This window comes from Oryza sativa, chromosome 5 (genome assembly GCF_034140825.1).
Source record: "Oryza sativa Japonica Group chromosome 5, ASM3414082v1".
Taxonomy (NCBI): Eukaryota; Viridiplantae; Streptophyta; class Magnoliopsida; order Poales; family Poaceae; genus Oryza; species Oryza sativa.
Window position 1 is genome coordinate 15,778,007 of NC_089039.1, and position 63,640 is coordinate 15,841,646.

Here is a 63,640-nt window from a genome sequence, read left to right on the forward strand (position 1 = left end):
GGGAGAGGGAGGGGCGGCGACGGCGGGCACAGCGGCGGCGGGAGGGGGAGGCGGCGGCGGCGGCGTGAGAGGAGAGGGAGGGCGCGGGATGAGAGAGAGGAGGAGAGGCGGGCAGAGGCGGCTATGGTTGGGAGCGGGTTAGTGCGCGGAGCTTTGCGAAAAAGCCCCTCTTCTTTTTAGTTTTACATAGCAGTCCCAGCGCGCGATTTTTCCCTCCTTATCATGTAATATCCGTCTTTTTTTAAGAGCCTTTATGTAAAAAACTACCTCACAGGTACTATTCGCGGGGACTGCGGCCGAATTACGCCCAAACCGGAGGGCTTTTTCGCAAAATCGTCAACCCACGCACTATTGCTATCCTACGTGGCACCCCTCCTTGCTCGCCCCTTCTGCGCGGGTTAATAATTCCCCGATTCCCCGATGTGGAGGCAGTCAAGAGCACACAGCACTCTGTATATATCGTAATTAATTAGCATAAAAATGTTCTGTTCAAGGCACGACAGAAAAACGTGCCATAGCCTATAGCATCTAGTCTGATATAGTATCAAATTAAATGAATTGCTACTTCAGCTTTCCTCCGTAGAGAACCCGAGAATTGTGTCTTGATTCATTCAAAAATTGTTAAATCAAGGCGTGAAACTGTTAAATTCCTGCAATGTAATCGAGAAAAGGAAAAAGAAAAATCAGCATGATAGCTTTCATTTGTGGTTCTCGGTAGAATTCAGAAGCCCACATGCCTGCCTGCCTTGGTTGGGGCGAGGGTTGGAGCATTGTGCTGGGCACCACAATGCACTGCACACTGTCTTTCTCTGCATTTGCCTACCTCTCTACTGTAAATCTGTAAAAGTCATCTTCATAGGTTGAAGCATCTCTCTTATTATATCCCAGCCTGCAGTGTCATTAGTAGATAACACATGCAAGATTATCTAGAGCAAGTACAGACCGAAGACTTAATACTTGGGCCATAGATAAGGGCATGGATAACATAACAATTAAGTTGACCTCTTGACTGACCGACATGGCCATAGAGATATAGATAAATGTCGCATGCATCTTTGTATCCCCAACCAACCTTCGTACGAAAAGCAGTAGCTTTCTTTACTTAGAACTGTTAATGAACTATGTACTACTCCACTAGTACATGTCATGTGACCGGGTTTCCTCAGCATGGAAGCTAACAGTATCACACGACACAAGATTGAGAGCAAAAGTATAGACCTACCAACCACATAACCATCTACTCTCCAAAATAATCTTCTTATCTCCTTCAAGTCTCATCTTCTTTGTGTCCTTTCGAGGACTCATCTAATCATCTTTTTGCATCTTTGTCCTTAACCATGCAGTATGCAAACATTGGGATAATGATTGACATGTATGAAAATCTTATGGGCCTGTTTTTTCCTTTCCTAAATAACCGAATGACTTTGTGATTACTATTAGAGGAATCGAGGGTGTAAATGAATGAATTAACTATTATCAGTTTTAAAAAAATGTTTACAATAGTAGTCTTTTTAAGAAACTCATATAGTTTTAAAAAAATCGCTTAGAAGTTTGAGAAGCGTGTGTCACATTAATCCATTCTTCTACGAACATGTCTATGGTTGTGTTCGGGAGAAGGATGCAAAACGATGTATGCATTGACACATGATTAATTAAATATTAGTTATTTTTTTAAAAAAATAGATTAATATAATTTTTAAAGCAACTTTCATATATATTTTTTTTTAAAAAAAACATACACGGTTTAGCAGTTTGAAAGAGGTGCGCGTGAAAAACAAGACATGATCGAATTGGGAAAGTGAATAGGAGAACTCAACCTATATACTTTTCTCTAACTACCTCTTTTATATTATGGATTAGTTTTCGTGGTGCTTTTATTTTCCTTTCTTCGTTGTCCCTGAGATGTCACACCGAGCAAAAAAAAAAGCAAGAACATGATGTTACAACTTACAACACTTAATTAGGTATAGTTGTCAAACAAAAGTCTTCATGAAATGTGCTTGTTATTAAGTTGCAGTTTAATTATAGTTCACATTGCTGTTCTACAGACATTTTGAATCTCTATTATCGCCGTGTTTAGTTCCAAAATATTTCTTCAAACTTCCAACTTTTTCATCACATCAAAACTTTTCTACACACATAAACTTTCAACTTTTCCGTCACATCGTTCCAATTTCAACCAAACTTCCAATTTTGACGTGAACGTACTAAACACAGCTTATGTTCTCGAAATAAAGACACGACCAACCGCAGAGAAAGAGGCACTGTGAAGTGCACCTAATCTAAGTCAGCGTCACACAATTTCAATTGTGAGTAGTGCTCACACAGACACAGTACGTACAATTAATGTCATATATTCATATATGACACTGGTGGAGAAACCATCTTTGGTCGGTCGACCAAATTTCACAATAGTCCCGGTTCCATTAAAAACCGGGACTAAAAACGATTTTTAGTCCTAGTTTAAAAATTTTTGATCTTTAGTCTCGGTTGGTAACACCAACCGGGACTAAAGATGATTTGTAGTCCCGGTTTATCCCCTGTCAGATGTATGTCAGGGGGTCGGGGATCTTTACTCCCGGTTGATACTACCAACCGGGACTAAAGATTACCACTTTAGTCCCGATTGTTGATACCAATCGGGACTAAAGATCAAGTGATCTTTACTCCCGGTTGGTATTACCAACCGGGACTAAAGATCGATCTTTAGTCCCGGTTGGAGTTATCAACCGGGAGTAAATATTTCTCTCCCACATCCGATCGGTTAAGTCCCAGACAGATATTTAGATAAGATTGGAACATCCCCTCTCTTCCTCTTCTCAGATCCAATCCTCTTCCTCCTCCCCTTCCCTCTCTTCCTCCTCTCCTCCCCTTCCTCTTCTCCTCCCCTCTCCTTCCTCCTCCCCTCTATTCCGTCTTCCATCAGCCGGCCGGCGGCGGGCGGCGGCGCCACGGCCGTGAAGGGGGAGGCGGCGGCGGCGGCGTGGCCGCGCGTGGGGAGGCGGGAGGCGGGCAGCTCGGCCGCGTGCGTGGAGGCGAGCGGCTGCGCGGCCGCGCGCGTGGAGGCGGGCGGCGGGCGGCGGCACGGCCGCGCGCGGGCAGGCAGCCGGCGGGCGGCTGCGGAGGGCAGGCGGCCGGCGGCGGCCGCGGCTGCACGCGGGTAGGCGGCGGCCGGGCGCCGGCTCGCTTGTTTTTTTTGTTTTTTTTTATAATTTGTGTTTCACTGGATGTATAATTTTTTAGATATTGTGATTCATTGCATCGCATGGATTTAAGATGTATAATTTGTATAATCTGTGATGTATTTAATTTGTGTGTAGTTTTTTAGGATTTGTGATGTAGTTGATCTGTGTGTAGGATTTGTGATGTATTTGATTTGTGTGTATAAGTAACTTAATATTTGGGATGTTGATTTGGGGATGTGCATCTCATTCGATTTGGGAAAAAATACATAGATTAACACTAGCCATTAGCAAATCAACAACAAAATAATAATAATAATAATAATAAAAGATCTTGAGGAACTGTCGCTTCCCCTCTTACACCAACCGGGGCTAAAGATTCCCCCTCTTTACTCCCGGTTAGTAACACCAACCGGGACTAAAGATCGATCTTTAGTCCCGGTTATTTGAACCGAAACTAAAGATAGCGATCTTTAGTGCCAGATTCGTAGTCTCGGTTGGAAAACCGGGACTACAAAAGGTTTTAAACCGGGAGTAAAGAGCATTTCTCTACCAGTGAGGACAGTGCAACACACTAGATGGAGTTGACTCTATAATTTTCAAAAAAGTTTTTTTTTGTCAAATTAATATGTCATTCTTAATGCAGACATGCAGTACATCTAATTTTATTTAAACATGCATTAATTACACGGTAAGAAAGAAAATATTTACCAAAGAAAACCTCAAGATATTATACACAATAGTTGTCGCTCTCTCAACCACCTCAAAAAAGTGAGATCCTTATTCTTAACTAGACTGCACATTGCTAAGAAAAAAATGTGTAACATGAGTAAATATAATGTGCAAAGTGGATTTGCTTTGCTAAACAGGTTGAGTTCATTGACACAATCTACACCCTCCATATATAGATCATCAAATCACTACCACGGAGCATCACATTAGTGCCACCGTGTCGTCGGTTCGATAAAACCTGACACTGATGATGGTCTCCCGCCTAAGAAAACGAGCTCATGCGATGTAGAGGCTACAACCAGTATATATAGATCGATGAGAAGACATTAGTGCCCGACCTACATCCAACACATATTGGTCAGTGCATAGTCAGTGTTGTGTTATGGTATACTGATCGATGCACAGTTAGGGTTATGTTATGGTATAAATCAACACGGATGAATAACCCATCAGTACCGAATCTAGTCGATTGGAGTGGGATGGGATGCCCTTCTGGCAGGATTAATGGTAGAAATATTAAGCTAATGTAAGAGGTCGAAAGGTAGAAACAATTGACGTAGTGTGGTAATAAAAGTTAGAACTAAATACATGATGTGCATATCTAGAGAACAGAGACAATTTATATATACCATATGTATGAATGATCGAAAAGCTAGAAAAAAATTTGGGCACATGAATGATCCACATAACTTCATGATCAAGAGAGAATTAACAATAACACTACACTTAGTGGTGAGCAACTCTATAAGTAAAGGATAACATAACAGTGTATAATCCTCTCCTACAAGCTAGCTATTTTTTGAGGGTTAATTAAGCTCTTGTTCAATAAGTTATCATTCAGGAAAAGCACCAAGGGTGTGTTTTTGATGAATCATGGAAGTATGACTTAATGAGGTTGCAAATACTGATAACGAGTATTAAGCTTTCAATATAAATTTACTGAGACTAGGGATTGTTCACAACATAGTCTCTGTCTAAGCTCAAGAACATTTCCATTGTCACTCCTTACATACGCCCACTGTTGGAAGTGATATGTGATATATCTATTATTTTGCATTCGTTGGCCGTGCCATCAATACTGGCTTCAAACTTAGAAATTTTCATCCATAGCATATGCGGTATTAAAAAATGGCACTGAAAATTTTCGCTTTCGACTGGTACCACGTGTCACTCGTTTTCCATCTATCCATAGCCCTTCCATCTCATCTAAAGTTAACCGAGATATATAATTTGGCCCAAATTACCTCTTAACATATATGTGCCCCCATCTCCAATTTTTTCCTCAAGCCCCCACCTCCCTAACTAAACCTAAAACAGAGATGGAGAACAGGGAGAGCCGCAGCTCATTGCCAGCACGTAGCAATTCTTGTTTCTCTCTCTCTTTCCCTAGAAGAAAGTCGAAGAGGAAGTGCAAAGTGGTTACCACGTGCAGAAGGAATTGAGTAAGAAGATCTGAAGATGGAGACAAAGATACAAAGAATATAGAGAGTTCAGTTCTCTGTTACAAGAAGTGAGAAATTCTCTGCTAAAGATCATAACGTGAGCTATATATGCAATGCAAATCGATGGTGTCCTTTGGAATTTAATTTTTGCAAATCAATGATCGAATAGGACACAACAAATTAGTTCATCATGGGTTGGGTACAGGGGAAGGAGTCGCCAGCCGCTGTACTAATCACCTTCTCTCACGATGGTGAGGATGAAGAACATGAATAGTCCAGCCCAACCAAGTCAAGTGAGGACTAAAGGCAAGTTCGTCCTTTTCTGTCTCACCACGGTTGTGATGAAAGTACTTTCGATCGAAGAAAAATGAGTGATCTATGCAATTAGTTGAAATCGAAAACTTTTTGTGCTATTTTTGATACCAATCGACCTGATTTATGTGCTAAAGATAAAAATTTGTCAAACTTCAAGCGAGTAATTAGTACAAACTAATTAAGGAATCACGAGTTCATTATTCATGAAGGGAGAACTTTTGGTTCATAGAAGACGATCATATATGTAACACTCGCGAAATACACTACAACTTGTAAGTATTTTAGGGAAAAAAATAAAGTCCATAATGAAATTTTGGACACTGTGGAAATTTTAAAAAAAATCAACAGTGAATATTAAAACCATTCACTAATTCATCCTTGAATTTTTAAAAGTCATACACACCTTTTTTTTACTTTCACTAGAATTTAGAGTGATTGTAGATGACGTAGTGAAATTTTGTAAGGATTAAAATCAAATTTTTAAAAAGAAATTGGCTTCCAAAAATTTGTAAACAAGGTTACTTTGTCTATTCACATCTATAACCTACATAAATTTGGTATACGGGCAAAAAACTAAAATGTATAAATGAGAGACAACAAATAATTTAATTATGATGCAATGCAACACTTTTTTCTGGCTGAACTGTGCAACCAAGAGTTTTTTTTTCTGGTGCCTTTTAAACTGATTTAGTAATTTTAGAAATATTCAAATAACATCCAGGGATTTTGTTTATGTTTTTGAATTCAAATTTAAAAGCTAGTAGAACATGAACTGAAAAGTTCTTAGAAGATGTTGATCCTTGGTGTATATAGAACCAAGATAATTAAATCCAGGATACAATATGTATTTAATTTTATATATTATATGTCATGGACAATTGTATTCTATTTTGGTTGTATCCAGCAGCGGATCTAGAAAAATGATTTGTTGGTGTCATAATGTATCTATTGGTGTCATAGCATGCTAATTATATTTAGACTATAGTGTTATAATATATGAATAAACAGTTTAACTATAGGTTTTGTTGAAAGTTGTCGGTGTCACCTGACACGATGCTAACACTGTAGATGCACCCATGGCTGCACCAAATTAATCTAGGTAAAAGTACTCTTTAGGGCCAATGATTTTTATTGTCATTTCAGTAATTTTCCAAATTCAAAAATTATTTTAGCCTTGGGCTACATCTCCATATTACCCAAAATACTCTATACTCCATTCAAAGGTTGATATGTGACATAACTATTTTGATAGTTTATAAGTGTATAGTGTCACGTCTTAAATTAAGTTCGGGTTACTTAATTTGCTGACTTATTTCATGAAAGTTGAATGCTCAAGGTTATATAATGAACTTTTACCTGATTCTAATAACACTACAATTCGGAGTACTAAATATTATCGCAAATTCACACTTTCACAAAACTATATATAGACTTGGTATGCAATGAATTAACGTAAAACAATAGATATACATGTTAGGGTCCCTAGTACTATGGTAGTCATGGATAACTTTTATATTTTCGTTTAATATGTAGGCTGTGTTTAGTGTTTAGTTCCACACTAAAATTGAAAGTTTGAAGAAATTGAAACGATGTGATGGAAAAGATAGAAGTTTTATTTGTAGGAAAGTTCAATGTGACAGAAAAATTGAAAGTTTGAAGAAAAAAGTTAGAATCTAAACAGGGCCGTAATCTTACAATAATTTTGTCAAAATATCCCTAGTTTCTGCTTGAAAGTAACATCAATGAGTCACATCACAAATCATTCTACTTATAGATTAGTAGAAAATGCAAGTAAGACGGTAAAATAGTACTCCCTACCTTCTTTTTTTTCATATGACTTTGATGTAAAAAAAAAGAGGGATTGTATAGTAATATAATAGTAACTTTAAGGTTAGCGCATTGTCAGCATCAGCAATTTGTTTTGCTTGTGCTAGCTTTACGCATCTGACACGTCTTACTTTTGGAAGAATCTCACTTCTATATATGAATACTATTCAACTGCATTTTTCTGATTTTTATACTAGCAAGTCAAATTCCACCTTAACCAACCCACTTCACCAGCAGGTTGCACATATCATGTAGATCTAGGTATCAATTTTCGAATCCAACTCAAATTCTAACATGGACCTAACTGTCATGTTACTTGAGAATTCCCCAACAGCTAACAAAAGGAACATGTTAACATGACCAAGCATTGACGTCTGATTATATTGTTGATGCAAGCATGTGGGTACCTCATTATTTATCATTGGATGATTGAAAACCTGAAAAAAAAAAAGCAAAGAGACTCTAAATAATGATTAAGTTTCATTTTGATCTCTTAACGCGTTAAGAACAAACAAAAGGGAAAATGTTCTCGAGAAATTATATATTGACATAAGTTTGTCGATTAAACAAATCAACAACTTCAGGGACATAGTAGTAGCTAGGATCGATCGATCTTTATCATCCCAAGTGCAACCAGGTTTTCATAAATTAAATCCCAAAGTCAAAGACAACCCTAATGGATTCATGTGCTCTTTGCTCTGGACCACATTGCATGCATGCCCTCCCTCAACCTATTTATCTCATCACTAATCAGTTACCTCTCCCATTATTTTTTTCCTTAAAGAGCAAGTTTAATAGTAGATCCAACTACTTATCGTAAGCCTATATCTTTTCTTTATATAAAGCTAATGCCCACTAAAAACCTAAAGTTCAATATGCAAGCATAGTATTTATTAGCACTCCTAAAATCTACATACAAGCATTGCACATCAACCCATTAAGCACACAAAGCTCAACATGCAAGCATATAGTAATTATATCTACAATTTACTTCATTCTAAAACTAAACATACACATGCTAAATCATCATTCTCAAATCATTTCATAATATTTCAAGAGTAATTGCATCGTCGGTACACGAACTTGCCAGGTGGGTGTAATCTAGTGCATGAACTTGTAAAGTGCTCGTTTTTGTGAATGAACTTGTCTGGTGCGTGCGGAGGAAGGCGAAAAGGACACTACATGGCTAATCCTACTGATTTAGGGGCTGGTTAGGAAATTATGTAAACATATATATCAGATGGTTATTATTAGACATACACCTCTTTAATAAAAAAATAGAATGGGATATAATGATAGTAGAAAAAGATAAAGAAAAAGAGCAATGATATAAGGGTTAGAAATATATGAAATTCATTATTTCCATGACAAAGGATAAAGTAGAGACCAAATTTCTAAATATTATATGTTTTATGCATGCATACTCACTACACATATGCACGTCACATCTTAATCAACATCATCTTCGTAAATTTAATATGGTCAAGTTATTTTGGTCCTCGTTCGCACGGACTAAACAAGTTCGTTTACTGAAACGAGCATTTTACAAGTTTATGTACTAAATTTCACCCACCTAACAAGTTTGTATACCACCAATACAATTTTCCAAATCATTTCATCATCTCTCCATTATTTAACATATATCCCGGAGCACAGCGCGGGACGTCATCTAGTATTAGCTGATAATTAAGGTTATCTCTAGTTTTTTTCTTCTCTATTTCTCTCAATGTATATTTAATGTATTTATTTTGGGTACTAGGTGAAACCTCGCGCATTGCTGCGGGAATTTAGTATGAAGATATACATTGAAACATTATGTGAATTATGTTGGATGATAATTAAACATGTTTGTATTTGAAAAGCTCTTAAATTATAAAAACTATAAAGATATAGCATGTTTGCATGATGTTTAAATGTGATGATTGTTAGTGGTTGATGATGTGGCATCTTGTTAATTAGTGTATGATGATGTGGCATCTTGTTAATTAGTGGATGATGATGTGGCATCTTGTTAGTAGATGATGATGTGGCATCTTTGCATGAAGATATACATTGAAACATTATGTGAATTATGTTGGATGATAATTTAACATGTTTGTATTTGAAAAGCTCTTAAATTATAAAAACTATAAAGATAGAGCATGTTCGCATGATGTTTAAATATGATAATTGTTAGTGGATGATGATGTGAAATCTTGTTAATTAGTGGATGATGATATGTCATCTTGTTAGTGGATGATGATGTGGCATCTTTGCATGTTAAGCTTAAGGAGTTAGTGAGGATAAATTTATAGTAAGATAGGATATGAAGAGCTAGCTCTCCATAAGAGCCAACACCCATCATTTTTCTTTACTTCTCTCCTCCGTATAATATTATAACTGATTTATAGCTTGCTATTATACCTGCTTTAAATGGGCTATCTCTCTCTCATATTCAAAAGTGCCAAACCCCACAGGGCTAAAAGCCTAAAAGCCACAAATCACAACCAGGCCATCTCCTGAATCTGGTACATATCTCACAAAGTCATAGGCCTCATAGCTTAGCTAGCGGCTCACATCTCTCACTCTCTTTCTCCAAAGTCCAATCTCTCTCTGGTCTCGATCTACCTAACGTACGTAGCTCGCCGAGGAAGAAGATCGAACATTATGCTTCCGAAGAGCTCGAGCCAGAAGACGCTGCGAGCGGCCATGCTGGAGGAGAGGGCGGCGTCGGCGACCAGCACGACGACGATGGCCAGCCGCCTCCTCCACTCGCCGGACGCCGCCGTCTCCAACCCTTCCTTCCGCGTCTACTACGGCGTCGCCTCCGCCGGCTCGGTGCCGTTCCTCTGGGAGTCGGCGCCGGGGACGCCCAAGAACGACGCCATCTTCGCCGCCGCCCTGCCGCCGCTCACGCCGCCGCCGTCCTACTACACCACCAGCAAGAAGGGCTCCGCCGCCGCCGCCAAGGCCAAGCTCGCCAAGTCCACGTCGTCCAAGCGGCTGCTCTGCTCCTCCTCCAGGCAGGCCGCCAGCTTCGTCCACAGCATCATCCCCAAGCTTCGCCGGAGCCACACCATGCCGTCCCCTATGAGGAGCTCCGCCTCGGCCACGGCCGCCGCCGCCAGCGACGGCGAGCAGGTGCAGTGCGGCGCCCCGAGGAAGAGGCTGGTGGCGAGCCCGCGGTCGTCGTTCTCGTCCACGTCGAGGGGCGACGACGACGACGGCGAGGTCGCCTCGCCGACGTCCACGCTGTGCTTCCGGACGCGGCACTCCGGCGGCGGCGGCGGCGGCGGCAGGAGACTGCACGGGCTCTTGGCGTCCGTGGTTGGAGGTAACTAGGGTTACATTTTTTTTCCTGTTCATGGCGATGTCTCATTGCAAGTTTGGAGGCAATGTCCATGCGGCGTCACACCATTGCCTTATATGAAAAGAAACGAGTACATTTTTAGTTGGATTAGAGTGGATCAACAAGTACTTACGAACTGACCCACTCATGTCTCCCTAAGTATAAGAGGTGAAATTAATGGTTGTACGGTTATATAATATGAATATGGACAATGTACCAATGTTGCACCAATGTGTCGATGATCTAGTCTTGTAGTAGGGTTTACTTCAGAGGAAGTTGTGCTTTGTTCATGAAAGAAATCAACAATAACGTGTTTGATACATATATACGGAAATGACAATGCGTGTGAAGTGTATTTGTTACAAACTTTTTACGAATACTGATGTGGCATTCTGCAATTGAATCTAGCTTTTCTATAACTTCCAATTACTGAAATCAAATGGTTTGATATTTCTTCTCTTTGATTCGAAGAAATTTCTCCTCTTAGCGTAATTTCTCTTAATATGGAACATAACTTTTTAATTCATATTTATATATATACACGCGCGAAGAAGGGGGAACATGACAAGTGTAGGAACATTTTTCTCTAGGGGTGTGGATGGACTATAAGTTAACAGAACTACAGAAGTTTGTGGAAGTATTGTTTTGATAGTTTGTTTCGAAGGGATCTAACAGTTCTTCTGTTGATGAAAAGATCTAACGGTACTTAAATAACTAGCTAAATGCCCGTTCTTTGTTACATATGAAAGAAAATGTATTAATGTGTTACCCATCTTTTTGCTATAGAGAATATTCATCTTACTCTTAATTTTTTATGTAGATATCCATTAAGATTTGGCTTTTTTAATATTAAAAAGTTTGAAGCTTAACTTGTAAAATTTATAACGGAAGTACGTGGGATGGCAGATCCATTGCCACCACCACCACCTTTTTCTTAAAGTATAGATCTATTACTGCATCTGACGGTCATAATTTTTTCACTAACGTGGCTCATCCTATTGGCAACAAATATTAGTTTTTTTTACTAATTTAGATATCAAAGAAATATCAGAATTCGATCATATTTCATGAAACTAACATAAGCACTTGATTGCCGTGCAATCCATCATAAATCGTCCGAGATGCATATGTTTGATCGACATGAGAATTTGGTACCATGAGACAAATTGAACCAACTGCTTGGGTAGAATATGTTGATAGTTTACACATAGTACAGTGATCTTAATCAGGTTGCTATCTATAATGACTCATAAGCGCCTTATTTCCTACGTAAAAGAGAAATGCACCCTTCGTCCATATGTGTCACACATGTTTTCAGTAGCACGTACTTCTCCCTGCCTCTGCTATTTATTTCACATGTAAAGCAGGTTACTGCTAGCTGACTTCTGTGCATACTTGAATGCTTGGTTGCAGAAACTTCAAATTGAAGCACATGAACTTTCTGCCACATGCATGCATTGCTATCCTCTTCAATAAATTAGCACATATTAGTTTCCAAAATTACACTAGAAGAAAGAAAAAACCTTCTCAGATTAATTAGAAGATCATATGCATGTCTGAACCTGGGGTAGGACGAACCAAAATTCGATCAACTCCAGATAACCAAATCAGAGGTACTCATATATACAAGGTGTACTTGTGTTCGTTCAAAGAGGTAAGTACGCATACGTTTATGTGCGCTCTTTGCATCTTTATTGTGTTTAAAAAACAAGAAAACAATCAGCAGTACTGAATTACTGAACTAATAGTCGTCGTCAAATGATCACCGTCAAGCTAGAATAACAATCGGGATACATGTTTTGATTAATCGATCATTAGTTTTTACATACTAATCAGACAGTTATTATAGCTGTTTGGTGGAATCTCCCTGTTGATGCGCCCTCAAGGTAGGTCGTCACATGTGAGATGTGATGATATCACAGAGAAAGAGAGAGAGGACGGCAGTTGCAGAGCTTCAAATGCAGTGCAAGTTAATGAAATAATGGAGATGGATCAAACACAGGGACCACGACGACTTCATCGATCATTTAATAATGGAGGTGTGACCATCTGTGCTTGCTTGTTAAACTGTGTTAATAACTGAAGGTATAGTACTGTTTATCATTCAGAGGACGGCCGGGTCTGAATCTGATCGGTGAAAATTTGTCTCCCCCAAAACCATTGACCAACAACGTTGAAAATAAAAGATTCGGTCACATTAGCTCTAGTAAGCGCATATGTAAGTACGTAAATCTATTGACCTCAACTCCTCAAGTTGAATTTTCAATCAATTTGGAAGTTTCCGTAAACGATTCTATCGGAAGTTTTTTTTTAGGGAAGTTTTTATATCCTCCATAAGCAATAAGTATGGATGCTTCTTGTGTGGGCTAAAAATTTGATGTTAAACAATTGAAATTATTCACTGGAAACTTACATGCTTTGATCCAAAGTTGAGTTGTCTCAAATGGCTGAGTGTGGATGAATAGATGAATTACATATAATTATTCAAGGTGCAAACGAATGAATCAACTGCTATAAAGTTCAAAATAAATTTAAAACAGTGTTCTAAGAAATTTATATATATATAAAGTTCTACAAAAATCATACTCGAACCAATTCAGGAAACATGAATATTAATCCTTTAATCCATTCCTTGGAAAAAAAAACAGGGATCCAATTCAGTTTTTTTCTCTAAAATAGTAAAGTGTACTCGATCACTCTATTAAGATATTTTAGTATTTATCGGTAGTCAAAGTTCTTTGACCAATTCATAATAAAAAAATAATTTACATGTATATTCTTAGAACGATACACCATATCAAAGATATTTCATGGTGAAATTTAATAAACCAATTTGGTGATGTAGATACGGTGCTGTTTTCTATAAGCTTCATTGAAGTTAGAGAGTTTTACTTAAGACAAAACTAATTAAAACACCGTACCTTATTAGAAGTGTGCAGTTGAAAATGGTTTTTAACTTTTTAAGTGATGTGTTCTATATTTCTCTTTCTACCATATATATGGTACCATGATCCTCAGTGAGGCTCATTGGTTAACTCACATTAATTTTTCTGGAGAGCGCCTCGATAAGGAGAGACTTCTTATGGGTTTTAAGGGTTTTTAAGAGTTCTCAAGGGTTACTGTAGTTTTTTTTTTGGTAAATTTTGATTTCTCATCATGTTAAAGATACCAAGAGGTATTAACAATGCAAAGAAATTATGATATAGCTAGGATCATAAAACCGCTTGTATTTACGCACGACATTTTCCATCAAATTAATTACTTGTTTCTGTACTACTTTGGGCTAGCTAGATGTGGATGTGGTTGTGCAGCTCCAATTGTATTACAGGTTACGTTCTTGCAAAGTACTACTAAACGTTAACGTTCAGCTAACTCAAATTACTTGCAGATATGCATATGCCCTTTGCTTGGTTAATAACCGATCTTAGGCATACATAGGCACATATAGCTTAGGGCACAGCTTAGCCTAGCTAGCAAATTAAAGAGAACCATATACATCATTAGTCTTTAACTTTAATAAGACGTTGTCAGGAGCATATATGTATGTGTAGCATATGGCAGCTAGCTAGCAGAGAGTCACCCATGATTAAGTCTTTTGCTTTAAGACGGTGTTTAATTTAGACATGATACTTTCATTCTTTGGACGTACAGAGCCTAGCAACTCCGTGCACTCACAACTTGTAGAATAGGCATGATGATTAATTTGACTAATACTTAAACACGACCTTTAAAAAAAGGAATCCACACGATCTGCTCACAATTACTCCCTTCGTCCCAAAATAAATGTAGTTTTACATTTTTCATATCTCACGTTTGACCGTTTGTCTTATTTGTAACTTTTTTACGATTAATATTTTTATTGTTATTAGATGATAAAACATGAATAGTACTTTATATGTGACCAACTTATTTTAATTTTCTCATAAATTTTTCAAATAAGACGAATGGTCAAACGTTGGACACGGATTCCCGTGGCTGCACTTATTTTGAGACGGAGGTAGTACTCAATTAGAAAGGGTTTGTTACCCCTAAGGTTGTAAAAATGCTCAAAGCTCGTGAGCTTATCGAGCTCAACTCGTACTAGGTTGGGTTCGAGTTCGGCTCGAGATTTAGATGAGCTGAGCTGAACTCCAGCTTCTAACGTAATAATATATTTTTTATTATTTATTTAATAAAGTAGTGTAGATAAATATATCATTAGTATGTATTCACACAATAAAGTATAGTTTATATTACAATCATATATTTATCTCATCATTTTTCTTCTCTTTCATGAATATAATTAACTAAAAAGTAACTTTTCCAAGAAATTTATTATCATTGAAATAAACGATATACAACTTAATTATAAGCCAAGCTTGGTAGTCAAACTGGAGCTTGATAGAGCTTGAACCGAGCATATATAGAAGCTCGACGGTTACACAGGCTTGGCTCATGCTCAAGCTTAACTCACTAACAGCCCTAGTTACAACCATGTTTGGATTCAAGAATGGCAATCCACCTGGTGCTCCGGTAATTCCTTTTTATAATAGAAATAATATTATGATCAAAGTGACATGTACTCCATCTGTCCTAAAATAGTTATCTCTTTATAGTTTAAAATTTATTCCACAATAATTGTCACTTAAATTACTACTTGTCCCATCAACCACACCTATTCAAATTTTATTTCAGTTCATTCTATCTTCGTCATCCTCCTACTTTCATTCAAACTAGGAATCGCGCGTATGCGCGGGCACTTATATTATTGAAAGGTAAGATTATTGTTTGTTCAGAAATTTTGTCTGATAGATTCAGGGCAAACTTTAGTAACTAAAGTTTGGATAATGTTATTTTATACTCCCTCCATCCCCTAATATAAGGGATTTTGATATTTTGCTTACATTGTTTGACCACTCGTCTTATTAAAAAAAATTGTTCAAATTTAAAAAACGAAAAGTTGTGCTTAAAGTATTTTGGATAATAAAGTAAGTCACAAATAAAATAAATAATAATTGTAAATTTTTTTGAATAAGACGAATAGTCAAACAGTGCCAGCAAAATATCAAAATCCCTTGTATTAGAGGACGGAGGGAGTAATAATTTAAGGGTTCTATTTTTCTTATTTTTCTTAAGGTATCTTTAAAAACCATTCACAACTTTTGAGTAGGAGATGGATTAAGTACTTACGACTTTTGAATCATGTTTTTTTTCTCGAGTAAATAAGAAACTATTGCTAGTTAATTATCATACAGTCCATCTATATACATATCGTGTAGTATGGCCGCAAATGAAAAATGTGAGTGCAAGATACTCAAAATTCTTTTGATTAAATCGTCTCATGAAGGCACATGACATAGTAATAAAGGGAGGGAAGCGTATGCATGGGAAAAAAAGAAGAAAGAGAAAAATGAAAAAAAAAGGGAGGAGAAGCGTGCGTACCCGCGCACGTAGGTGCGTACCTATGCTGAGGTGGGACCTCGTAGTATTTAGTTTATTCTAAGATCAATTTAATCTAACGGTTTATAATATTGGACCTACCGATTTAAGAGAAAATGAAGTAATAGATACTTTAATTTTTTTCCTTAGAATTTCTAACATTTGCCCTAATTTATTAGAGCACCACGTGGCAGCTTGAGAGCATTTTAAGGAATTTTAAATGACTTAACACATGTAATTAGAATATTAACTGCGCAATATATATGTATGGGATATATGGTAATATTTGTTCCAGTTTCGTCCATGTTTATATACACGTAGAGAGAAATTAATTTTATGGCTAGCAATTAATTTTTGACACCTTTAGATGTCTAATTAATAGCAATTAATTTTGACACCTATTTACAATTGTTCAGGGTAACTCTTACATATTCATCTTACGACTTTGATGATCCATTGATTATAACTTTACTGATCACCATGACTCGCATGAAAAAAATATGTAGTACTTAAGGTTTAGGATGAAATTGATGAATTATATAATTTATGTGATAGCTATTTGAGGGTATAAACGAATGAATTGACTTCTAAAAAATTAAAATGTTGTTTAAAGAAGACACCATTTAGAAACTTGGAAAGCATGCAAACAAAAATCCAAATATGGAATTGGGAAAAAAAGTGAGGGCCTTAAACTCCCTTTATCACCCTTGTCGTAGTAAGAGTTCTATTAATATTCATCAATATTGCGCTCACATTTATAACATAATGATTCCTTTCACCTGTACGTACAAATAGTACCAAATGCAAATACGACATAACACAAATACATTATAATTATAATTATTATGTAATCAACTCTCGGTTTCAACTTAAACAGAGCTAATTAGTGTTGAGAAAAACACAACCCATGGTGCTTAATTATTCTCTCGCTGCATCACACCTTTAATTTTCTTTTCATGTTATTAACAAAATTAATCATCTCCATATATGATTTGATATGTGGCAAAGCGGTAGCGCTACAGCGGTTGTAATCACCTTAGATGTCTCAGACACTACGCTTTGTTACACGTGCGAAAGGCAAAGGTGCAGACATGCATTGTGAAGCGGGCAAAAAGAGAATTTCGGACGCTTTATTTATTAGCAAACAATTGATCCGATGATTATAATAATAGGTCCACCAGTTATAGTGTAAGTGTAAATTAGTTCATATATATTTTAAATTGTTAATTTAATGGGTACACAATATAATGGTTTAGACCTTATTTTGAAACAGTGCATTACTTGAGAATAATAGGCCAATGTAATAAAAAATAGATCCGATGATTTATATAATGGGGCCATGCGTTTAAGTGCACGTATAAATTAGTTAATATAGATATTGTTTATTTGATAGGTACACGATATAATTGTGTAAATTTTATTTTAAAATAGTGCATTATTTGAAAATAATAGTGCAAAGTAAAGAGTACACCGGTTTAAGTTATATGATGGTAGATTCTTTGTTCGTAAAATTATGATTATTTAAAAAATATATCCATTATATATATAAATGGTAAAAAGAAGACAAAAGAAAAAAAAAAGAAGGAAGCGTATGTTATATACTCCACCTGCCAATGCGCAGGAGGAGGATAGGTGGGGCCCATGGTATTTAGTTTGTTTTAAGATTGATTTTATCTAACGATGTATAATATTGGACCAACCAATTTAAGTGAAAATCAAGGGATAGATGTTTTGCTTTTTTCTTAGAATTTCTAGGATTTTCTCTATTTTATTAGAGCGCCACGTGGTGACTTGAGAGCGTTTGTAGAAAGTTTCATGAACTTTTAGTATATAATAGATAAGAAGTATTATATATAGTCTTTACTTTCCAAAGCTTAATTTGTGTTAAACAACTTACAAAAATAAAGATCAAGAAACGAAGAGAGTACATGAGATAGTAGTTGACCTCATGTATTTTAGACCGGATGGAGTAACGTACCCGATGCCACCCTTGCCATCAGGGGTGGATCCAGAAACAAAAAGTTGGGGGACTCAACATACCGAGTACACCGATATGAACACATAATCTCAGTATTAAACTATGCTAAAATGCTATTATGAGACCTTTAGCACCTCCTATCTTATCAACTATGATGAAAAAGTTGAAGGGGGGCTTAGGGGGTATCCATAGATTTTGTGGGTGTAGGGGGGACTCTGCACCTACGTTGGATCCGCCCCTGCTTGCCATTGGCATGTTACGAGACTGAGTATGTATATTATCTATAGAAAAACATGGGGTTTGTGAAGATATTCCTGAAAATCTAGGTTTTGATATTGAAAACATAAGCAAAGCCTGATGTTTTCTGTTACATATGTTGCAAAAACATAGGCAAGATGTGCATTTGTACAAAATCACTGGTATTCATGGTTACATGTGTTGATGATATTTCGTCTGTTGATGATATTTCGTCTGCCACTCTGATATGTTTTTCCAGCCGAAGACATACAAAATTAGGACAATAAAAACACAGCCCAACTTATATCATTTCACAGCCCAACTTAATAAGAAAGCCCATGTCATAAGCGGCCCAATCTCCTCAGATGGGCTTGTCGCCATTTCATCCTCTGTCTGCTCCTTTGCCTAATTAATCCCTAACTTCTACTAGCCCATCCTCATCTATGGTAAAAACAAATTAAGGTTATTAAATACTCCCATGTTTCATATTATAAATCAGTTTTAATTTTTTTCCTAGTCAAACATCTTCAAATTTAACCAAATTTATAGAAAAACTAGCAACATCTACGACACCAAATTAGTTTCATTAGGTTAGTATTGAATATATTTTGATAATACGATTTATTTTATATTGGAAACTATTACTATATTTTCTATGGGCCTGTTCACTTTGATGCCATTTTCAACCTTACCAAATTTTGGTAATGTTTTCAAAAAAGTGTCTACATTTAGTTTGCTACTAAATTTTGGTAACTATATAAGAAATCATACTAAAATTTTGGCATAGTTGCCAAAATTTTGGCAACTTGCTAAAATTTTGGCAATGCCAAATTTTGGTAAGGTTTTTTTTGGCGTCAAAGTGAACAGTCCCTATATAAATTTGGTCAAACCTAAAAATGTTTGACTGAAAAAAAAATCAAAGTTACTTATAATATAAAACGGAGGGGGTATTATAGCTTGGGACCTGCTATACAACGGAATCCCGTTTTTCGAACGGGATGATACCGGTTAGGTATTAGGTATCATGCGTTTCTACCACGTATCAGGTGATACTTGCAAGGTATCAGATGATATCTATCAGGTACCATGCGATTCTTATCACGTAGAGGGTGATACTTGCGAGGTATCAGGTTCTGATACCTAACCGGTATCGGGTGATACCTATCAGGTATCATGCGATTCTACCACGTATCAGGTGATACTTGTGAGGTATCAGATGATACCTATTAGATATCATGCGATTCTTACCACGTAGAGGGTGATACTTGCGAGGTATCAGACGATACCTACTAGATATCATGAGCCGGGCACCAAAGCGTCGTCGCCGGTGGTCCCATCATCCACGTCCCACGTCGGAGCTCGTCGCCGGCGGCCACATCCTCCACCGTCCGCGCCACGTCGGAGCTCGTCGCTGGCGGCCGCGTCCTCCGTCATCCACGCCCCACACTGGAGCTAGTCGCCGGTGGCCGCGTCCTTCGTCATCCACGTCCCACGCCGGAGCTCGTCGCCGATAGCCACATCCTCCACCGTCCACGCCACGTCGGAGCTTGTCACTGGTGGCTGCATCCTCCGCCACCTCGACGAGCTAGCCAAGTATGTGCTCATCGTGCTCCGCGCCGACGACGGCGGCGAGGTCGGCACCTTCGCACTCTACTTCCTCATCTGCACAGCGTCCGCGCTGGGCTCCTCCTCCCCTACGCCAGCGCCGGCACCGCCGGCGAGGAGCTCACGGTCACGGGGCAGTGCGTCGATGGTGCGGGTGTGGGCACCGCAGCCGGTGCCGCCGACGAGGAGCTCGAGGTCGCAGGGCAGTGCGTCGACGGTGCGGGCATGGGTGTTGCAGCGCCGCCGCCTATGTCGGCCATGCGTGCGCACTGGAGCGGCACCGTGTCCTGCAGAGGCTGCTGCTGCTCGGAACGTACATGGTCAGGTACGGCTCCTCTTTGAATATTCAAGGGGACAAAAGGGATCCCGTCCGGACGGGATTATGGTACGTGGCATTTCCATATTGCTTAACCCGAATTTCAACCCATGTATGGTCCATTATATACGTATATATAGTTTTATACGTGTATTCCGTACGTATATGCTGATGATCTATAGTTCTATACCAAGTTACTCAGTATGAACCGCAAATTATACGGCACGCACTTCTTCCACCACCACCAATGGCGCGTCGATCACCTTGCTCCTCTCCACCACCTTCCCCTTGCCGCCGCCGGCCATCTCCGTCTCCCGCGACGCCATCCCGGCGACGACGTCCCCGCCGTCCGACAAGTACTCCTTCTTGTACTCGTACCTCGTCGCCACCCACACGAACACCGCCAGGTTGATCACCGCGAGCAGCAGCAGGAAGGCGTAGTAGTAGTCGAGGTGCGAGTCGTTGAGGTTGTCGCCGATCCAGCTCTTGCCGGCGCCGCCGCCCCTGGTGGCGCGGTCGACGGCGGTGACGAGCAGGCTGTTGAGGAAGTTTCCGACGCCGAGGCCGCTGGTGAAGAAGGTGGTGCCGAGGCTCTGCATCCCCTGCGGCGACTGCTCGTAGAAGAACTCGAGGATGCCGACGGAGCTGAACACGTCGCCGACGCCGATGAGGATGTACTGCGGCAGCATCCAGAAGATGCTCATCGGGACGGTGTCGTGGGCGGCCGTGGCGGAGGCGGCGCGGATCGCGCGCATGCGGCGGAGCTCCACGAGGCAGGCGCACGCCACCGCCGCCACCTGGAGCGCCGACCCGACGCCGAGGCGCTGCAGGAGCGTGATGCCGCGGGGTTCGCCGGTGCGGCGGCGGGCGAGGGGGACGAGCACGCGGTCGTAGACCGGGATGGAGAGGAGCATGGAGATGGTGATGAAGCTGCCGAGGGAGGCCGCCGGGATGCGGACGCCGCCGACGGTGCGGTCCAGGGTGGTGCCCTGCTTCACGAACAGCGTGTTCACCTGCGCCCAGATGGTGCACGGCACCAGCGTCGTCAGCCACACCACGATCATCCCCGTGATCAGCTTCACCTCCTCCACCTCCGTCACCGTGCACGCCTCCGCCTCCGCCGCCGCCGCCGGCAGCGCCGCCTTGTCCAAGAACCTGTAGCCCCGCGTGTGGTGCAGCCGCCGCTTCGTCCCGGCGGCGGCGTACCACGCCGCGTCGTGCTCGTGCAGCTGATCACCGTGCAGCTGCCGTCTCCGGTTCGCGAACGCCGCCCTGAACACCCTCCCGACGAGCCTCGCGGGGCCGGCGGCGGCGCCCCGGCGGACAGGCTTGTGGCGGTAGAACGGCGTGCCGACGTAGAAGAGCAGCAGCGACAGGGCGAGGCCGGCGGTGGGGATGGCGTAGCCGACGCCCCAGCCGACGTTCTCCTGGACGTAGACGAGGACGAGCACGGCGACGAGGCCGCCGGTGAAGGAGCTGAACATCCACCAGTTGAAGAAGGAGGCCTTGGTGCGGCTCTCCCGGGCGTCGAAGTCGTCGAACTGGTCGGCGCCGAACGTGGAGATGTTGGGCTTGGTGCCGCCGGCGCCGATGGCCATGGTGTACAGCGCCGCGTAGAAGAAGGCCACCTGCGACCGCGTCGCCGGCGCGCAGGCGCCGTCCGGCGTGCACTGCGGGTGCAGCGCCTTGAGGGAGACGGACAACGTTGTCAGAATCATTCCCTGCATTTTAACGGGCTGTTTAGATGAGGAGAAGGAAATTTTTAGGTGTCACATGAGACGTTTGATCGGATGTCGGAAGGGATTTTCAGATACGGATAAGAAAACTAATTTTATAACTCGCCTGAAAACCACGAGATAAATTTTCTGAGCCTAATTAATCCGTCATTAGCATACGTGGGTTACTATAGCACTTATGACTAATCATAGACTAATTAGACTCAAAAGATTCGTCTCGCGATTTCCTCCTTAACTGTGTAATTAGTTTTTGTTTTTATCTATATTTAATGCTCTATGTAGGTGTCCAAAGATTCGATGTGATGTTTTTGGGAAAAAAATTTGTGAACTAGACGGGGCTATATTGCAGTTACACTAGTGAAAGATGGTTCTGACTTCGATATGTATATGCCGAAATTACACTGGTGGAGAAACCATCTTTCGTCGGTCGGCCGATTTCCACAATAGTCCCGGATGCAATAAAAACCAGGGCTAAAGATGATCTTTAGCCCCGGTTCAAAAGGGTAACGGGCATATTTGATCTTTAGTCCCAGTTTGTGTTACCAACCGGGACTAAAGATCATCTTTAGTCCCGGTTCGAATGGTGTCAGGTCATGTCAGGCCCCCCGGGATCTTTAGTCCCGGTTGGGACTAAAGTCGTAACTTTAGTCCCGGTTGGTAAAGATCCCGGTGATCTTTAGCCCCGGTTGGTGCTACCAACCGGGACTAAAGTCCCACCCCTATATATATATGTCTTCTTCCTCCTCCAGCTGCCCGAGCAAGCTTCAAAATTTCTTCAAAAAAGAGGGGAGGTCATGCCAAAATTTCTATTGAATTTATTTTGGTGATTACATACAAATCGGAGGTGCCTAAAAGGTTTGCAACTTCATCCTCCAATGTTTTTTTTTGTCATACTACATTTGCACCTATGTTTTGCACACTTTTTTTGTCTCCAAAATTTAGTTGTAAGTTGATGAGAGAGAAAATGTGTGTGGGGAAGAAAGAATATATAGAAATTTAGTTCATTTGCTAAACAAGGTTTTATAAAATAGTTGAGAAGGAAAACTCTAGTGAAAGTTAATCTTAAATAATAGAAAACAAACTAAAATGAAAATTAAAAGAAGTAAAACACATTAAAATTAGTTTAAAACTTTACAAATAGTTTTTAAGAATTATTTGGTGTAATATTTTATGATTTTTGTATGAATAAAGATATCTTATAATTATTGTATGACTGTCATTATTGTAAGAATAATTATTTGTGTACGGTTTTTTTGACTCATGTAGATGGATCGGCAATGGATGTACGCTGACTGGCGGTCCAAAGAGTTTATTGACGGCGTGCACTATTTTTTGAGAGTGGCCGAAGCTAACAGGCAAAGGGGTTTTATTTGTTGTCCATGCAATAAGTGTAAGAATCAGAAGGAGTATTCTGCATCCAGGACTATTCATTTCCACTTGTTTGAGTCGGGGTTCATGCCAAGCTATAATTGTTGGATATCCCACGGAGAGCAAGGTGTTGAAATGGAAGAAAATGAAGTGGAAGACGACAATATTCCGGACTTTGCTCAGTATGTTGGATTTGAAGGAAATCAAACGGGCGAGGAGGAAATAGCTGCTGATGGTAACGACGTTGCGGATGATCTTGGTCAGATGTTGCAGGACGCCAGGGAGGACTGCGAAAGTGAAAAGGAGGCCCATAAATTGGACAAGATGTTGGAGGACCACAGAACTTCGTTGTACCCAGGTTGCGAGCAGGGGCACAAAAAGTTGGATACCACTCTGGAGTTCTTGCAATGGAAGGCAAAAAATGGGGTTAGTGACAAGGCATTTGGCGATTTATTGAAACTCGTCAAGAACATTCTTCCGGGGGGAAACAAATTGCCCGAGACAACGTACGAGGCTAAGAAGATAGTCTGCCCGTTAGGACTGGAAGTTCATAAGATTCACGCATGTCCGAACGATTGTATCCTATATCGCGGTGAGGAGTATGAGAACCTAGAAGCATGTCCTGTTTGCAAAGCACTACGATACAAGATTAGACGGGACGATCCAGGAGAAGTTGACGGGCAGCTAACAAAGAAGAGAATTCCTGCTAAGGTGATGTGGTATTTCCCTATAATACCACGGCTAAGGCGTTTGTTCAGGAACAAGGGGAATGCTAGAATGTTGCGATGGCACGCTGAAGAGCGTCAACAGGACGGGATGCTGAGACACCCCGCCGATGGTTCGCAGTGGCGAAACATCGACAGAAAATTTAAAGAATTTGGAAAGGACGCACGAAACATACGGTTTGGTTTGAGTACGGATGGCATGAATCCTTTTGGAGAGATGAGCAGCGGCCATAGCACTTGGCCCGTTACGATGTGTATCTACAACCTCCCCCCCTGGCTATGCATGAAGAGGAAGTACATAATGATGCCGATTATTATTCAAGGCCCCAAGCAACCTGGTAACGACATCGACGTGTACCTAAGACCACTGGTCGAAGATCTTAAACAGTTGTGGAAGAAGGAAGGTGTCCCCGTGTGGGACGAGGACAAACAGGAGGAGTTTAACCTACGAGCGCTGCTGTTCGTAACCATCAACGATTGGCCTACACTTAGCAACCTATCCGGACAGTCCAACAAGGGGTACAAGGCTTGCACTCACTGTATGGATGAAACAGAAAGTACGTATCTTAAGCACTGTAGGAAGGTTGTATACATGGGTCATCGTCGATTCCTTGCAGCAAACCACCCGGTACGGAAGAAAGGCAAGCACTTCGAACATAAGGCCGACCACCGTACGAAGCCTAAACATCGCAGCGGGAAAACAGTGTTTGCTATGGTTAAAGATCTTAAAGTAGTGTTCGGAAAGGGGCCTGGAAGCTAGCATATAGAGAGCGAAGATGGTCACGCGGCGATGTGGAAAAAGAACTCTATATTTTGGGAGTTACCATATTGGGAATTCTTGGACGTACGCCACGCAATCGACGTGATGCACCTCACTAAGAACCTTTGCGTAAACCTTCTTGGCTTCGTAGGTGTATACGGAAAGTCGAAAGATACACTGGAAGCACGTAATGATCTGAAGCATATGGAACAACGCGGCGACCTTCACCCGGAACCAAAGGAGAAATGAAGCCATTACTTGAGTCCAGCCAGCTACACTCTTAGCAAGGCAGAGAAGGAAAGTATGTTTGAATGCTTGGAGAGCATAAAGGTACCGTCTGGATACTCCACGAATATCAAGCGAATAATAAGCACGAAGGAGAAGAAGTTCACAAACCTAAAGTCTCATGACTGTCACGTGTTGATGACACAACTGCTACCAGTTGTAATAAGGGGTATCCTTCCAGACAATGTCCGGGCAACAATAACAAAGCTATGTGCATTCATGAACGCAATTTCGCAGAAGGTCATCGATCCGGATAGATTAGAAGCCCTTCAGAATGAAGTGGTGCAATGTCTCGTCAGTTTTGAGTTGATATTTCCACCTTCATTTTTCAATATAATGACGCATCTGCTTTGTCACCTTGTGAAAGAGATCCGAATTCTCGGGCCTATGTACCTACACAACATGTTTCCTTTCGAGAGGTACATGGGCGTTCTGAAGAAGTATGTTCGTAACCGTGCTCGTCCAGAGGCAAGCATCGCCAAGGGTTATGGAACAGAGGAGGTCATCGAATTTTGCGTAGAATTTATCGAAGACCTTCGCCCAATCGGGGTACCTGAATCACGCCATGAAGGGAGGCTACGGGGAAAGGGAACTCTCGGAAGGAAAGCAATAATGACGGTAGACAACAATTTATTCCGTAAAGCCCATTTCACTGTTCTGCAACACTCTTCATTGGTAGCTCCTTACATCGAGGAGCACTTGGCTCTAGTTCGCGCCAGGAACATCGGTAAGTCCGATGCATGGATTACACGACATCACATTGATACTTTCCCCGCGTGGCTACGACAACATCTCATGGGTAACGAGTTGATCAACCAACAACTTGCCTTCCTGGCGAGGGGACCGTCTGGGTCGATCGCGACATTCCAGGGATATGAGATCAATGGGTACACATTCTACACGAGAGCCCAAGACATGAAGAGCACGAACCAAAACAGCGCTGTTCGTGTCGATGCCATGGGACACGATGGAACAACTGCCACGTATTACGGTGCCATCGAGGACATATGGGAACTTGACTATGGTCCTCTCAAGGTTCCTCTGTTCCGGTGCCAATGGGTTAGGTTGACTGGTGGAGGCGTAATGATTGATGACAGTGGGATGACAACTGTTGACCTTAACAAGGTTGGATACTCGGACGAACCTTTTGTCCTTGCCAATGATGTAACGCAAGTCTTTTTCGTGAAGGACATGTCTAGCAAAGGAAAGAAGGGCAGAGGGCCTGATGAGCCTAAGCGTCAAGTGGTTCTCCCAGGCAAAAGAAAAATCGTCGGAGTTGAGGACAAGACTGACGAGGATTACGATCAGTTGGATGGGCAACCCCCTTTCACGGTGACGATTGACCCTAGCATCCTCCTATCAAATGAAGACACCCCTTACTCACGCAGCGATCACAAGGAGGGAACAATAGTGAGGAGAAAGTACGTGCGGTCAACCGTCACCGCCGATGTAATACCGTAATTATTGTGTACACGATGTAAACTATTTTGGATGTATTGATTATCCATATAAATCAATTGATGTATGGCATATGTTAATTACGCACGATTATTAGAGGTTTCAACAAGTTTAAATCATGTATATGCTAGTTATATGTGATACTTACAATTTTTAAAAGTTTTAAATCACACAGGTGACAATTTCATATGTATGTTAATTAGAGTTTTTAACATTTAATTTACTAGCATTCATATGCTAATTTTTAAAAGTATTAAATTTAATATATTTTTAAAACTATCATTCATATATTAGAGTTTTTCACAATTTAATTTACTATCTTTCATATGCTACTTATATATGACTATTCGAATTTTTAAAAGGTTTAAATCATGCATGTGGCATTTACATATGTTAATTAGAGTTTTTAGCATTTAATTTAATATAATTCCTACGCTAAGTATATATGATGATTACAATTTTTATTAATTTTAAATCATGCAGTACGTACATACATATCTTAATTAGAGTTTTTACCAATATAATAATATCATTCATATATATGCTAAGTATATATATATATTGGAATTTTTATTAATTATAAGTCATATATTTGCTTATTACGATTTATCCACTTAATTTATTACACACAAAAATAATTTTTCGAAGTAATTGTCATTAATCTTTGTACTTTAAATAATGTTAATGCATTAACTTCTATTTTATAAACACATATGTAAGCGAAAATCATATGCAGTGCTATAATCTTTAGTCCCGGTTCTTAACCCTAACCGGGTTTAAAAAGAATTTCGAAATAGCGGGAAAAGATATTTACTCCCGGTTGTTGAGAACAACCGAAACTAAAGATATCTTTAGTCCCGGTTGTTCTCAGAAACCGGGAGTAAAAATCTTTTCTTTACTCCCGGTTGTTCTCAACAACCGGGACTAAAGATATCTTTAGTCCCGGTTGTTGAGAACAACCGGGAGTAAAGATCCGGGGGTATATATATTCCCGGTGCGCCCTCGTCTTCTTCACCAACACTTAGACGTTTTCGGCCGAGCGATCTCTCTCGGCCTCTCTCCTTCGCCGCCACTGCCTAGGGCAAATCCCCGCGCCGACGCCGCCGTATCTCGCCGTCGTCTCGAGCTCGTCGTCCTCGCCGCCGCCTCCGCCTCCTCCGCTGCCGCCGCATCTCTGGGGTGAGAGCCGCCGCCGCCAGATCTCCCTTCATCTCGATCTCTCCGATCTCGATCTCTCTCCGTCGCGCCGCCCGCCACGAGACGCCGCGCCACGATGACGACGTGCCACGCCGATGCCGCGCCAAGCCGCCGCCGGCACGCCACGCCGCCGTCTTCGCCGCCGCGCGCGCAATGCCGCCGCCGGCACGCCACGCCTCCGCCTTCGCCGCCGCGCAACGCCGCCGCCGCCTGCCAACGCCACGCCGCCGTCGCCGTCGCCACGCCGCCGCCGCCTTCGCCGCCGCGCGCCCACTGCCGCCGCCGCCACGCCACGCCGCCGCCGCCCCGGCCCCGCAACGCCACGCCGCCGCCGCCACGGCCCCGCAACGCCACGCCGCCGCCGCCGTCGCCACGCCGCCGCCGCCGTCGCCACGCCGCCGCCGCCACGCCGCCGCGCCAACCGCCGCCCCGATGCCGCCACACCGCCGTTAACGAACGAGAACGAGAACGATCGAACGAAGACAAGCGAGAACGAGGGAACGAACGTGAATGAGAACAAGCGAACGAACGTGAACGAGAACGAGCGAACGAACGAGGACGAACGTTAACGTGAAATGCAATATATATACATATATATATATATATATATATATATATATATATATATATATATATATATATATATATATATATATATATGTTACTTCGCATTTATCCTAATACATCTTCTTGTATCTTGCAGAAAAGACGTGTTGTCGGAGTCGTCCGTCAAGCCTGAGTGGAAGAGCTAGCCCTATAAGGAATTGGAGCAGGCAAGTGACGTAATAATATAAATGATTGTTATATTTGTAATGCAATTAATTAAGATTATTAGACTTGTAATTAGACTTATCATATAAGATTGTGTAGTGTTCTAATATTATTTGAGTTTTAATATAAGATTATTTTATTGCAAATTAGACTTAGTATGACATTATTGACTACGGAATTGGTGCGACTCCTAGCAATTGACTATTGTAGTCTTAATTAGACTTAGCATATACGCACGAAACACTTAGCATACATGACTATTTTAGTCTTAGCATGTAATATTATTTGAGTTTTAATATAAGATTACTTTATTTGTAATTAGACTTAGTATGTAATTATTGACTACGGAATTGGTGCGACAAGTAGCAATTGACTATTGTAGTCTTAATTAGACTTAGCATATACGCACGAAACACTTAGCATATACATGACTATTTTAGTCTTAGCATGTAATATTATTTGAGTTTTAATATAAGATTATTTTATTTGTAATTAGACTTAGTATATAATTATTTACTAGCTAGGGTTGTATAATATACGTCACCTAGACTTAGCTTATATCACGATTTGTAATTAGACTTAGCACGTAAGGTTGTGTAGGGTTCTAATGTACGACATTTACACTTAGCATACATGACTTAGATTGTTAAAACATAAATGTCTCGTGACTTAGCAGATGTTTCTTGTATCAACAGATGGCTGACCGCGATGAGGAACAGATATTGTACGATACAATCGCGGAGGGAAGCAGCCAGTACTGGAATGAAGAAGAGGGGAACGAGGATCCAAACCAGTACTTGAACGAGGAAGGGAACGTGGAGAGGGATGCGGAGGGGAACCAGCAGGGGCACGTGGAAAGGGATGTGGAGGGGAACCAGGAGGAGGAGGCTAGTGGTAGTCAACCCTCCGTTGGACAGAAGAGGGCACGCGGGCAACGAGGTGCAGCGAAGAAGCTTGAGGGTCGGCACATCATAACGGAAGTGGAAGAAGATGGACGTCCTAGTGCCCCGGCCGAAGCCGCCAAGAACTATGTACGTCACAGCGGTTGGGTTGTGCGGGATAACGTGCCTGTCAGTACGGTGTACTGGCGAAGAACAAGGGCACGCGGAGATCATGAGAGCTTTGTCCCAGATTCGGAGAAAGAGATGCTGTGGACCACAATGCTCGAGACATTCACCCTTCCTGCGGGTACAGAGGACAAAGTGAAAAGGTGGACTCTGAAGAAAATGGCAGAACAGTTTCAGAGCTTCAAGGGAGATCTGTACCAGAAGTATATACTGAAGGGGCAGACACCAAACTTCGACACATTCCCAAAGCTAAGGGATCACTGGGACGAGTTCGTTGCATATAAGACAGGTGAACAAGGGCAGGCGATGATGGAAATAAACAAAGAAAATGCCGCCAAGAAGAAGTACCATCACCACTTGGGGTCAGGAGGCTATAGCGTCGCGATGCCGAAGTGGGAGGAGATGGAGGCTAGCTTGATTGAGAGGGGTATCGAACCGGCAACAGCCAATTGGCCGAAACGATCGAAGTTCTGGTACTATGCTCACGGTGGAACGCTCAACCCAGCTGATGGCTCACTGGTCTTCGGCGATCAGATACGAGAGGCTGCGCGACGACTAACAGATGCAGTGGAAGCCTCCTCTCAGGGCACGTTCCGACCAGACAGAGATAGGGACGAGCTGACACTCGCCCTGCAGACTCCAGAGCATCCAGGATGAACACGAGGGAAAGGGATGATTCCTTGAAAGATTGGTTTCAAGGAGGACATCCACACGTACAGGAGTCGGATGAGGAGCAAGAGAGATACCGAGGCGAAGATTGCAGACCTACAGTTCCGGGTATCGAGCTACGAACTCAACATGCAAGAGGAGGTGGCAAGGAAGGTTGATGAACGCATGGCCGCACATCGGTCCCATGATCCCCAGCCGACCATTCCTCCTGCAATGGTGAGCCCGTCAGGAAACCGTAGCAGCTGCGCCTCAACGGGGCAGGTAGGATCACAGAGCATGGACGCCATGCAAACACAGGACGAATCGACCTGTCCCGTTGATGACATCACTCAGCGGACACCATGTGAGCTGCATATTCCTTTCAAGAACTTATCAATAAAGGTAAGATTTAGCCATTCCGCTAGTTGCTGCTTATATATGTTGATTACTAATAAATAATCTCTCACAACATGAAGGTGGCGTCGGGCATGGCCATCCCAACGGACCCTTCAGGTACTTACCACTGCAGGCCGATTCCAGCAGGATACTCGAAGGTCGAAGTTGAGTTGGTCGAAGGCGCGTACGAGGACCTCGAGCTGGATTACCCTGGAGGAGACGGTGAGACGCATCTACGAGACACAAGCCATGCCATTATTCTATGGCGCAGGCGGTACATCATCCTCCCTGGGCGACAAGTGGCGTCTCGTGCACCATCTCCTCCGGCTCCGCCATCTCCTCCTCAGGATCCTGCACCGTCTCCTTCTCATGCTCCGCCAGCACTGTCTCCACCTCCGGCTCCAGCATCGACTCCTCCTCAGGATCCTGCACCGACTCCTCCTCGTGCTCCTACACCTACTCCTCCGCAAGCTCCTCTTCCGGCACCTTCAAAGTCAAGGGCCCCCCAGCTCCACCGCCTGCCCACACAAGGGCAACGAAGAAGGCGAAAGTTGATGCCGCCAAGAACAAGGACCCGGGGTACGATTGCACGCAAGAGGAGCTTGACGCTTACGTTGCATCAGAAGTCAAGAGACAATTCAAGCCTCGAAGTCCAGAAAAGAAGATTCCTATAGACCCCAGTGTCATGAACTTCTTCAGGGGTATGTCTGCACCTGTCAAGGAGGCCATCAAGCTATCGGACTATGAGCGAACGCTGAAGAAAGCATCTTCTGGAAAGTCCAAACCAGTCCCTCAGCTTGGAGAGCAACCAAACCAGGAGATCGAGCCGTTGGTGACCGGGAAAGACATGACGATAGAAGAATTTATTATTGACACCGGTCTAACTACGGATCAATTGCTAGGAGTTGAACCAATAGAAAAGGCGGAATTGAAATACATGTACGAACTCGGTAAACCGCTTGTCAAGCCCGAGCTGGTGCAGTCCCTACCCACACAAATGTACAAGTTCCATCAGCTGTACGTGGAGATGAGCGCCACCGGTAGAGAGATGATCGGAGCAAGGATCAGGGACCCGGACTTCTTGCAAGGAGATGATATTCTCTGGATCAATTTCAAGGGAATCTACGAAGTATACCAGCTGGACGCCCTCGACGTCTCTATTATGAGTTGCTGGACTTTGTAAGTATATCTTTCAATTATAATTCTTAATTACTACGTCTCCTTTAATTAATTAGGTCCTTGTATATAAGTAGACTATATAAAATAAAATACTCCCTTTTATCGTTGTAGAATGGAGATTCAAAGGCCCCGACGGCGGAGGGTTTTCGGTACTGGATTCATCGACCCTCGGAGAGTAAACGTTGCAATGCTCGACCAATATCCGCAGGAAACAGAGGACAATCTCGTCCATCTCCTGAAGGCGCAGCATTACAAGACGTTCATACTGTTACCGTACAACACAGAGTTAGTTTAATTTTACTGTCTTCCTACATACCAAATTTCATTCCCGTACGAACTTGCTAAGTGTTTCATATGTAATGCATCCCACGCACATTGCAGATTCCACTGGGTGCTTTTACTCTTCGACCTGTCGGCCTGCACCGTCAATGTATATGACTCAATGGATAAAAAAGAGTCTACGTTTGACAAAGGTTTTCGAACTTATAGACAGGTACTGGCATAAGTTTCTCTGTTAATTAAGAAATTCTTGTTATGTTAATTATTTCTACTACGAATCATATCTTTAAACTCCATGTAGGGCTTGGTATCGGTTCCGTCATTTGGTCCGCGGCAACTGGAGAGAAAGACTTAGGCGGAGGTTCAAATTTCCTGTGAGTACACATGCTCTACATTTATATTTCTCCGATTCAAATTAATACATACAACTGTATATTAATTAGATCTCACGCTGTTAATTTGTCATTTATTTGTAGTGCGCAAAGCAAAAGCAGGGAACTAACTTGCGGCTACTACGTGTGTGAGTATTGCCACTGCCTTGCAGACCAAATCATCACCACAAGAGAGCTCGATGTACGTACAAATAAATTCAAAATTTCATTACGTAACGATTTCTTGTTTAATTACTAATCAATTTCATACATTCATATAGTTTATTCGCATGAGGGATAACCTAACCACACACAAGGAATTTATCGCAGCGGTTCAAGAACAACTCATGGGATTCATCAACGAAGAAATCCTTGATCCCAAGGGTGAATTCTACTACGACGGAAACACAATTCACCGGTCCTTAGCTTCTGAGCTAGCAGCGACTACTACTACGTCGAAATCGTAGCTAGCTAGGACATATAATGGATTGTAATTAATACATGACTACATATGTTTCTATATGCATGTGTACACATTTTCTATAATGTAAATATATTTTGGTCATATATATATCTATATACATATGCATTTGCATGACATATATATGTATAAATACATATATATTATGCATGTATATACATATAATATAATAATATATATATATATATATACATATATATATATATGTATCCATATATATGTATTGAAACATATATATGCATGGTTTATATATATATATATATATATATATATATATATATATATATATATATATATATATATATATATATATATATATATATATATATATATATATATATAAACCATGCAGCAACAGGGCCATGCAAAAAAAAAAAGGTCAGCTCGATCTTTAGTCCCGGTTGGTAACACCAACCGGGACTAAAGATCGATCTTTACTCCCGGTTATTTCACCCGGGACTGAAGATAGCGATCTTTAGTCCCGGATTGGTACTCCCGGTTTGGAAACTGGGACTAAAGGGAGATTACGAAGCGGGACTACAAAGGGTTTCTCCACCAGTGTTAGTGAGCCAAATTTGAGAGGTTATAGAAAAACTATCAGCATCGGAACAAATCCAAAGTCCGACTGTTTAGTAGTGTCAATAATGTAGTTAATGGAAACTTTGTAGAACTACAACATTGACATTAAAAGATTATAAGTATTCACTCTATCCCGAAATATCTTATCTTAACTAATTAAAAAATCTATAATTTTCCTTTTGTCACATCGTTTCTGTCCGTCCCTTCGCCCGTGTCGTTCGACTTTTTTACAACGTCGCGGTTTTTTTTCCCCACAATTTAGCGTTTTGACGATATTCATGTTTTCATTTTTTCTCTCCACATCCAATACGTTTCTGCACATATGGGTCTAAAATTGTAAAAGGGCCCAACGTCTATCACAAGTTGTCTCTCTATTTTAGGCTGTCTAAGTGAAAATATAGCCCATCTTACCAAAAATGTTAATTCTTACCCGCTGGAGCCTGGATGTCATGAAATCCCAAGCCAACATGTATAGCCCATCTAACCTGCGTATATGCAGAGCCCACCTAATTATGTAGCCCTCATTCGAATTTTTATTATTATTTGAATCTTTTTTTAATTTTTAATTCTGAAAATAAACCCCTAAACTTATTTTCAAAATCTAAAAGTTTTACCTACGCCACCCTACCTGCTGTGACGAAACTGCTACGCCACCCGCAGTGAGCATGCTTGTTTTGTTTGGCCATGTCAGCTAAGATGTACAGCGAAAGAATGGTACCATGCCAGCCAGATAGATATAACACACCAGTAAGTTGGGGTGAGGTGGCTAAAGGTTCAGATTTAGAAATAAGTTTTGGGAGAGTGTTTTAAGTTAAAAATTAAAAAACTTCAATTTTTTTTAAAAAGATCGTTCACACATCATTTATCCTTCCTAAGTTATCAAAGTGTTTCAAAAAATATTCTGAAGAGAATTGTCAGATTATACATTAACGCATCATATATAACCAGGCAAATATACCTGGCTGGGAATGCACAATGCGCAACAGCACGGAAGAAAAAAATAGTCTCTAAATCTTTTTTCCCCATCTCCTTAAGTCAGTTTGTTGTGTTTTACGACCTCCTCACATTTATTTAGGCTGTGTTTAGTTTCACACTAAAATTAGAAATTTGATTGAAATTGAAAGTTTGAAGAAAAAAGTTGGAAGTTGGTGTGAGTACAAAAGTTTTGATGTGATGGAAAAGTTGCAAGTTTGAAAAAAAAGTTGGGAACTAAATAAGACCTTAGTTAGAACATCCTTATTTTTCTAGATATTTATAAGTATTGGATGCTTATTTATGTTCATGTAAAAGAAGGATTGTTCATGAAGAAGATGTAAACTTGAGTTTCAGTTACTAAAGATTTCATTTTATTTATTTATTACAGAAGGCTAAATCACTATCAGGACAATAATTATCTTCGGTTCTCCCAAGTAGTTTCACACAATCGTTGGCCGTACATAGTTTCCTGCTTGTTGACACTATAAAAAACTATTTTTCCATACGGTCAAATTGATTTTTCCGTGCGGAGGTTTCCCCCGTCTGGAGCCATGCGTCTGGAAAAATGAATATTTTCAAGTGCGGACGGCCCAACCGCACGGGATAATCATTTTTCCTTGCGGTCGGGTTAAGTACCCGCACGGAACCAAAAATAATAAAAAAAAAGCGAAAATCGCCGCCCGCCCTCATCCGGCCGTCGCCACCGCGAGCTGACGAGCCCGCCGGCCTCCCCCGAGCTCGCCGGTGACGGATCTGCTTCTACCGCGCCCACCGACGACGGATCCGTCTCCCCTGAGCCCGTCATCGTTGTCACGAGCTCGCCGAGGTCAGCCGTTGAGGTCGTCGTCATCGTCGTCGTCGTCGAGGCGGGCCTCCCGAGGCAGCGGTGAGGACAAGCAGCCGCCGAGCCGAGCTGCCGCGGCGCCTCCGCCAGCAGCTGCCGCCGCTTCCTCGTCGCCTCGCCCGCTCGCCGCCGCGCCCGGCCGTCGCCGCGCCCGGCTCGCCGCCGCGCCCGGCTCGCCGCCGCGCCCGCTCGTCGCCTCGCTCGGCCCCCGCCTCGCCCGGCCATCGCCGCGCCCGGCTCGCCGCCGCGCCCACTCGGCGCCGAGCTCGGCCACCGCCTCACCCGCGCGCCGCCGCGATCTGCCGCCGCCTCGCCCGGCCGTCGCCGCGCCCGGCTTGCCACCGCGACCAGCCGCTGCCTCGCCCGCTCGCCGCGCCGGCCCGCCACCTTGCCCGGCTGTCGCCGCGCCCGGCTCGCCGCCTCGCCAGCCTGACAGAGGGGAAGGGGAGGAGGGGATGGGGAAGAGGTGGAAGGTGTGGAGGGAGTTGACTGGGAAGAGATAAGGTAGAGAAAGGAAGAGATAAAGGTAGAGAGAGGGGGTAGTTGAGAGATAATAAAAGGGAAAAAAAGTAAGAGATATAGGATGCGAAAAATTTGAAGTGTATGGGAGGGAAAGGAGGGAGGTATTTTCCTGTGCGGCCCACTTAAAAAGCCAGCACGGGAAAATCGATTTTTTCGTGCGGTCCACTTAAATCGACAGCACATGATAATGATGATTATCCCGTGGGGTCGGATTAGGAGGCCCGCATGGGAAAATTGATTTTCCTGTGCGGGCGATAGCCCCATGCCGGTCCCTTCATTTTTCTGTGCGGTTCTACTTATGAACCGCTTGGAAACAAAAGGGGTGGCGTCCAGGAAAATCTATCATGTAGTAGTGTGAGTAGAATACCATTCATAGCTAGAGATAGAAACCTATGCTAAGTTATTATATCATCGGTAGTAGCACAATTTATTTATTACCTGGTGAGCCCCGCAGCGGCGCGGGCCTCTTCCCTCCTCTCTCTCTCATTCCACGACGGATCCGGTGGTGGCTAGACAAAAGTGGCTATGGCAGCGTGGAAGTTTCAACCGTGGTGGTGGGCCGATCGAGCTCTTCGTCTTAGGTGATGTGGATTTTGTGATAACCACATGCTTAGTGGCAATTAAAGCTCGAGCCATCGATGAGCTCAGCGGCATCTAAGAGTAAAAGCAGGCTAGTATGCCCGTTTATTTATATTACTAAAGATTTTCATTTTTTTTATTTATTACAGAAGGCCAAATCACTATCAGGACATAATTATCTTCAGTTCTCCCACGTTGTTTCACACAATCGTTGATCGTACGCAGTTCCTGCTTATTGAGTAGAATACCATTAATAGCTAGAGATAGAAACATGTGCTAAGTTCTTGTATCATCAGTAGTATCACAATTTATTTATTACTTGGCTAGCTCCGCAGTGGTACGGGCCTCTTCCCTTTTCTCTCTCATTCCAAAATGGATCCGGTGGTGGCTAGACAAAAGAGGCTGTGGCAGCATGGAAGTTTCAACCGGTGGTGGTGGGCCGATCGAGCTCTTCGTCTTCGGTGACGTGGATTTTGTGATAACCACATACATAGTGGTAATTAAAGCTCGAGCCATCGATGAGCTCAGCGGCATCTAAGAGTAAAAGTGAGCAGGCCCGGTTGTCCATTTATTTATATTACTAAAGATTTCATTTTTTTATTTATTATAGAAGGCTAACTCACTATCAGGACGTAATTATCTTCAGTTCTCCCACGTTGTTTCACACAATCGTTGATCATGCACAGTTCCTGCTTGTTGAGTAGAAAGAATACCATTCATATATAGCTAGAGATAGAAACATGTGCTAAGCTCTTATATCATCGGTAGTAGCACAATTTATTCATTACTTGGCAAGCTCCGCAACGGTACGGGCCTCTTCCCTCCTCTCTCTCATTCCACAACGGAACCGGTGGTGGCTAGGCAAAAGAGGCTGTGGCAGCGTGGAACGTTTCAACCGGTGGTGGTGGACCTATCGAGCTCTTCATCTTCGGTGATGTGGATTTTGTGATAACCACATGCTTAGTGGCAATTAAAGCTCGAGCCATCGATTAGCTCAGCGGCATCTAAGAGTAAAAGTGAGCATGCCCGGTTGCCCGTTTATTTATATTATAAGTTTAGTATGATACCAATAAGTAAAAATAATATGTAAAATAGCTAGATAACATAGGTTTACGTAAGTTAATATGGTTTATAATAATTTAAATTTAAATAGTATATAGAATGGTGATTAAAATGTAAAAGTAAGGTGATATGACTTTATGAAAGAACAAAGAAAAGGAGAGAGATAATTTAGACCATAGATTAATCATTTATGCACTAAAAACAATTGATATGATATGACTTAATGAGAGAAGAGAGAAATAACATTAACTAAGTGAGGATGAAATATATAGGTATATAGCATATTATAGAAAATAATAAAGATATATATTGAAATATTATGTGAATTATGTGGAATGATGATTTAACATGCTTGCATCTTAAAAGCTCTCAAAAATTTAATAAATTACAAAATTATAGATAATATAGCATGTTTGCATGATGTTTAAATTTAATATTTGTTAGTGGATAATGACGTAACATCTTGTTAGTGGATGATAAGGCGGTACCCAAGATTTAGTAATTAATGGGTTATAATAAGTGGATTCGCAAGCTCCGCTTGCACGGTTGCACCCGCAGCAGCAAAGATCGAGCAAGGACAATGTGCTCTCCTAGGCTCCTAGCCACTGCTCATTCACGTTTTTAGATCTAAAGTTCTAGACATGAGCTCGCGAAGGTAAGTTCATAGATTGAGGGTAGGGGTTGTGGTTGTGTTGGACCACACGTGTCGCGCATTTCGCTCACATGGTCCGCGACTGTGTAGTGTGGCTCCAGGCTCCACTGCCAAGTGGACTTAGGCTCTGTTTGCAAGATCGATTAGCTAGGCTTTCTCTACCACATTAAATGAGAATCATGAACTATTAATGTGCACATCATCTAAAAGTTGTTTATCTAATCTATCGTATATTTACCCAAATTACACACTCTAGTTATTTTTTAAGTTGTAGTGTAATTATATTATAACTAGTATGTAAATATAGTGTAAGTAGAATATAACTATAGAATATTCTATAAGTATGTAGCTATAGTATACACTCTAATTTTTCCCTTCTCACTTCATGTTAAAAAAATAATCAACTGGTTTAACTGAGCAGTGAGAATGAGTAACATGCATTGTGTTCTTGGGCTATAAACGGATTGTCACCGGCAACAATAGCTCTGTTAATTACCCAAGTTATTATATATGTACCACGGTCACACATGTTATCCTAATTTAATAAACTAACGTTGTGTTTGGTTCATATCCCGTAAATTGCCACAACACAAATCTTGAAGGGGACCAAGTGATCCAGAAATCGTTTGTAACTAATTAAGGCAAAAAATTTAGAGATAGTATTTTAGCAAAACCGAATTGGGAAGGCTCATTCAAACTCAGTCTTAGATGTGTTGGGTCAGGTCGGGTCGGGGCACCCGAGCCCTCGCCTAGGCATGGCCTCTGCTTAGGTGGAGCCGTGGAGGCGTGTAAGTGAGCCAGATGCCCGGAGCCACTCCACCACGCGCGGATCTACGGTAGAAGGGCTGATGTCTCAGGCGACACTGACGACTTTAGGCTAAACCTATAGCGAAACTGTTTATCCATATATAACATGTTATAACACTTTGATCTAAATATAATTAGCAAACTATAACACCAACGAATCGATTTTCTGATCGTGACTGCTCACTACCACAAACGGTGCACGGGGAACGCTCCAACAACACAGCAAGAGCAAAGGTTTCTGTTCCGGATTGTGTCCTGTTTGCTGCGTCCACACCGGAACTAACCACACGCGCGCGCACAGGCGCAATCATCAGTCGCGCACGTCTCAACCGAAAACAAAACAGAATAACGGACACACGCGCGCAAAACGTCTCGCGCGGACGACGCGGGGCTGCGTCTGCGTCTGCGTCTGCGTCTGCGTGCACCATGCATACGTACTACTACCACATCGGTCGAGTTGGGGGGAGAAACTGCCTCGGCGCACGGCTCTGCGCTGCGCTGCTATGCTCCTTGCACACACACTGGCTCCGTCCATCCATCGGGCCCCCTCTCCCGTTGAAAAGGCTACACGAAAGATTCCCCCAAATAATTCGCGGTTGCTTTTCCCCCTCTCTATCTCTCTCCCAGCGCGGCGGACCAGTTTTTCCGCACAGGTCGCGGTCCTCATCCCAACTGACAAAAACAGGTGGGTTTGGATGTCGACCAAAGCTACGTGCTAAAGCTGCCTTTTGCACTCTCGCTCCGCCTCCGCCCATGCCCATGCGCGCGCTTCTCTCGCTCGTGCGATCGATTGACCATTATTTTGTCACGCACGCACTCAACTCGCATTAGCCGCCGACCCCCACTAGACGGACGCTAGTAATGCATTCCTGTGCGTGCTTAACAGTTTTTTTTTTTTAAAAAAACGCTACTACCTTTTGCAAGAGCCAATGAGGATAGCAGTGGTTCCAATTTGTTATGAGGCTGATTTCCTCAAACTTTCTCTCAGTTTTGTAGAGATGGAATCAATTGACCTGATCTTCTACTACCAGATAATAGATAGCTGTTTTGTTGGATCGATTGGTCTGAAGGAAAAGTTAGCTAGGTATATACGGTGCATGTATGGATCGAAGGAAGGTATACGTACCGTGAGGTAGATGAGGGAGGAGACGGTGAAGGTCCAGAAGCGGCCGAGGAAGGCGTCGGCGATGTAGGCGCCGGCGATGGGGGTCATCCAGACGGAGCCCGTCCAGTTGTTCACGTTCCGCACCGACGACACCGTCTCCTCCCGCAACTCCGTCGTCAGGTACACCACCAGGTTCGCCGCCACCCCGTAGAACGCCATCCGCTCGAACGCCTCGTACCCTGCACTACTTGCATATTTTCTTTCTTAATTTCTCACCCAAATATCTCTCTCTATATATATAGCAGATCGATCAAAGCTTTATTACCTACTAGGAAGGAGCAGGCCTTCCAGCGGCCGGTGCGAGCGGCGACGGCGGGCCGGCCACGGAGGTCGACGGAGCCGTCCTTGGTGAACTCCTGCTTGGCTTCTTCTTCCATCTCGATCTCTCTCTAGCTAGCTATCTGCGTCAGTCTGTCACTCGACCTGTGTGTCCAAATGTGCTTTGGCCGGAGCAGAGAGAGTGAGAGACCAGGATTCAACAGGAGATACATATATATATAGCGCATGGCTGGGCTGACTGCTGAGGCCGAGGCGTACCAACACCTATAGCTGTAGTAGGTGTTGTACGTAGGATAAAATCATATTTTCTGGTTTTGTGGCCACGGTTAAGCTGATACAGACGTGCATTATTTGGAACGTGGACCTCGATCTCGTGGTGTAGTAAACTACTTATACAGCTTAATTAATATTGTAAGGGAGCAAAATGGTAGGCTCCAAATAATCTGTCCATGTAACAATCTCGTACAGTAGCACTACCATTATTTGTTGGAGCCATTCCCCAATCGCCCAGCACCAAAGCTTGTCTCATTTTGTGCAAGAAAGCGAGGTTCCACTTTTGGGCCAGGCATGGGCTAACCCACTGCTTGTTGGGCTGATCACTGCGTGGGCCTTTATACTCAGGTGGCCTGGGAGACTAGTGTAATTCAAAGACAAAAAGGCCATGGAGTGTCAGCTAGCGCTCGTCGTCGATTTTACTCGTTGCCAGTGACGTGGCAGCGTCGAGGAAGTTTGCTCGTAATCTAGCGTTTTTATCCTCTTCGCTAATGTGTATTATAATGTACAGAAAGAAAGCCCACATCACTCTCTGTTTATTGGAAAAATACACGGAGAGTAAGAAGTGAGAGGACACACACTAGTACAGACCCTTCCATCTGTGACGGCCTCTAACATGCCTGGAATTAGCGGGCCGTCACAAGGAAGTCATTTCAATCGGACTGAAAAAGCGCCCGATAGAGATATGATCGCACAGACATGCTAGATGGGCATAAAACTCAGGCCCGTAATGAATGACGACACCTATTAGTGACGGGCCGTAATTTAGGCCCGATTGAGATAACATTCCATATCTCAATCGGGCCCCAAGTTGGAGCCCGTCACGGATAATGGTCATCCGTGACGGGCACCAACTTAGGACCCGATTGAGATAACAACTAGGCCTGTCATAGATGACTCATTCGTGACAGACATTGTACTAATGCCTAATTGAGATGACATAATCTCTATCGGGTTTTAACTAATGTCCGTCACCGATGAATATTTTTCCATTTTTCATATGAAATGTTTATATTTGTAAATTGACCTGTAGCAAAATAATTAACTGCAGTATAATAATTAATTTTATGAGTCAAAATATTTTTTGGGTAGTAAATGATTTCAAATGGAAAAATTGTCAACAATAAAGTTGTATAACTTATCAAGATTTACAACTTCTAGTTTGGTCATTTTTTATATAACTTTTTTTTGAACCGTTTGAATTTGAATTTGAAAATATGACAACTTCAAATAATATTTCAAATACTAAATGATTTCAAATGGAAAAATTGTCAACAACAAACTTGTATAACTTATCAAGATTTACAACTTTTAGTTTGGTCATTTTTCTATATAACTTTTTTTTGAACAGTTTGAATTTGAATTTGAAAATATGACAACTTCAAACAACATTTTTGAAATACTAAATGATTTCAAACTAAAAAATTCATCAACAACAAAGTTGTATAACTCATTAAGATCTATAACTTTTATTTTGGTCATTTTTCTATATATCATTTTTTTGAATAGTTTGAATTTGAATTTGCAAATATGACAACTTCAAATAACATTTTCAAATACTAAATGATTTCAACTGAAAAAATCATCAACAATAAAGTTGTATAACTCATCAAGATCTATAACTTTTATTTTGGTAATTTTTCTATATAATATTTTTTGAACAGTTTGAATTTGAATTTGTAAATATGACAACTTCAAAAAACATTTTCAAATTGTGAAACCATGTGTGGTTATAGTTCTTTTGTGATGGGAAATTGACAAGTACCGGAAGTGCAAGAAGTGTGTGCGTGGACTAACATTGGTCAGGTTGCGACATCTGTGCCAAGACAACTGTTGTTTGGTTCATGTGTGTGCAGGTGATCAGGGTCGATCTTGGTCAACGGCGGATCGGGACTAGACTCAGGGAGGAGTTGAGGTCCAGAGCGATCGAGGATGCCGGGTGACAAGATTGGACACAAGGTTGCACACGGTGGACGGACACCGTGTGAGGAGGTCTTCGCAACAGACTTTGCAAGGTCAAGTGCAAGTGCCGGGTGCGCAAAGAAAATGGTGAATGGAAGAAGAGCTTGCATATATGCACTAGTGTGTGCATATGCAAGCATGGGCAGCTAGTTGATTAGCTAGCTAGCTTGTGATGCTTCGGCAGTGCATACGGTCCAATACCATGCATGACTGCATGTGGGCTGGCTGGAAGAGAGGCCAACCGGCCTGTCCGGCTCGGGTGTTCGGTCAGCAGGAGGCCACATGGCCGGTCCTGACTGGCCCAAGATGGAGACAGCCCACGGCGACGGGCCCATGAAGACAAGGCAAGCAAGTCCAAGGCATGCGGGGGGCGGGAGCCGTACGAGCGACGTGGCGTCCTCCCGTTCGACGGACCACGGCATCGGCAGGAAGACGTGACACGCGGCAGGCAGCAACTCGGAGGCGAGCGCGGGAGATCTCGGCGATGGCGCGCGCGCGTGAGGGACACGCGGCAGGCGCGGACTTGACCGCGCGCTCTCTCGCGGGAGCTATACCGCGTGGGTCCTACGCAGATTTTGGACGGGATGCGCGGGAAACTTCGCTCGCTGACCAGAGCGCGAGCGCGCGCGGAGCACGTGGACACATGGCGCATGTGGATAGGCTCGGATGGGCATGACGCGGATCGGGGGTGCGAGGAGTCTTCGGATCGACGACGTGGCAAGCATCTAAGAGGTTTCCTTCGCATGTAAGGAAGAATGAACAGCCGGGATTGCATCTGAGATAGGGTTTCGTCCTAGGGGTATTTGAGACAATGTCTTAGGGGTTTTAGGCTATAAATAGAGAGATGGATGCAAGGGTGGAGGTTGCTCCTTTTGTAATCATTTTGAGATGCTCGGTGAGAGAGTTTCCGTGTGAGTTTGGAGTGTGTTTGCCCGAGAGGCTTTTGTATTAGGATTAGTTTGGAGTGTGTTTGTCCGAGAGATTTTAAGTTTGTGTTAATGTTCCTCTGAAGGTGTATGTTTGCTCCTAGTTGAGCGGTTATTTTGCATCACCTATAAATGAAATGATTTGAAGGATTTCATTTTTGCCTTGTCCATTTAAATTCCGCAATTTAAATTCCGCTTGCAATTTGAACTTTGCGATGATGAGTTTTGCTCACTCTTCCTCACCTCTCTTCTAGTTTCGGGAATTCCTTTTCTCTTCCTCCTCTAGTTTCGGGAATTCCTTCTCTCTTCTTTTTCTCTCTTCTTTTCTAGATCCGGCTTCTCTAATAGCCGCGGTTCTAGTAAGGATTTTGAGAAATCCGGCTTGATGAGTATTTTCGGGGGCAAGATTTGAATTGCTATATTCACCCCCCCCTCTATAGCTATTCTTGGTCTTTCAATTGGTATCAGAGCCCGGTTAAGTTCGTTGTAACCTAACCGTGGCAACGAACGCAGCTATGGAGGAAAAATACTCTATGAAACCATTTGTTTTCGATGGACACAATTTTGTCATTTGGAAGGCACGAATGGAGGCCTACCTCCCGTCGCAAGGGCATAATGTGTGGAATAAGGTTAAATCACCTTACACTGTGCCCGATGATGTTGACATCACGCCTGCAAATATGGCTCAGGTTGATTTTAATTATCGTGCAAGAAATGCAATCATTGGTGGAATTTCTTCTGGTGAATTTAATCGTGTTCAACACCACAAGTCCGCTCATGACATGTGGACTGCTCTGTGCAATTTCCATGAGGGAAACAATGATATTCAATTGGTTCGTTAGAATCAATTTCATAAAGAATATCAAAGATTTGAGATGCACCCAGGAGAGTCCATTGATTCTTATTTCAAGCGTTTTGGAGAAATTGTTTCGAAGTTGAGATCTGTTGGAAAAGAATTTTCTGATAATGATAATGCTCGCCATCTTTTGAATTGTCTTGATTATGGTGTTTGGGAAATGAAAGTTACTTCCATCACAGAGAGTGCACCTCTGAGTGAACTTACCATGGACAAGCTTTACTCAAAGCTAAAAACCCATGAGATGGATGTTTTCCATCGGAAAGGCCTCAAACACTCGATGGCTTTGGTAGCTGATCCCTCTGGTAGTACTTCTTCTAATGACTCAGCTTTTGTGTGTGGTGGCTTCTCTCTTGCCGCTTTACACTCAGTCACTGAGGAGCAATTAGAGAAGATCCCTGAAGATGATCTTGCTCTTTTTGCTAGAAAATTCTCAAGAGCTTACAAAAATGTGAGAGATAGAAAAAGAGGAAAAACCAATGAACCATTTGTGTGTTTTGAGTGTGGAGAGCCTAACCACATAAGAGTGAATTGTCCCAAGTTGAAGAAGAAGAGTGACAAGACGACCAAGAAGCCCGAGGGACAAGGGCGAAAGGGGAAGAAGGATTTGATGAAGAAGGCGATCCACAAGGTCTTGGCGGCTCTTGAGGAGGTGCAGCTTAGCGACATCGACTCCGACGACGATGATCAAGAAAAGGGGGACAAGGACTTCTCCGGGATGTGCTGTCTCGCCAACAACGAGGACTTCATCAACCTGTGTCTCATGGCACTTGAGGATAAGGATGACTCATCGGAGCATCCTGAGGTATGTCTTGATGATATCCCTTCCTTGGATGGTTCTCTTTGTGATGATTCTTGCTCAGATAATGACACTGTTGATGATGAACTAAGCAAAGAAAGAATGGCACACTTGATGATTGAAATTAGTGACAAGTATAGGTCTTCTAAGTATAAAATTGAGAAACTAAAATCTGAAAATGATGGAATGGCGCTAGAAATTGCTAGGCTTCGATCCATGATTCCTGAGGAGGATACCTGTTCTACTTGTGCTTCATATCTTTCTGAAATTAATCTCCTCAAGGATAAGTTGAAATCATGTACTTTAGGAGCTGGGAATCCTTCTAGTGCTAGTGCTGCTTGCTCTACTTGCTATGAAATGAAAGTTGATATGGGTTTGCTTGAGATGGAATTGAAAGAACTAAAAGAAAAATTTGTTCATGATAGGATTGGTAGGTGTGAAAATTGTCCCATTCTCACTAGTGACAATGATGAATTAAGACAACAAGTTGCCATGCTTAGGACCAAGAATGATTTGTTAGAATCTTTTGCTACTAAGGAACCTATTCATTCTTCATGTGCTAATTGTGCTATCCTGAAAACTGAACTAAAAGATGCTAAAACTGTCATTGATTCTATCAAATCTATTGATTCTTGTTCATCATGCATTTCGCTGAAAGTTGATCTTGAGTCTGCTAAGAAAGAGAACTCATACCTACAACAATCTTTAGAGAGGTTTGCTCAAGGAAAGAAAAAATTGAACATGATCCTAGACCAATCCAAAGTGTCCATAAACAATCAAGGTATAGGCTATGATTTTGCTGAGTCTTTGAGGATAGGTACCCATGAGATTTTAGGTGTCACAGATGGGATGATAGAACTAGCTCAAAAACCTATAACCTTCAAGTCTGCAGGTTTCATTGGAAACACTAGTTCTAGTACACCCAAAACCTCAGAACCAAAGATGGTACCTATGACTAGCAAGTCTAAGCCTGTAGAGTTACCTAGACCCAAAAATCCAAAACAAGTTGAGCACAAGCAAAACCAGAGACAAACCAAGCCTGTAGAGAAAACCAAGTATGAGTGCACCTATTGTGGGAAAGCTGGTCATTTGGTAGGTTTCTGCTTTAGAAAGGCTAGAAAAGAGCAACAAGAACGTCTTAGGACTAGAAGAGCTACTAGAGTCCCTGAGAGGTTCGAGTGTGCGTGTCATTGTCGTTCAAGTGGTGTATCTCGCTTTCCTCGCCGAGATGTGCACCCTCGACGTGACCTAGCAGGGTTGGGGCAAAACAGACATGGTCATCTTGCATATAATTCTGCTCATAACACTAAAGATGCTTGTACTCCTCGCATGGTTCAGTACTGGATTCCTAAGTCATTTTTCACTAACCCCAGTACTGAATCATCGAGATCTGCTGTGTCTTTCTTGTAGGATTTTGGAGTGGGGAGAAGTAATTCTTGGCTTGTGGACTCCGGTTGCTCACGCCACATGACCGGTGAAGCCAAGTGGTTTACTTCTCTCACTCGTGCATCCGGTGATGAGACCATCACTTTTGGGGATGCGAGCAGTGGACGCGTGATGGCTAAAGGAACAATCAAGGTCAATGACAAATTCATGCTGAAAGATGTGGCACTAGTAAGTAAGCTTAAGTACAATTTGCTCTCTGTTTCACAACTCTGTGATGAAAATCTGGAAGTTCGTTTCAAAAAGGACAGGTCTCGAGTTCTTGATGCTTCTGAATCTCCTGTTTTTGACATTTCTCGAGTTGGTCGAGTTTTCTTTGCTAACTTCGACTCTTCTGCTCCTGGTCCTTCTCGTTGTCTCATTGCCTCAGAGAATAGGGATTTGTTTTTCTGGCATCGACGTCTTGGTCATATTGGCTTTGACCACTTGTCTCGCATTAGTGGTATGGATTTGATTCGGGGTTTGCCTAAGTTGAAAGTTCCGAAAGATCTTGTGTGTGCACCATGTCGTCATGGGAAAATGACATCTTCCTCCCACAAGCCTGTTACAATGGTTATGACAGATGGACCGGGACAACTGCTTCACATGGATACGGTTGGTCCTGCTCGGGTCCAGTCAGTTGGGGGGAAGTGGTATGTCTTGGTTGTTGTGGATGATTTCTCTCGCTACTCTTGGGTCTATTTTCTTGAATCAAAGGAGGAAACATTTGGCTTCTTTCAGTCTCTTGCTCGTAGTTTGGCTTTGGAGTTTCCTGGTGCTCTTCGAGCCATTCGCAGTGATAATGGCTCTGAATTCAAAAATTTTGCATTTGAATCTTTCTGTGATTCTTCTGGAGTCGAACCACCAGTTTTCTTCGCCATATGTCCCACAACAGAATGGGGTGGTTGAGAGGAAGAACCGCACCCTTGTGGAGATGGCACGAACTATGCTTGATGAGTTTACGACTCCAAGAAAGTTCTGGACTGAAGCTATTTCTGCTGCTTGTTTTATCTCCAATCGTGTGTTTTTGAGAACTATCTTGCACAAGACGCCATATGAGCTCAGATTTGGTCGTCGACCAAAAGTTTCACATCTCAGGGTCTTCGGTTGCAAATGCTTTGTTCTTAAATCTGGAAATTTGGACAAGTTTGAATCTCGATCATTGGATGGCATTTTCCTTGGTTATGCTACTCATTCTCGGGCTTATCGAGTTTATGTTCTTTCAACTAACAAAATTGTGGAGACTTGTGAAGTCACTTTTGATGAGGCTAGCCCAGGAGCTAGACCAGAAATTTCAGGTGTTCCAGATGAAAGCATCTTTGTGGATGAGGATTCAGATGATGATGACGATGATTCCATTTCTCCACCTCTAGACAGTACACCACCAGTGCAAGAAACCGGTTCTCCTTTGACTACATCACCTTCAGGAGATGCACCAACTACATCATCTTCAGCAGCTGAGGAGATTGATGGTGGCACATCAGGACCGACAGCTCCCCGACACATCCAGAACCGACATCCGCCTGACTCGATGATCGGAGGCCTGGGTGAAAGGGTAACTAGAAATCGGTCTTATGAACTTGTCAATTCAGCTTTTGTTGCCTCTTTTGAGCCCAAAAATGTTTGTCATGCTTTATCTGATGAGAATTGGGTTAATGCCATGCATGAAGAGTTAGAAAATTTTGAAAGAAACAAAGTTTGGTCTTTGGTAGAACCTCCCTTGGGTTTTAGTGTGATTGGAACAAAATGGGTTTTCAAAAACAAACTAGGTGAAGATGGTTCAATTGTTCGAAACAAAGCCAGACTGGTTGCACAGGGTTTCACCCAAGTTGAGGGCCTGGATTTTGAAGAAACTTTTGCACCAGTTGCTAGATTAGAAGCTATTCGAATTCTTTTGGCTTTTGCTGCTTCAAAAGGTTTCAAGCTTTTTCAAATGGATGTGAAAAGTGCTTTTCTGAATGGAGTTATTGAGGAAGAGGTCTATGTCAAACAACCTCCTGGTTTTGAAAATCCAAAATTTCCAAATCATGTGTTCAAACTTGATAAAGCTCTTTATGGTTTAAAACAAGCTCCTAGAGCCTGGTATGAAAGATTGAAAACCTTTTTGCTTCAAAATGGTTTTGAAATGGGGGCAGTTGATAAAACTCTCTTTACTCTTCATAGTGGCATTGATTTTCTTCTTGTCCAGATATATGTTGATGACATCATATTTGGTGGCTCCTCTCATGCACTTGTTGCCCAGTTTTTTGATGTGATGAGCAGGGAATTCGAAATGAGCATGATGGGAGAGCTGACTTTCTTCCTTGGACTTCAAATTAAGCAAACCAAGGAAGGAATCTTTGTACATCAGACCAAGTACTCCAAAGAGCTCCTGAAGAAGTTCGACATGGCCGACTGCAAGCCAATCGCCACTCCCATGGCAACTACTTCATCGCTTGGTCCTGATGAGGACGGTGAAGAAGTTGACCAGCGCGAGTACAGAAGCATGATCGGCTCCCTCCTCTACCTGACTGCGTCAAGGCCGGACATCCACTTCTCCGTGTGCCTGTGCGCGAGGTTTCAGGCTTCTCCAAGAACATCACATCGCCAAGCAGTCAAGCGCATCTTCCGCTACATCAAGTCCACACTTGAGTACGGTATTTGGTACTCCTGCTCTTCTGCCCTTTCAGTTCGAGCTTTTTCAGATGCTGATTTTGCTGGGTGTAAGATTGATCGCAAAAGTACTTCTGGCACTTGTCATTTTCTTGGCACTTCTTTGGTCTCTTGGTCCTCTCGTAAGCAGTCTTCTGTTGCTCAATCAACAGCTGAGGCTGAGTACGTAGCTGCTGCTAGTGCATGTAGTCAAGTTCTTTGGATGATTTCAACTCTGAAAGATTATGGTCTGTCTTTCTCTGGTGTTCCTCTGCTTTGTGATAATACAAGTGCAATCAATATTGCAAAAAATCCAGTTCAACACTCCAGGACCAAGCACATTGAGATACGGTACCACTTTCTCCGAGACAATGTTGAGAAAGGTACCATTGTGCTAGAATTTGTTGAATCTGAAAAACAATTGGCAGACATTTTTACAAAACCACTTGATCGCTCTCGTTTTGAGTTCTTGCGGAGTGAGTTAGGGGTGATCCACCCCTATGGCTTGATTTGAGGGAGAGTTGTTTTTCTTTTGCAAGCATTTGTAACATATTGCATCATGTTTACTTTATGCATTGTATTATACACTCTTCAATTGAGCTTTGCTTGTTATCTCTTGGTCATCACTATGCTATGCATGTATCACTCTTATGCTAGTTTGATCTCTTGTCTAGCTTTCATTTGCTTAAGTAGCTTGTGTGATCATGTTATGCTGTTCAAGCGTGTTGAAACCTGCTTAAATTAACTATTCATTTGAACTCAATCAATGTGCAATGCTTGCTCTAGAAGTTTGTTTAAATTGAAGTATCCATCTCATACTCATGCCATGTTTACATTCTTTTTGCAATAACTGTCAGTACATGCTTATGAATGCTCATGCTTATGCGTCCATACTTTGTATCAATCATGCTTTACAAGTTTTATCTCTGTTTTTGTCCGGGCTACTGAGTGCGTTTACGCATGAGTAGTGCCGAAGATAGCACTGAGACAGCCTGTAATGGGAACTCTAGCTGGAAAACTTGATTGAGGTCAGACGGCAGTGTTTGGCACAACCATCACTTGCTGACTGATAAGATCAGGTGGACCGTCGTGATTGTGCTATTGTCTTTAAAGAAATTAAAAAAAATCATAAAAATAAAAGTCAAGAGAAAAGATTAAAAGCTCATGTTCTATGCTTTGTTATCATGTTGATACTCTTTATGAACTGGGCATTAGCACATTAGCATGGGTTCATTGCTTTGATTATGTAAATCTTGCATGATTATGAGCTGGTTTGCTTCCTTTTAAGCTTCTTCTAGAAATAGCTTTGCACACTAAATCACTAATTCACTTGAAAGCTTTTTGCTTGCTGGCGATACTAACTTGATATTCATGACTTGTTTCATACTTCTTATGCACATGCTTAGCTAGGCTTGAGCACATGCTTGTATCTGTGTGATCCATGTCTACCTTTTGATGCCTTTAGATAACTCTCAAAGCTCTCAAAACACTAAAATTTGCAAGTTTCATCTCATTTTTATCTTGCATTTTTGTCTCTTTTGATCTTGATGGCATCATTGACAAAGGGGGACAGAAATTTGCACTTATTGAAAATTAAAACTTGCTTTAAATCTTGGTGAAAGGGGGAGTTTGGCACATAGGGGGAGCATTCTTGCATTTGCATTTGCATCCCTTTTTCTTCTTGTCACTTGGTCTTGATTTTTCGCGATTTCAAAATGACCAAAGTTCGACTTTTGCAAAATGGTTTGCTTTGTGAATCAAAAATCAAATTTTCAAAATTTTGCTTGAGATTGTCAATGTTCCCATCAAGGGGGAGATTGTGAAACCATGTGTGGTTATAGTTCTTTTGTGATGGGAAATTGACAAGTACCGGAAGTGCAAGAAGTGTGTGCGTGGACTAACATTGGTCAGGTTGCGACATCTGTGCCAAGACAACGGTTGTTTGGTTCATGTGTGTGCAGGTGATCAGGGTCGATCTTGGTCAACGGCGGATCGGGACTAGACTCAGGGAGGAGTTGAGGTCCAGAGCGATCGAGGATGCCGGGTGACAAGATTGGACACAAGGTTGCACACGGTGGACGGACACCGTGTGAGGAGGTCTTCGCAACAGACTTTGCAAGGTCAAGTGCAAGTGCCGGGTGCGCAAAGAAAATGGTGAATGGAAGAAGAGCTTGCATATATGCACTAGTGTGTGCATATGCAAGCATGGGCAGCTAGTTGATTAGCTAGCTAGCTTGTGATGCTTCGGCAGTGCATACGGTCCAATACCATGCATGACTGCATGTGGGCTGGCTGGAAGAGAGGCCAACCGGCCTGTCCGGCTCGGGTGTTCGGTCAGCAGGAGGCCACATGGCCGGTCCTGACTGGCCCAAGATGGAGACAGCCCACGGCGACGGGCCCATGAAGACAAGGCAAGCAAGTCCAAGGCATGCGGGGGGCGGGAGCCGTACGAGCGACGTGGCGTCCTCCCGTTCGACGGACCACGGCATCGGCAGGAAGACGTGACACGCGGCAGGCAGCAACTCGGAGGCGAGCGCGGGAGATCTCGGCGATGGCGCGCGCGCGTGAGGGACACGCGGCAGGCGCGGACTTGACCGCGCGCTCTCTCGCGGGAGCTATACCGCGTGGGTCCTACGCAGATTTTGGACGGGATGCGCGGGAAACTTCGCTCGCTGACCAGAGCGCGAGCGCGCGCGGAGCACGTGGACACATGGCGCATGTGGATAGGCTCGGATGGGCATGACGCGGATCGGGGGTGCGAGGAGTCTTCGGATCGACGACGTGGCAAGCATCTAAGAGGTTTCCTTCGCATGTAAGGAAGAATGAACAGCCGGGATTGCATCTGAGATAGGGTTTCGTCCTAGGGGTATTTGAGACAATGTCTTAGGGGTTTTAGGCTATAAATAGAGAGATGGATGCAAGGGTGGAGGTTGCTCCTTTTGTAATCATTTTGAGATGCTCGGTGAGAGAGTTTCCGTGTGAGTTTGGAGTGTGTTTGCCCGAGAGGCTTTTGTATTAGGATTAGTTTGGAGTGTGTTTGTCCGAGAGATTTTAAGTTTGTGTTAATGTTCCTCTGAAGGTGTATGTTTGCTCCTAGTTGAGCGGTTATTTTGCATCACCTATAAATGAAATGATTTGAAGGATTTCATTTTTGCCTTGTCCATTTAAATTCCGCAATTTAAATTCCGCTTGCAATTTGAACTTTGCGATGATGAATTTTGCTCACTCTTCCTCACCTCTCTTCTAGTTTCGGGAATTCCTTTTCTCTTCCTCCTCTAGTTTCGGGAATTCCTTCTCTCTTCTTTTTCTCTCTTCTTTTCTAGATCCGGCTTCTCTAATAGCCGCGGTTCTAGTAAGGATTTTGAGAAATCCGGCTTGATGAGTATTTTCGGGGGCAAGATTTGAATTGCTATATTCACCCCCCCCCCTCTATAGCTGTTCTTGGTCTTTCACAAATACTAAATGATTTCAACTGAAAAAGTCATCAACAACGAAGTATGTTGATTCTTGACCACATCCTTGATGAGAGACTCTTTAAGGTTCATAATAGCTTCCGTCATGCTTATGCTTTCGGTATGTTTCAAATGCGCTCGGCCGTGTATAGAGATGCTTTAGTGAATAGTCCCCCTTTGTCTCTGCCACTGCTAGAATCCTAATTTTGTCCGAGAGTCCTTAGGGAATAGCCGAAGGCCACTCAGGAACCTATCAAGTGGGCGACGGTGCTATATCTAACCGAGTGTACATGCCACTACCTTCGGGTATTGGATGTAATGGCCGATGGTTTTGTTTATCTCCGAAGGTTTGCTCTTACCCCATCGGTAACAGCCGCTAGTGGCTGAGAGTACTCAAAACACCGAGAGTTCACAAAATCACCGCGTCGACCTAGTTTTCGTGGGCCTTCGTGAAATAATTAAGCCCAAATCTCGTTCCATGGATTCTAAAGACCTACATATACAGAACCGATTTTGCTATATCTCACTCGAAAGATTTTTTCTTATCTCTCACTCGATTTTCTCACTCAAATTTACAGTGCATTTTCTTATAAGTTACAGTGTAATTTATAAAACTTACACTGTAACTTTTGTAAGTTGCACTGTAATTTTTGAATCTTCGCATGTAAATTTTAAATTTTGTATTGGATTTGGTCTTTTTCTTGAGGATATGGTAATTTAGTGTCCATTATGGTGTTTCTTAATTGCTTTTTGCTTTTTATTATATCTATCGGATTTTAATCCAATGATTAAAAATCTGTGTGATACGATCATAAAAATCTTTCGAAAGATGTATAGGTACTCCCAGAGAACGACCTAGTGTAACCTAGCCGACAGAATCTTCTCGTCTGATCCGTTCTTTCTCCCCATCCAAAAATTCCTCCGATCCAAGAAGGTCTCTATCCTGCAGGATCAAGATTTTAGTCCACGCACCATGCCGCTGGAAAGGCAACCACGCCGCGTGCTGCCGCAACTGGGTGCATCGATGATCCCTCTGATCAACGGTAATGAGGTGTCACTGCCACAAGTGTGTTCTCCGATCTCAATCTACCTGCTCGTGGTAACAAAATGTGCCTTAATCCTTTTGCTGCTAAACTAATCCCTTTATTTTGCTTCTCGTTTTCAGGGTCAGTACTACCCGTGGGCAATTTGCCAGTCCCATCTAATTACGGTGTTCTGTTCATTTTGCTGATAGACGATATTCTGATCCATTTTGCTGAAAACAAAGCTGCTCTCATCCTGGTTTGAAGTCATTGATTTTTTTTTCACTTTTTACTAATTGATTTTTGTAGCAGTCCCAACAGCCCAACATATTTATTATGATCTTTCTGTTCCTTTTGTTGTCAGATGTGCTGTCAATCGAGCAGTAATACGGATGGGAGGCAGACCGCATACAGATGCATAAAGGGATGGAAGACTAGCATTACTTTTTTTCCCAAAAAAATCTTGTATATGATCATTTTACTTGGAATATATGTAACTTCTGTAAACAATTATTTGTTTCCTTCAATGTATATACGAGTGAAAAAGTGATCACATTTATTGAGCAAATTTTGAAACGTTTATTATACACTATAGTCCAGGAGCATTATTGCATAATAAAAATGTAAAGGGATAGCTCTGTCACCTTTGTGCGGCATGATCAAGTGCCGAATTGGCGGGCCACTCAATAAAATAGAGAGGGTTGGTTTTTATTCTTGGACTGCCCTCTAGACTTCATTGATTGGGATCACCTGAACCTGGCAACTGCCTCTTTTGGTCAGCTTACTTTTTGGCTGAAAAGGGATCAAATGAAGGGCCGTGTTCTCATTAGGGCTAAGTTCAAGGACAATGACCCGCTTGGCTCAGGTGGGGGTGGTGAATCTTGGACTGTAGCTGTCTTTTTGCTAGAAGGGGACTTCATAAATATGCCTCCTGAAGAAGACATGCCCCCTTGCGGGCCCACAGCCAAATCCGGATGGTGATAATGCAGATGCTAATGACCTTGTTGAGGGTAACATTTGGTAGATGGGTCAGCCGGCCCAGCTTGGTGACTGGGATGATTTGGTACAACAGCAGCAAGCTGCTGATATTGCAGTTGAGGAAGCTTGGGGGCAGGACCACCCAATGGGTCAAGTAATGGAGGTTAATGTGGATGAAAGGTTGGCTCTAGTGCCCATAGTAGACAACAACACTCAAATCCAACAGCCAGCTCATGAACCACAGGTAGAAAATTTTTTGAAGGCATTGGAGGTCTTGGCCAGGAATGGAAGCCCCAGGCACCCATACTTCTATCCAATGACCGGTCTAAATGATAGGATTGAGAAACTCTGCAAAGCCAAGGACTTTATGGCTCTTTCATGCAAGCTAGCAGGGTTCCAACTGCTTTTAAGGTGGCAAATCCCTCACTACTCTGGTTCTACCAAAGAAGTCCATCTTTGATTCCACACCCTCAGTGGTCCAGAAAAATGATGTTTGGGTTTTGTGGCCAATAGAGTATGTTTCTTCTCCTCAGGAGGGCTCTCAGGCCCATGCAGAAATGGAAATTGTAGATGTTGTTCCCCTGGACATTCAACCTCCCTCAAGTCTAGTTTGTGTTGCCCCTCCTGTTTTGAAGCTGCCAAAAGCCCATGTTAAGAAAAGAGATGGCAAAACATCATTTTTTAATCCTTATAGAAGGCAAAGCTCAAGGCTTTCAAATGAGCAACGAAGATCTGAAGGTGGATCCCAGGATGGGGATAGGTAAGCCAAGAGGCAAATCTGCAAAGAATTTGAAGGAATTTGCAGGTATAGTAAAACTTTTTGTTGATGGTAGTATCAAGGAGTCAGATTTTTCTGAGAATCTTAATGATGATCTGCATTTTGATTCCTTTCCATCTGATTGCTCCATTTCTGTTTTGCAAAAGATGGGAGTGGACAACTGGACATGTGCGGGCTATCTCCTGAGGATGTAGCTGAATCAAGCCTGGGTCGTGAGAGAAGAAAGAAGATGCCCAGGCCTGAAATGGAAGATGCTTAATGTTAGATTACATGAATCTTTTGGCAGCCATGTGTCTGTTTTGTGATCTGAACTTTGCTCCTTGCGTCTATAATATAACCTGGATGACTGTCATCTTTCTGTTATTTACTATGTATGGCTGCATGTTTGGACCTATTGTGTCTCATGCTAATTTGATTAGCTCTGCTATTTCTTTTGCTCTGATGTCTCCTCATGAGTAACAGTTTTAAATCCTGGAATGTGCTGTGTTGGAATATTAGGGGTATGAATGCTGACTCCAAATTACTCTCTTTGAGGCAAAAAATAGATGACAGATGGCAGTGGCTGTCAGGTTGCTTGTATTTAGGAGACTAAAAAAATAATATTTTATTCTTTCTGATGTCATAAAATTTGTTCCTAAGAGATTTGACTCTTTTGCTTTTGCACCTTCTGCTGGTGCTTCTGGATGTATCCTGATAATCTGGGTCTCTAATGTTTTTCTGGGAACCATAAAAGAAGTTCACCACTTCTCTGTGACTGTAGACTTCATCTCAAGGCAATCCTCCCAACTTTGGTCCCTAACCTGTGTTTATGGTCCCTGTAATGGTCCTGCAAGAGATGACTTTCTTACTTGGTTAAAGAATGTTCAGATAGGGGCACAACAAAATTAGCTTTTCCTAGGGGACTTTAATTTTACAAATCAGTGGAGGATAGGAATAAATCTGGAGATGATATGAATGATATTATCATTTTTAATGATATCATCAACTCTTTGGGCCTGCTGGAAATCCCTCTGAAAGGAAGAAGATTTACTTAGAGCAGCATGCAGCAAAGTCCTCTCCTAGAAAGACTTGATTGGGTCTTCTCTTCAGCCCCTTGGACCCTTGTCTTTTCTAACACAATTGTGGTTCCCCTGAGAAGGAATATTTTAGACCATGTGTCTTGTGTGGTTAAGATTGATACTCAAATTCCTAAGTCTCCAATCTTCAGGTTTGAAAACTATTGGTTTGATATTGTGGGCTCTTATGAGATAGTCAGTATGGTTTGGGCTTTGGATCATGGATTTGATGATCCTACAAAATGTATTTCTTTCAAGATTAAAATGCTCAGGAAAAAGTTGCTCAATTGGAGTAAAAATCTATCTAAATTGAACTCGCTTCTTACAAATTGCAACCGGGTCATTGATTTTCTTTATCTTATTGAAGAAGCTAGGTTGTTATCAGTGGAGGAATGGAATTTCAGGAAAATTGTTAAGGGCCAAGTCATTAAGCTTCTTGAATTTAGGAAAATCTATTGGAAGAAAAGATGTACCAACAGATGGATGTTTCTTGGAGAGGAAAATACTTCCATTGCAACTAAAAGATATAGAGTCAATTTTATCTCTCAGATTCTGGACCATGAGGGTCAGGTGGTCTCTTCTCATGAGCAGAGAGCTGCTCTCTTTTATAAAAGCTTTAAAGACAGAATGGGTGTGTCCAATTATCCCACAATGGCTCTTGGTCTGAGAGACCTTTTTCCTATTCAGATAAATCTTGACAGTTTTGTGGACCCTTTTTCTACAGAGGAAATTGACAGCCTCATTAAAATAATCCCTGCTGATAAAGCTCCTGGTCCAGATGGGTTTAATGGGTTTTTCCTCAAAAAAAATGTTGGCACATTATTGCCCAAGATTACTATAGGCTGACTGCTCATTTTCACTCTGGCTGCACTGACTTGCAGACATTAAATAGTTCCTTCATAACTCTGGTGCCAAAGAAAAGTTCTCCTAAAACAATGAATGATTTTAGGCCTATTTCACTCATGCGAGTCAGCCTAAAATTTATAACAAAACTGCTGGTTGATAGATTGCAGGGGGTAAGTGAAAATAAGTATGGTTTCATTAAAGGACAGACAATCCAGGATTGTCTGGCCTGGTCTTTTGAGTATATCCACCAATGTTAGCAATAAAGAGAAATCATAATTCTGAAATTGGACTTAGAGAAGGCTTTTGATACAAAGAGCATTTAGCCATCATCTCTGTCATGCAGAATATGTGCTTTCCAATGCAGTGGCTCCAATGTGTTCAGATGATATTTTCCTCAGCCAGTACTGCAGTCCTGCTTAATGGGGTTCCTGGAAACAATTTTAGCTGTAAGAGAGGGGTAAGACTGGGAGACCCCCTCTCCCCTTTGCTGTTTGTGCTAGGAGCAGAGTTTCTTCAGAGAATTGTTAACAAAGCTTTTGGTATGGGGTTGTAGTCCAAGCCCATCAATGAATCTGATGGTAAAGGTTTCCCAATAATCCAAAATGCTGATGATACACTGATTCTGCTTAAAGCCTCACAGAGAGAGATCTTCTGCCTCAAAGCTCTTTTGAATAATTTGGCTCAATCCACTGGGCTCAAGGTCAATTTCAACAAGTCCAGTTTATATCCTCTGAACCTCACAACAGAAAATGTAGAGCTGCTTGCTGGTTTACTTGGTTGTTCCATTGGAACTTTACCTTACACCTATCTTGGTTTGCCCATGGGAACAACAAGACCTAAAGTTGTAGATTTTGCCCGTTTGGTTGATAGAGTGGAGAGAAAACTAACAGCAAGCTCTATGTTTCTTTCTCAAGGGGGACGTCTCACTCTGATAAACTCAGTCTTATGCTCCATTCCAACTTTCTACATGTGTTCTTTGCAGCTCCCAGTCACAGTGGTTAAAGCAATTGATACTGCAAGGAAGAACTGTCTTTGGAGCGGAAATAAACCCACCTCCACAAGAAAGTCTTTGGCCTCTTGGGAAATGGTATGCAGACCAAAGGAGAAGGGGGGTTTGGGAGTGGTTAATTTGAAGATCCAGAACACAGCTCTTCTTATGAAACATTTGGTCAAGCTCTATAATGGTGACAACTTGCCCTGGGTTGACCTGGTTTGAAATTCCTGCTATTCTACAAAGGTTCCCCACATGAACTTGAATAAGGGATCTTTCTGGATGAGAGACATTCTTGCCCTTACTGATATTTTCAGAGGTATTGCAAAATGCACCATCTAATCTGGAACCTTAGCCCTTTTTGGGGAAGATATCTGGAATGGGGATATCATGAGCATCAGATTCCCTAGTCTGTTTAGCATGGCAATTCATAAAGAGGAATTTGTGAAGAGCATGTGCTCAAGACCACTAGAAGACTCTTTTTACCTTCCCTTGTTAGTTCAGGCCTATGAGGAATTTTTGTTTCTGGAAGAAGAACTGAGTCATTTGCAATTGCAGTCTGTGCAAGGGGATAGTTGGAACTTTATTTGGAATTCAGGCATCTACACATCTAAGAGATTCTACAGGCTCAACTTTATGCCTTTACAGCCTCCCAGACATTTTGTTTAGCTATGGAAGACAAAATGTGTTATGAAGATTAAGGTGTTTGCATGCCTCCTTTTTAGTGACAGGCTCAATACCAGAGATATGTTAGACAGAAGGTATTGTGCGAAGGAGGATGATAATCTAGCATGTGTTTTGTGTAATGGTGAACACAAGGAAACTAGACTCCACCTCTTCTTTACCTGCCCGTTTAGTAGCAGATGTTGGCAGCATATGGGAATTGTTTGGAACCAAGACCTGGAGTTCTTTCAAATGATTATCTTAGCAAGGGTGAATTTTTCCAGAAAAGGATTCTTGGAAATTCTCTTCATTGCCTCCTGGCACATCTGGAAGTAGAGGAATGAGCTCATTTTTCAGAATATTTCTCCCTCTTTTCAATCTTGGAGAAGCCTTTTCAAGAATGAAGTTCTTCTGCATATGTGCAGAATGAAGGTATCTTTAAAACAAATAGTTTTTGATTGGTTACAAACTTTGTAATCTTTTTGTGTTTTCCTTGTAACTTTATTCATATTTTCTCTCTTTAATGAAAATATACTACTAGTCAAAGTCCTGGTAGTTTTCCCAGTAAAAACGAAGTTCTACGGTAAAGGGAAAGTAAGCAAAGAGAAAAGTTGACATCACTCCATTTCAATATTTTGCTCCACCAAAACCACAACACCAAAAGTACCCCAAGTCAGTTAGCTCCATGCTTTCGAAAAAACCAAAAGTAATGGCATATAGGCATACTTCCAGGACCTCTCAGCCTACTCTTGAGCACTGCACAAAGAAGGATAAGAGGGCCAAATCAATTGTTGATGACCATGTTGCTGATATTTTTTATGCGAATGGTATACCATTCAACGCCATTAACTCAAGAAGTTGGGAGATTATGCTTGAGTCCATAGGTCAATATGGTCTTGGGTATCGTTCACCTACATATCAAGAAATTAGGGAGCAATTGATTGAAAGGGCTATGAATAGGGCAGCATAATTGAGGAAGTGCCAAAAAGAGGTGCTTTTTTATTGGGTTTGGTTATCACAGCAGAGAACAACAGGTTTGCAGCTTGCAAGTCGCTGAAACGTGCCAGCGTCAGGTGAACGCGGGTTAATTTGGGATTTGGAAAGCCATTAGCCGTAGGAGTATTTTTTACCTGTGTTATTATCTTACACGTTTCACCCTTCTCTCTCTCGTAACAGCCTAAAAGGAGCAAATGGAGTGGACCCAGTTGCAGTGGCTCATGTGTCATGTGCTATTGCTGTTGCCTTTCAACAGTCAGCCCAGACAATTTTACAGCTAAAAAAGCTTAAAAGGTAATAATCATGAGTACATGTGCTAAGCGAAGCAAAACAATTTCACGATGATGATTTAAATTTAAGAAGAACAGTCCCGTCGCCAATACAAAGCTTGCTAAGGCAAACCGTGCAGAAGAATTAGAACATCGGGTTCTCTTGAAACAATGAAGCATTTCTACTTTTTTGATTGAGCCATGCCATGGTAAAATGCTATGTCACAAAAGAAACATAATGGACAACAAAACTCTCACAGTAGCCATTAGCCAAAGAAGATGTCACGGGTGTAGGCAAATTGAACATCTATTGATTGAGCCAGAGACGCCATGGTAAAATGCTAGTACCATATTGGACAATAAAACTTTCTCAAAATAGCCAAAGGAAACATCACAGGTGTAGGCAATCTCATCATGGTAGTAAAACAACATATGAGATAAGTTGCTCTACATGCTGTCATGAAGAGGCTTGGAAGGAATATGGTTGCACACTCATGTCCGATGGGTGGACGTACACGTGCCACTGCCACCTCATCAACTTTCTTGTCAATAGTCCAGCATGAACCTTCTTTATAGGATCAGTGGATGCTTCAAGTGAGATAGCTAATGAAACTATGTTGGCTAATTTGTTAGAGAAGCAAATTGACAAGATTGCGAAGGAATATGTGGTTCAGGTTGTCACAGACAATGGATCCAACTACAAGGCAGCGGGAAAATTTCTTATGGAGAGGATCCCACACTTGTTTTGGACACCTTGTGCTGCACATTGCTTGGATTTGCTATTGGAGGATATTGGGAAGATAAAGGCCTTCAATAGTTGCATCAATTGTGCAAAGAAGGCGTGCCGGTTTATCTACAAGCATGGGAGGGTTCTTGATCTAATGATGAAGAAGATAGGTGAAGATCTTGTGAGACCAGCTGTGACTCGCTTTGCCACTTTATTTCTCACATTGGCCAGTATGTATGAGCACAAGCAAGGGCTGAGAAGTTTATTTGTTAGTGAAGAACAACATGCTAACAATTTGTCTAGTACCCATGAAAGCCAACAAATTAAGAGTATTGTCCTTTCAATGGCATTTTGGGGCAGAATGGAAAATTGTTTGAAAGCTTCACAACCACTTCTTGTTGCTCTAAGGATAGTAGATGGAGATGAGACACCGATAGCTCTAGAGATCATGGCAGCCATGGATCATGCAAGGCGTTCCATAAATGATGCTTTGAAAGACAAGCTTACATTACTTAAAGAGATACTAGAGTGCTACGACAAGAGGTGGAACAACCAAATGGAGCAAAAGTTGCAAGGCCGAGGTCCATGTTCATTGATGTTGTATGAAAGATGGTGATTGAAAATGAAATATTCTTAGGCAAGCCAATGATTATGACATATCAGAAGGTGATTGCTTTTCAAAACCGTTGGCAACAAGAGATAGAGATAAAAAAATTCCTAGTATGTTTTGTATAACTAATTATCTATAGTTCCTTATTCCTTCTCCTTTTGTCTTCTTTGGGTAACTATGTTTATTCCTTGTTTTGGGTAACTATATTTATTGTATTTCAGTTCTTTGGTGGGGTGTAGGACTATCAACAAGCCGAGCTCGAGCGAGCTTACCAATCTAGGCTTGAGCTTGATAGAGACTCGAACCGAGCTCAAGGCGAGCCTCGTCAGACTTTGAGCCTCAAGACAGGCTTGAGCTCGTCTCGTTCGAGCTTCGAGCTTTTGCCGAGCTTCGAGTATGTTATATAGTGGGAAGTCAAGCCTTGTCCCACGCTACTACAAAGCCAATATTTGAAGTAGTACTACTAGAATATGCTATAGTACATGCTAGCAACCATACTTTGCAGTTTACAAATGCAACTTTTACGGGAAATAAGTGCACTGTTGATGGAGGTGCACTCTATACCAAGCATGCAGCCTTTGTTGATAAGTGTGCTTTGGTCTGTATGCCTGCTACGTGAAGGTAATGAGAGCTAGCTGGTGGAACAGGCGAAAAGTCCCAGTAGCAGCACAAAAACATGTGGGATTTTTGGAGCAAATGTGAGCGGCTGAGCTTGTTGAGCTATTCAAGCTCGCTCTGTGAGGCTTGCCAGCCTGGATGTAGGTTCGGGCTCGACTCGTTTAGAGTTCGAGACGAGCTTGAATCGAGCTCGAGCAGTTTGTGAGCTCAAGCCCTAGTGGGGTGCATATGGTGTCCTAGCATTTGAGCTCCAGAGTTTTGCAAAAAGGATTATTAGTCTTCGCATGTGAGTGCAACTGGAGTGCATTTGCTCATGTAAGTGAAACACAACAACTACTACTAGTACTAGCTAAAGTTTGCATTTTGTTACTAATCAATTACCAATGTGTGATTTTCCTTTGTTTTATCTTTTATGTGCATATCCATACAAAAAAAAGGAACCCATTAGAGCACAAAAGGTTGAACAAGTTGGTGTATATTAGCTATAACTGGAAGATGGAAAATAGATTTCAGAAAATTAGAGAGCTTGGCTCTAAAGGAAAGAGATGCAACCCACTCCTCCTTGAAGAATTCCAGTGGGAAAATGAATGCGTTGATGACAATTCTGAACTAGTTCATGTAGCTGATGAGGATCTCAATTAGGCTAATCTTGATCAAGCTATTGGTGCAACTTAGAGTCTACGAGGTCATGATTTGCCTAGGGCGGCAGCTGCTGCTGCTCATGATCGTGCTGCTGTCACTTATGGTAGGAAAAGGAAGCGTTCAAACAAGACAACTGTTGTTGTCCAAGATATTGTTGAGGATGTCGGTAATGATATTGGAATAGATGGTGGATAAGAACAACGACAAAGTAATGTTGGTTCAAAAGCTGAAGATGAGATGGAGGAGGACCAGCAACTTCAGGAGCAACTGGAGATGGAGGGGGCTTTGTTCTGGATGATGATTTGATTAGTTAGATGGATGCTTGTGTTGGAACTTGGAACTTGTGTTCTTCAGCTAAGAACTTCAGCTTTTTATCATTTGAAGACTGTTATTCTCAGTTTTTTATCACTTGAAGACTGCCTAATTATGCACTATGTAGCATTGTTTGTACTTTGTAGTGAACTTGCTTATTTATGTGCTACTAGCCTACTAATGTTGCAGTACTGGTTGGATGTTGCGCTGCTGGCTTTGCTGGTTTAATTATATTCTTTGTTGCCTT

At 42.2% G+C, this 63,640-nt stretch overlaps 2 protein-coding genes and 2 long non-coding RNA genes across 7 annotated transcripts in view; 2 read left to right on the plus strand and 2 right to left on the minus strand.

The window, feature by feature from the left end:
- The window catches only part of LOC136356565 (uncharacterized), a 1,295-nt gene extending 1,205 nt beyond the window's left edge, over nt 1-90 (minus strand). Inside the window, exon 1 of the long non-coding RNA XR_010741484.1 lies at nt 1-90. This exon is cut by the window's left edge and continues 475 nt beyond it. This is a non-coding gene — a long non-coding RNA (uncharacterized lncRNA).
- Nucleotides 91-5,604: 5,514 nt separating this feature from the next.
- LOC4338455 (uncharacterized) lies at nt 5,605-11,150 on the plus strand. The gene is given in 3 exon segments (XM_026025652.2): nt 5,605-5,703; nt 10,119-10,140; nt 10,143-11,150. Coding segments are annotated over 3 exon segments (798 nt in total). The 3' UTR covers nt 10,820-11,150.
- A 9,265-nt stretch (nt 11,151-20,415) lies between these two features.
- On the minus strand, nt 20,416-40,822 carry LOC4338457 (protein NRT1/ PTR FAMILY 5.1). 4 transcript variants are annotated; one of them, XM_066310739.1, is made up of 3 exons: nt 40,552-40,822; nt 40,248-40,465; nt 20,416-22,116 (listed from the first exon to the last, which is right to left on the minus strand). In XM_066310739.1, exons 1-3 carry the CDS (start codon nt 40,661-40,663, stop codon nt 20,596-20,598), a joined length of 1,851 nt encoding a protein of 616 aa, XP_066166836.1. In that variant the 5' UTR covers nt 40,664-40,822; the 3' UTR covers nt 20,416-20,595. The 4 variants fall into 4 exon arrangements, with proteins under 4 accessions (XP_066166836.1, XP_015640112.1, XP_015640113.1 ...); XM_015784626.3 differs by having other exon boundaries at nt 20,416-22,101; nt 40,552-40,817; XM_015784627.3 differs by having other exon boundaries at nt 20,416-22,101; nt 40,248-40,470; nt 40,552-40,814.
- Nucleotides 40,823-52,366: 11,544 nt separating this feature from the next.
- On the plus strand, nt 52,367-54,476 carry LOC107281050 (uncharacterized). Its single transcript, XR_001545942.3, has 2 exons — nt 52,367-53,929; nt 54,052-54,476. It is a non-coding gene; the product is annotated as an uncharacterized lncRNA (long non-coding RNA).
- Nucleotides 54,477-63,640: the final 9,164 nt, after the last annotated feature.

Excerpts from the sequence above, each read along its gene's own strand:
- LOC4338457 (XM_066310739.1), bottom strand. The coding sequence starts at position 40,663 with ATGGAAGAAGAAGCCAAGCAGGAGTTCACCAAGGACGGCTCCGTCGAC. Across the intron at positions 40,466-40,551 it reads GGCCTGCTCCTTCCTAGTAG|GGTACGAGGCGTTCGAGCGG; the intron begins GTAATAAAGCTT and ends CAAGTAGTGCAG. Across the intron at positions 22,117-40,247 it reads CCTCCCTCATCTACCTCACG|CCCGTTAAAATGCAGGGAAT; the intron begins GTACGTATACCT and ends TCATCTAAACAG.